Raw genomic sequence first — 68,991 nt, forward strand, 5'->3', positions numbered from 1 at the left:
CCGTTTTGTCTTTTAGTTGTAGTTTTGAAATCGTTGTGCGAGGCAGCAATTTAAGTGTTTACCTATGCTGCCATCTTGGTTTCTCTAACAAAAATATTTAACTAGAAATGGATTGAAGACTTGAACATAAAACCTGAAACCATAAAATTCCTAGAAGAAAATAGGCAGTAAGTTCCTTGACATCAGTGTTGGTGATCCTTTTTTGGATTTGACACTTAAAGCAAAGGAAACAAAAGAAAAAATAAATAAGTGGGTCTATATCAAACTAAAAAGCTTCTGCATAGCAAAGGAAACCATCAACAAAATGAAAAGCCAAGCTATTTAATGGGGAAATATTTTTAAATAATATATCTGATGAGGGATTAATATCCAAAATATATAAAGAACTCAGACAACTCAATAACCAAAGAAAAACCAATTGAAAAATGGGCAGAAGAATTGAATAGAAATCTTTCCAAAGAAAACATACAGATGGCCAATAGGTACCTGGAAAGGTGCTCAAATTCACTAATCATCAGGAAAATGCAAATCAAAACCACAATGATCTATCACCTCATACCTGTTAGAATGGCTATCATCAAATGATAATAAATAACAAGTGTTGGTGAGGATGTGGAGAAAAGGTAACCTTAGTGTACCATTGGTGGGATTGTAAATTGGTGCAGCCACTATGGAAAACAGTATGGAGGTTTCTAAAAAAAATTAAAACTAGCCCTAGCTGGTTTGGCTCAGTGGATAGAGCATTGGCCTGTGGACGGAAGGGTCCTGGGTTCGATTCCGGTCAAAGGCATATGCCTGGGTGGTGGGCTAGATCCCCAGTGGGGAGTGTGCAGGAGGCAGCCCATCAATGATTCTCATCATTGATATGTCTCTCTCTCTCTCCCTCTCCCTTCCTCTCTCAAATCAATAAAAATATTTTTTTAAAAAATTAAAACTAGAACTACCATATGATTCAGCAATTTCACCTCTGTGTGTTTATCAGAAGGAAATGAAAACAATAACTTGAAAATATATAGGCAACCCGTGATCACTGCAGCACTATTTACAATAGCCAAGATATGAAAACAACCTAATTACCTATCAATTGATGAATGAATAAAGAAGATGTGGAGTACATATAATTTTAGTTTTTTTTCAGCCAGAGAAAAGAATAAAATCTTGCAATTTGCAACAACAGGGATGGACCTTGAGGGCACTGTACTAAGTGAAATAAGACAGACAGATAAAGACAAATGCCATATGATGTTATTTATATGTGAAATCTAAAAAACGAACTGAGCTCACAGACACAGAGAACAGATTGGTGGTTGCCAAAGACAGAGGGTGGAGGATGGGCTAAATGAGTGAAGGGGGTCAAAAAGTTTATTTTATAAACTTACAGTTATAAAATAAGTCATTAGAAAGCACTATACAATGTGGTGACTGTAGTTAATAATACAGTGTTGCATATTTCAAAGTTGATAAGAGAGTAGATCTTAAAAGTTCTCATCACCATGCCCGGTTGGCATCACTCAGGGGTTGATCGTCGACCTATGAACCAGGAGGTCACAGTTTGATTCCCGGTCAGGACACATGCCTGGGTTATGGCTCGATCCCCAGTGTGGGGCGTGCAGGAGGCAGCCTATGAATGATTCTCATCATCGATGTATCTATCTCTCTTTCCCTCTCCCTTCCTCTCTGAAATCAATAAAAATAAATTTTAAAAAATTCTCATCACAAGAAAAAAAATTCTGTAACTATGTATGGTGACAGATGATACATAGACTTGTGGTGATCATTTCATGATATTTACAAATATTGAGTCATTTTGTTGTTACCTGAAACTAATATAATGTTATATGTCAATTATACCTCAATAATTTTTTAAAATATTTATTTAAAAAGAGGGATTAGAAGATGACAGTTAATGACTAGAAGCTAAGGAGAAGAACTGCTATTTTAGAAAAGTAAATCCTTTGAAGAAAATATTATTCTGTGGATTTTTTTATAAAGGTGGTTTTTATGCTTGATGACCCTCTAGCAACTATCAGTACATTTTTTCATGATCCTAACCCATATCTTTATAATGGCATTAAAATCCATTTATAAGATCATGTAAGAAACTTTAGAAGTCAGCTCATCCTATCTCATAAAATAAACTAAATCTCAGAGAATGTGTTATGTTATCTGTAATTTACTTATATTAAATATTATAATATGTAACATGTTAAGTATATATATTAAAATATTTCAGACTAGAAAGTTTTATATATGTGTTATTTAATTTTAGTGTAAACCTTGGTGGCTATTAGTTAATGTTTTAGGTACTCTAATAAGAATTATATACTCTAGGGGTGGTTTGTTAGTGTCTGAGAAATTGTAATCAATAGTTCATATTCCAGTAGCAGCTACAAGAACTTCAGCTATCTCTATCTCCAATCAATACTAGAAGACTGTTAAATAAGGCTAGATGTTAGATATGGTTTTTCATGGGTGAAAGATATGTGATTTGGCTAGAAGTATTGTATGTATTGTACAGGCATTTCCATGCCTGACCAAGAGATGAGAATCTAGTGAGTGATGTTATGGGCTTAGGATTTATTCAGTCTTTTTCTCCCCATTGAGTGGAGGATCCTGTTACCTAATTCCAACTAGCAGGTAAATTACAAATATTCTGACTAGAATCCTGCTTACTAGAGTATTATCTTACTTACCTAAAGTAAACCTTTCATGCAAAGTGTTTGGCAAAGTGTCTAAAAAGATCAAGAGCTGGGACTTTATTGAGCTTGCAAGTTGTATGACTGGTTTTGCCTGCTTGTTCATAAATATTTAAGCATGTGACATTTAAATGTGGGACTTGCTTTCAATGTAGCACACTACTTGGTCGTAAGGTTTAGGGAAGGAATATAGGACCCATCTCCCACTGTTGGAGGTTGCTAATATCTGCCCCTCACCCCTGCAATAACAACCAAATAAAAACCCACTCAATAATTAGCAAGTATATGTTTATTAATATAATTAATAAATAAGCAATAAATAATTAATAAATAAGTTGGCGTGGATCAGTTTTTAACAGAAGATAATTTCCTAAGGTCACATAACAATTGACTCTTGCCACCATAAAATGCACAACAAATCGTTTACACCACATTAATAAAAAGAGAAGCCAACCAATGTTGAGTCAAAGTAGACAATGCAATGTTTTAGGAAGTTAGCTTACTGGAGTCTGGAGAATGGGCTGGGAAGAGAAACATTGGAGACAGGAACACCAGTGAGGAGATTGTTGCTATAGCCCAGGTGAGGCAAGAGTCAGAGGTGCAACATGGTGCAATAGAACAAGTCTGGGCACTGGCATCAGAGAGATCCATTTAACACGTAACTGTGGGGAAGATTACTAGTACATTTCCTCCAATCGAAATGATGATTAAGTGAGATGGCAACTCACTGTGTGGCATGCAGAAGGCACTAAATAAGTGCTAATTCCTTTCATCACACTTAAACCATAAGATGGAATAACGGAGTGAATGCAGAAAGACTAGTCTAAGCCTAATCAAGGGCTTAAGCTCTTCCTGTCACCAAACATTAGAAGCAACATTTAGACTACAATTTGCTATAATTTTCTTGCTCTTCTTTCCTGGCAAGATCATTTCAAATTAACAAACTTTTGCTAAATAGAGCACTTAGTTCTATACAAAGAACAGAGAAGATAAAAAAAATAAAGATGTCAAGGAGCTTCCAGTCTTAATATTCTTTTTCTACCTTAACGCTTTAATTTCAAGGGGGCTGCCCCCTCGCCCTTCACGCAATGCACGTGGGGAACCTGGTGCTAAACCATTCATAGACGATCTCCTTCTGGATTAGGGTTTCATACGTAGCAGAGCAGCCCCCTCGCTGTGATCTATTGAAAGTCAGCCCTTGACATAGGGTTTGTAAGAATTAAAACAACAAAAAAAAGAGAATAAAAAAATACTTTAGTTTCTCCCCTCTGAGCTACCTCTAGTTTTCCCAACACATGACATCAGATTCAACTATTATTTTTTAGAAGGAACTGATATTCCAGGCAGTAGATTAGACCTTTCTTATATATTATTTAGTCAACACAACAAACCTACAGCGTCAATACTATTATTATCCCCGTTTTTATAGATGGGAACTAAGACCCAGAGAAGGAAAAAGGGTTTATTATTCAGGATCACACAGCTAAATAATAGTTGAGCTAGGATTGAAATCTGGTCTCTGTAACTCCAAGCCCAGTGCTCTTTCCACTGTTCCAGGGTGGGTTTTTTTGTTTTTTTGTATTTAAAGATGTATAACCTTGTTATCTTATTAAAAGATAGCAACTCTGTTAGAAATGCCAAGTTTTAGGAGGCTGTTAGATGTGAGTTCCCAACATAAGGGTATGTATTTGATAACTAAGGCCAGATTCTCCCAGTTTGAAGATTGGAAGATCTTCCCTAGGGAAACAGAACATGCCAAGAGAAAAGCCTATAGACTCAAAACCACAATGAGATATCACCTCACACCTACTAGAATGGCTATTATAAAAAAGACAAGAGATAATATGTGTTGGCAAGGATGTAGAGAAAAGGGAACCCATTGGCACTGTTGGTGGGATTGTAAATTGGTATAGCTACTATGGAAAACAGTATGGAGGTTCCTCAAAAATTCAAAATAAAAGACTATACTTTCAGGGATCATTTCTATAGTTTGTCACTAGAGAAGTTTCTCTGAACGTGTAGAGCACCCGAAAGCAGGAGGAGGAGGAGGCGCAGTGTTCTCTCCTGAGCATGAAGCTGGCTTTTGGTGTTGCTTTTGCAGCTGCCACTAGCCATTGATGATCGCTCTTCTCTTCCACTGGGAGAGTAAGAGGGAGAGGATGCAGTCTGAGTGGTTTCTGGAAAAAAAAAAAATTCAAAATAGAACTACCATATAATCCAGAGATTCCACTTCTGGGTATTTATCTGAAAAAAAAAGAAAATACTAATTCAAAAATATATGTATATACAGAATGGAATACTATTCATCATAAAAAGACTGAAATCTTGCTATTTGCAACAACATGAATGTTGAGGGTATTATGCTAAGTGAAATAAGTCAGACAGAGAAAGACAAATACTGTGGGGTTGGAATATTATTTTTCCCAAATGGATAGCCAATAGTCCCAACAACATTTCTTATAGCCATTATTTTCCTTTCTAATTTAAAATGCCATCTTTTTCGTTAACTAAATTCTAATAGATAAATAGATTAATAGATTATATATATATGGAGAGAGAGAGAGAGAGAGAGAGAGAGAGAGAGAGAGAGAGAGAGAGAGAATCTGGTCTTGGACCTCTATTTTGTTTATGTTTTTTAAAATACTCATATGTTTTTGGTCAGTAATATTTTATTTGAATAAATTGTAGCTTCATAGCACATTTTGATATCTGCTAGGGTAAGTCCTTCCTCCTACTTGATCAGTATTCTTGGCTATTCTTACATTTTTTGGTCAACCTGCCAAATTTCATTTAAAAAATAATTATTTGGATTAGAAATGACATCTTTAAAATAAGTGGTCTCCCATATGTCTTTATTTTCTTTTATATATTAGAGTAAAACTTTATATAGGACTTCCATGTTTTTTGTTAAGTTCATTTCTTGCTTCTTTATAGATTTTGTAGCAATTGTGAATTGATTCTTTTTCATGACATAGTCTAGGTAAGTTATCACTGGTCTGTATGGAAACCATTGATTTCTATGTGGTAATTTTGTATATAACCAATTTATTAACTGTCTTATTCATTCTTATAATTTTTCAGTTGGTTCACTTAGATTTTCTAGGAAGTATCTTTCATCTTCAGGTAATGCTTGTATTGTGTCTTTTTTCCCATATTTATAATCATTTCTTTTTCTTGTCTCTCAGCGATAAATACTCCAATATGACATTGACCAGTAGAAATAATAATTGGCATGCTTTTCTTGTTTTTTATTTTAGTGGGATTTGCAGTTTGCCATTTTTATTGTAACTAGTAATTTGATGGAGTGGCTCTCAATTACCAGAAGCATGAATGTATTATCTAAACAAACTGTTTACTTAGCGCTGCTTCGGTCAACAGGCATCAAGACATCCTGGAAGAGATCTTCTGCTGCTGACCTCTCTTGGTCCCATAAATATGTCCTGACCAGGGGACCAAGATGTTAACAGTTTATATAAGGTGAGTTTCATGGAAACTAAGTAGCCACCCAAATACTTTCTCAGTAACTCTCTACAATCCTTCCTTGCATGGATAGCACAGCTTGTACATATTATAGTAGCACTAGAGGCCCAGTGCACGAAATTCGTGCATGGGGGGGGCGTTGTCCCTCAGCCCAGCCTGCACCCTCTCCAATCTGGGACCCCTTGAGGGATGTCCGACTGCCCTCGACAGTCGGATATCCCTCTCACAATCCAGGACTGCTGGCTCCCAACTGCTCGCCTGCCTGCCTTCCTGATTGCCCCTAACCACTTCTGCCTGACAGCCTGATCACCCCCTAACCACTCCCCTGCCAGCCTGATTGATGCCTAACTGCTCCCCTGCCAGCCTGTTTACCCCTAACTGCCCTCCCCTGCAGGCCTGGTCACCCCTAACTGCCCTCCCCTGCAGGCCTGGTCACCCCTAACTGACCTCACCTGCAGGCCTGGATCCCCCCAACTGCCCTTCCCTGCAGGCCCGGTCGCCCCCAACTTCCCTCCTCTGCCGAACTGGTCACCCCTAACTGCCCTCCCCTGCAGGCCTGATCGCCTACAACTGCCCTCCCTTGCAGGCCTGGTCCCTCCCAACTGCCCTCCCCTGCTGGGTATCTTGTGGTGGCCATCTTGTGGTAGTCATCTTGTGTCCACAGGGGGGCAGCCATCTTTGACCACATGGGGGCAGCCATCTTGTGTGTTGGAGTGATGGTCAGTTTGCATATTACTCTTTTATTAGATAGGATAGAGGCCTGGTGCATGGGTGGGGGCCAGCTGGTTTGCCCTGAAGGGTGTCCCAGATCAGGGTGGGGGTTCCCTTGGGGGCGTGGGGCAGCCTGGGCAAGGGGCCTGTGGTGGTTTGCAGGCCAGCCACACCCCCGGCAACCCAAGCAGAGGCCCTGGTATCTGGGATTTATTTATCTTCTATAATTGAAACTTTGTAGCCTTGAGTGGAGGCCTGGGCTGGCCAGGGTGTGCGGAAAGCTTGTCTTCCTCCATTGCCAGGGAAACCCAAGCCTTCTGCTCACTCTGTGGCCACAGCCATCTTGGTTGGGTTAATTTGCATACTCGCTCCTGATTGGCCGGTGGGCATGGCTTGTGGGTGTAGCGGAGTGATGGTTAATTTGCATATTACTCTTTTATTAGTATGTTCCATGTAACAGGATACATCTGTATTTAACATAAAGCATTTAATTTAATAGAACACATCTATATATAACATTTATGTACTTATTTAGCTCTGGATAATTGCCTTTATGGGAGTCATAGTATAGGCATCCCTGATAGGTAATGTCTACTATATGCAACGTTTGCCTTTTTTTTTTTTTTCTGGTAGATGCTTTCTATTACATTATGGTGGCGGTGGTGATGATGATGATGATGATGATGATGATAATGCTAGCAAATGTTATATGTTTACTTTGTGTTACTTACTGTTAAAAGTACTTTATATATAACTCATTTAGAAAATTTCCTTCTTTTCGCAGTTTACTAATAGTTGTGTTTGTATGTGTGCACGTGTATTAACAAGAGTGAGTGTGGGATTTTACTGAATGCTTTTCCAGCACCTATTAGGATAATTGCATGATTTTTCTTCTTTATTCTACTAATGTAGAGAACAATATGAATAGATCTCATCCTGTTGAATCAGAGCCTCATGGAGTCCTCTAATCCATCAGCATCATTACTTTTCACTAATTATCTCATGCTCCTCGTGTTTTCATTTTTTCTTTCCCAGTCTAGAGTCCATTGTACATCAAACTCACCATATTGTAAATATTCTTAACTAGTGCCCAGTGCACAGATTCTTGCACATTGAAAGGAAATTAATTAGAAGGTGACCAGCAGGGCGGGACTGGGTGAGATGGCCAGACATGCCCTAGAGCCAACCTTCCACAGCCCCTCCCCGGCCGGCTGCACCTGGGGTGGCACCTCGGCTTGAAGGGCAACTGTGGAGTGAGTGGGGTCCCTCTGGCAGGTGATGTCCCTCAGCCTGGCCTGCGGAGATTGGGCTGAAACCGGCTCTCTGACATCCCCCGAGGGGTCCCGGATTGCAAGAGGGTGGTTCTCGAGTGACGCACCCCGGAATCGGGCTCCCTCCTCTCTGGTCTTGGGGTACATCACCAGAGAACCTTCCACTGCCAAGTCACCACAGCTCGGCAGCTCCTGTGTTGAGCATCTGCCCCCTGGTGGTCAGTGCACGTCATACCTACCAGCCAGTCAGCTGGTCGCTTAGCCTTTTATATATATAGACTAGAGGCCCAGTGCATGAAATTCATGCTCGGGGGGGGGGGCGGTGTCCCTCAGCCTGACCTGCTCCCTCTCCAATCCAGGAGCCCTAAGGGGATGTCCTACTGATGGCTTAGGCCCGCTCCCTGGTTTCTCTGCTTTCTGCGGGGCCTGCCTGCTCCACACCACGGCGACTGCCAAGCAGGCCATGCTGGGAGCTGCCTGCAGGCTGCGCTTCACTGCTCCCGGGTCTCTGAGGCCGTGCTGGGTGCTACCTGCGGCCATGCTTGCCTGCTCCCAGGTCGCCACGGCTATGGCCAAGCAGGCCTCTTTGCACCCTGCTGTCAGTCTCCACGGAGGCGATGAGGTTAATTTGCATACTCACTCCTGATTGGCTGGCGGGCATCACAAAGGTATGGTCAATTTGCATCTTTCTCTTTTATTAGTGTAGATTCTCTTGTTACTTTCTCTTCATTATGCTCACTGACAAAATTCCAAATCCTCTCACACCCAATTAACTGAATAGTCCATGTCTGCACCTAACCAGCTGGATATGGCTGGAGAGAAGCCCATGACTGTGATCTCTTAAATGAAATTTCTGACTATAAATTTTAAATGAGCATTTAATACTGCCCAGCAATTCTGCTATGCTCTCCCAGTAGTTTTGTTTTTCCACTACTCAATATAACCCTTTCTTCTTCTTTCAAACCTCCGGCATACTACCCCCACTTCATTTTCATAGGACCTCAATATATAATTCATTGAGAAAATAGAGGCATTCAGATTCACCTTCCTCCCACCTAATCTATCAACTTTTCTGATCTGCTTCAGGATCCATATTCTTTGCTTTCTCACATAGGCACTATAGCCCATATCCATCTGCCTTCCCAAGGATCAAATTGCTTATCTCTGCTGCGTCACCAATTTCTCCTTCTCTAATGGATCATTTCCACTATCAAACACACATGCCTTAGTATCTCTCATCTTAAAACACACGTACACACAAGCAAAACCTTTCCTTGACACCATATTTCTCGACTACCATTCCACTTACTCCTACTCATAGCAAAACTTATGGAAAGGTTTTCTATATTTGCTTTTGCTGCTTCTTAACCTTCCGTCCTCTCAGCATGCTCCAATCAGCCTTTTAACCTCTTCATTCCACTGAAACTGCTTTTGTCAAAGCTATCATTGATCTCTAGCTAGCCACTTCTCTATTCTCACCTTATTTGACCTCTAGGAAGTTTTCAACATAGTTAACCACTTCCTTCTTGAAATATTTTCTTTCTTTTAATTTAAATTCTTTATCATTAAAAGTATTACATATATCTCCTTTTTCCCCCATTGACCTCTCCCCGGCCACTCTCCCCGCACCCCAGCATGTGCCCCCGCCTCCCTACTGTCTGTGTCCATGGGTTATGCTTATATACATGCATACAAGTCCTTTGGTTAATCTCTTACCCCTTCCTCCCACCCTCCCCTGACTTCCTTCCAAGGCTCTATGGTCTGTTCTATGCTTCTATGCAACCAATCGATGTGTTTCTCTCACATCCATATTCCTGTCTTTCCCTCTCCCTTCTACTCTCTCTAAAAATCAATGGGAAAATATCTTTGGGTGAGGATTAATAAAATAAAGGTAGGGTCTACATCCCCTTCCCTTGACTATGAGTGGGGTTGTTACTGCTTTTAGTGGTGGTGGCTGGTATAAAATGGTGGAAGTGATACAGTATGACTTCTGAGGCTAGGTCATAAAAGCCACTTTGCTCACTGCAACACTTTCTGGAAACTCTGATCAGCTATGTGTGAAGTCTGATTACTCTGAGGTTGCCATGCTGGGGAGGCCACGTGTAGATGCTTCAGTTAACTGTCCCAGCCTACAAGTACAAAGGTGCTATGCTATGTACTAAATATTAGGAATGCAGAAATAAATGAGGCAAGGTCCCTGCCTTCAAGATTTCCTGCTATCTACAACTTCAAGATAAAAATTTAATTGTCTTCTCCCCCCAAAACACATTGCTTTGGTATCAGGGAGACTTCTCTTTCTCCTGTTCCTTCTCTTCCTCATGCTTCTCCTCAACCTCTTTCTCTACCTTTTCCATCTCCATCTGCTTCTCTGGCTCACTCTTGCAGTCCTGTTACCTAGCACAGGGTCTGGTACATGGTAGGTATTCAATAAATAATTGCTGACTAAATCAAGTAACACACAAATCAATAAATATCTTCACATAACTTGATAGATTCTAAGGAACTACAAAAGTCTTCTGACCTTACGTTTTCATCATCTCAAACATTCTTGAACGCCCCAGAGCCTGGAGCTCACTACTTCCTGAGAACCCTACTGTCCAAAGTCTTTTTAAAATTAGTTGTTTTCACCCAGCCAGTATGGCTCAGTGGATTGAGCATTGGCCCCTGCACCAAGAGGTCACTGGTTGGATTCCAATCCAAGCACATGCTCGGGTTTCCAGCTCAATCCCGTAGGGGGCATGCAGGAAGTCGATGTTTCTATCTCTCCCTCTCCCTCTCTATCTAAAAATCAATTAAAAAAAAATAATAACAAGTAAAAAATAAATAAAATTAGTTATTTCCCCCAACCTACAGATAAAGAAGGCTTGTTCAGGACTGGAGAGGAAGTCAAAAGGATCGGGCATTATTTTAACCTTTTTGAAGTTCCAGCCACTGTGTTAGGTCCTTTTCATTCATTATTTTCTTTGATCCTCTCAATAATCCTATGAAGCAATTAGTGTCATCTCCATTTTACAGATGAGGAAACTGAAGTTCAGAGAGGTGAGGTGACTTACTCAATGTCACATGGCTTATAGAATTGAAATTTTAAAATAACAATATATAGTTGGAATTCTAGTCCAGGTTTATCTTATTCCCTAATTCATGTCATTTTTTTTTTTTTTTGTCTTGAAGAGGAGAGAGAGAAATCAGTTGTCCTAGCTTAAAAGTGTAGTATAAGTGAAGGCTGAAAGTAGAAGCAGACATACCAATTGATTTGCTAGTCAAAGCCTCATACTTTGCCCTCCTTACTAGTTCTGCCATCTCATTGACAGAAATGGCAAATTCAGGTATAGCTGCCAAATTTCTCTATCGCTGGCTCCTAGACCATGAATATGTAGAAAGCTGCCAGCAAAATACAAAAGAGGCCACTTGTATTCAACATTGTACTTTAGGTTTTGCAAGGGCTATTAAATGAGGATATAAAAGAAAAAGCATTCATATTGGAAAAGAAGAAGTAAAACTATCTCTATTTACAGACAACAGGATTTTACATATGGAAAACACTAAAAAACACACACACACAACTAAACTGCTAGAGGTAATAAACAAATTCAGTGAGACTATAGAAATAAGATTAATATTTAAAAATCATGTTTTGCCTGGCCCATGTGGCTCAGTGGTTGACTGTCAACCCATGAACCATGAGGTCTCCAGTTCAATTCCCGATCAAGGCACATGCTCAGGTTGTGGCTCAATCCCCCACGGGGGCCATGCAGGAAGCAGCTGCTGAATGTTTCTTTCTCATCAATGTTTCTATCTCTCTATCCCTCTCCCTTCCTCTCTATCTAAAAAAAAGAAGCAATAAAAACATATTTTAAAAACAAATCAGTTGTTTTGAATAATCCAAAATGAAATTAAGAAAAAAATTCCACCCTAGCCAGTTTGGCTCAGTGGATAGAGTGTCGGCCTGCAGACTGAAGGGTCCCAGGTTCGATTCCGGTCAAGGGCACATGCTCAGGTTGTGGGCTGAATCCCCAATAGGGGGCATGCAGGAGGTAGCCAATCAATGATTCTCTCTCATCATCGATGTTTCTATCTCTCTCTCCCTCTCCCTTCTCTGAAATGAATAAAAAAATATATTATTTAAAAAAAGAAATCAATTGCAATTACATAGCACCACGAAGAATAAAATACTTAGGAGTAAATTTAACCAAAAAAGTGTAAGATTTGTTCTCTGAAAACTACAAAACATTGTTGAAAGAAATTAAAGATAACCTAACTAAATGGAATATATCCTGTATTCATGGATTGGAATACTTAATATTGTTAAGATGGCACTATTGCCCAAACTGATCAATAGATTCAATACAATTCCTATCAAAATTCCAACTGCCTTTTGGGGTGAGGGGGCAGAAATAGACAAGCTGATCCTAACATTCATATGCAAATACAAGAGACCCAGAATAACCAAAACAATATAGAAAAAGAACAAAGTTGGAGGACTTATACTTCCTGATTTCTTTTTTTAAGAAGAAAAGTGTCCCCACTTTCTTATATTTTCAAAAAAATATATTTTTATTGATTTCAGAGATGAAGGGAGGAGAGAGAGATAGAAACATCAATGATGAGAGAGAATCATTGATTGGCTGCCTCCTGCATCCCCCACACTGGGGATGGAGCCTGCAACCTGGGCATGTGCCCTGACGGGGAATCGAACCATGACCTTCTGGTTCATAACCATTGAGCGACACTGGCTGGGCAATATAATTCCTGATTTCAAACCTACTACAAAGCTACAGCAATCAAGACAGTGTGATACTGCCCTGGCCAGTTTGGCTCAGTGGATAGAGCATTGGCCTGTGGACTGAAGGGTCCCAGGTTCAACTGCAGTCAAGGTCACATACCTGGGTTGTGGGCTCAATTCCCAGTAGGGGACGTGCAGGAGACAGCCGATCGATGACTCTCTCTCATCATTGATGTTTCTATCTCTCTCACCCTCTCCCTTCCTCCCTGAAATCTATAAAAATATATTTTAAAAAAAGACAGTGTGATACTAACATAACAGTAGATATAAGATTGACAGAACAGAATTGAGTGTCCAGAAATAAACCCTTACATTTACAGCTGATTGATTTTTGACAAGGGTGCTAGGCTATTTGTTGGGGGAAAGAATAGTCTTCAACAAATGGTGCTTGGACAACTGGGTATCTATATACAAAAAACTGAATTTGAACCTCTACCTCACATCTTCTACAAAAGCTAACACAAAGTAGATCAAAAACCTAAATGTAAGAGCTAAAACTATAAAACTCTTAGAAAACAGCATAGAAATAAATCTTTATGACTTTGAATTAGGTTTCTTGGTATAACAAAAGCACAAATAATCAAAGAAAAGTTGGACTTCTAAATTAATTTTTTTTTGTGCTTCAAAGAACACCATAAAAAAGTAAAATGACAACCCACAATATGGGAGAGAAGTTTTGCAAATTATATATTTGATAAAGGACTTAATATCTAAAAGGTATAAAGGACTCAAACTCCTACAACTCAATAATAAAAAATATAGATTATCCAATTTTAAAAGAGGATTTGAATTGACATTTCTTCAAAGATATACAGATGGCCAATAGACACATAAATAGATGCTCAACATCATTAGTCCTTAGGGAAATGCAAACCAAATTCACAGTGAGATAACACTTCATGCCCATGAAGATAGCTATAATAAATCTAAAAATAACAAGTGTTGGCAAGAGTGTGGAGACATTAGGAGCCTCATACATTGCTGATAGGAATATAAAATAATATAACTACTATGAAAAAAAGTCCCTAAAAAAGTTAAACATAGAGTTACCATATAACCCAGCAAATCTATTCCTAGGTATAAACCCAAAAGAATTGAAAACATACCCACACAAAAACTTGAACATGAATGTTCATAACATTAGTACTATAGCCAAAAAGTGGTAACAACCAAATGTCCATGAACTGATGAATGTGTAAACAAAATATGGTATATATCCTCAACCACAAGAGCAAGGCTGGTGATTGCGTAGGAGCAGGTGGACAGAAATTACATTTGGATGCCAGGTGGTGTCTCTTGGCAAGTTGGTCTAGTTCACTCGTGTTTAATGCCAAGTCCCTGTCCTCCTCAGCCAGAGTGGCTCCTCTTCAGCTCCCACTTAAGATTTCTTTTCAATTACGGGGTCCCCAGCTAAAGAAGAAGAAAAGCCCTGGCCTGATAGATCGGCTGCAAAGAAGCTCATCTTCGACTTCCAGGCTCCAGACTTGTGGAAAGTTAGTGTAAGTAGAGACTGTTGCGTCAGAACATCGATAGACCAGCAGTCCAGACAAGCATTGGAGTGTCACAAGCAGTGTGGGTGGCTGGAGCTCTGCCTTCTGGCAGTGTCCACTAGCGAGGCTCCTTTTGGCTCCATCTGGGGAGCATTCAAAAAGTTCAGTTCCATTCATAAACCTTCACGGAGTATGTCCTGGCTCTCACTCCCCAATGGGTGAGCCAAGTCCTTGTCCCCAGGTGGCTTCGGCATGGGATGTGTAAACATGCTCTGTCCTTGACAACTCTAGTCCCTCTCCCCCTCTCTTTTTTTGTTAATCCTCACCCAAGAATATTTTTCCATTGACTTTTAGGGAAAGTAGGAGAGAGGGAAAGACAGTGAGAAACATCGATGTAAGAGAAACACATCGATTGATTGCCTCCTGCGAGCGCCCTGACCAGGGTCGGGGTTGGGGTCTACTCCCCTCTCTTGTACTGAGCTGAGATCTTGAGCTCACTGTCTCTCAAGGAACAGCAAGAGCAGAGTGGGCAGCTTTTAGCTATGGGAAAGGAGAGAAGGGAAGAGGATTAGTAACTACTGGGCACTTACTCTGTGTCAGAGACAAAGGGATATGCACATATATGATTTAACTTCCTCCTCAAGACATCCTTGAGCAGTAGGTGAAGAGACTTGTCCCAGGTACTTAAAGTTAGTATATTGTGAAACTGGGATTTGAACTCCGGACCATCTAATTCTAAAATCATGGCTCAGTGGTTGAGCATCGACCTATGAACCAGGAGGCCACGGTTTGATTTCTGGTCAGGGCACATGCCCGGGTTGCGGGCTCAATCCCCAGTGTAGAGCGTGCAGGAGGTAGCCAATTGATGATTCTCTCTCATCATTGATGTTTCTAGTTCTCTTTCCCTCTCATTTCCTCTCTGAAATCAATAAAAATATATTTAAAAAGTAAATAAAATCTGTGCTCTGGAGAAGCTGGAAGTTCACTTCTACTGGACCAGTTCTAGTTCCCACTGTTTATACAACTTGCTCATTCATTCATTATTCATTCCATTAGTTTCCCTGAGTAGGCATTTGGTGCCAGGAAATATGGTAGGCAACAGAGACACAAGCCTGAATACCTGAACAAGGCATAAGCCCTGCTCTCAAGGATTTATAATGTAATAGGAGCCAGGCCTAAGACATAAGACCAGGAGCTGAGGTAATTACTCCACCAAGTGAGGTCCTATGGTGGCTCAGCCAGATGGCAAGTGGTTTTTATTTATTTTTCAATCTGGATTTTTTTCTTTATTGATTAATGTTTTACATATGTGTCCTTATCCCCCCTATGTCCCCCACCCCTCCACTCATGCCCTCACCCCCCTGGTGTCTGTGTCCATTGGTTAGGCTTATATGCATGCATACAAGTCCTTTGGTTGATCTCTCCCCCTTACCTCCACCCTCCCCTACCTTCTCTCTGAGGTTTAAAGGACTAATCGATTCTTTCCATTTGCAACAACATGGATAGAACTGGAGAGCATTATGCTAAGCGAAATAAGCCAGTCAGAGAAAGATAAATATCACATAATCTCACTCATTTGTGGAATATAATGAACAACATAAAATGATGAACAAAAACACATCCACAGACAGACAAGTGTGTGGTTTTTTTTAATTTTTAAAAATATATTTTATTGATTTTTTACAGAGAGGGAGAGGGAGAGAGAGTTAGAAACATCAATGAGAGGGAAACATCAATCAGCTGCCTCCTGCACACCCCCTACTGGGGATGTGCCCACAACCAAGGTACATGCCCTTGACCAGAATAGAACCTGGGACCCTTGAGTCCGCAGGCCAATGCTCTATCCACTGAGCCAAACCGGTTAGGGCAACAAGTGGTTTTTTATAGGAGACTGAGAACTCAAGGTTTGATGCAGTGGGCCAAATATGTTGCCAATTCTCTACCCACCCACCCCCACCCTGTCCTGTAGATGTGTGTGGTGTGAGCAGCCACCATCAGAGGGAGCTGAGGGGGAAGTGGTATTCTGGGGCACTGCTTCTCAGCCACAGCAGGAAGTGGAGGGAGGGCTTGCTGAATAGGCAGACGTTTAGGGGTGTTTATTGACCATAGAACTTTGGTTTGGGAGGGCTCAGTCAGAAGGGTCTTCAGGAAGGGGGCAGTGGGTGCCTGAGTGGAAGTGAGTTTTGGAGTGAGAATGTGGGTGATCAGAGTGCTCAAGAATGACAGGGTGAGAGACTGAGGCATTGCAGACCAACTGAAACTGGAGTAAATACATTTCATACCCAACCTGAGGCTATTTTCAGTACAGGAAACAAGCTACTGTCTCTGCTCATGGTACCAGACAGAATATGGAGAAACTCTGTTAGGAAGTGGGAGTTGGAAAGGCAGCCTCAAACCAGGCTGGAAGCCACCAGCACTGTTTCGACTGTGGGGGGAATTTATCCTGAAGCGTAGAAGAAGGGAGGTGGCTACTAGGTTCAACTCAGAACTTGACCTCTACTTGTTTTTTATTTTTTTATCCTCTTAGCTCTAAACTGGTTTGCTATTTAGTGCATAGTTCCTCCCCTTCAAATTTTCTGTCCCCTATTATTGTTTCCAGTTAATATCTGGTTTCACAGAGAAGTGGCATGATGCTATAGAAAGAACTTGGGAGTAGAATCTAGTCACTGGGTTAAAAGTCCCAATGCTATACCCAGGCAGGGATGGAATCAGCAGGATTAGAATGCAGGTTATAGAACTCCCAATTTTTTCATACTTCACTGCCATATCATATAATGCAGAGCCTGACATCCTTAACTCCCCTGAGCTTCAGTTTCCTCACTTTCCGTAATAATATCTGCCTTATAGGTGGCTACAAAGATTCAATGACCTGTGAAGCCCATAATACAGTGCCTGACCATGGTGTGCCCCTAACGTTTTTAATCATTACATACAAATATTATTTGCCTCTATGGCTACACATTGTGGGTGCTCAAATGAATATCTCACTACACATGTTATGGACTGAATTGGGCCTCCCCCCAACCCCCAATATCCACAGGTTGAAATCTTAATCCTCGGTACCTCAAATGTGACTGTATTTGTTTTTTTTTTTTGTTTGTTTGTTTTTTGTTTTCTAATAAATCTTTATTCAGATTATTACAATTGTTTCTCCTTTTTCCCCCCATAGCTCCCCTCCACCCGGTTCCCACCCCACCTTCTGCCCTTACCTCCCCCCCACTGTCCTCATCCATAGGTGTATGATTTTTGTTCAGTCTCTTCCTGAACCCCCCCCACACCCCTTTCCCCCTGAGAATTATCAGTCCACTCCCTTTCTATGCCCCTGATTCTATTATATTCACCAGATTATTCTGTTCCTCAGGTTTTTAATTCACTTGATTTTTAGGTTCACTTGTTGATAGATATGTATTTGTTGTTCATAATTTTTATCTTTACCTTTTTCTTCTTCCTCTTCTTTAAGAATACCTTTCAGCATTTCATATAATACTGGTTTGGTGGTGATGAACTCCTTTAGCTTTTTCTTATCTGTGAAGCTCTTTATCTGCCCTTCAATTCTGAATAATAGCTTTGCTGGGTAGAGTAATCTTGGTTGTAGGTTCTTGCTATTCAGCACATTGAAAATTTCTTGCCACTCCCATCTGGCCTGCATAGTTTCTGTTGAGAAATCAGCTGACAGTTGTATGGGTGCTCTCTTGTAGGTAATTAACTGTTTTTCTCTTGCTGCTTTTAGTATTCTCTCTTTGTCTTTTGCTCTTGGCATTTTAATTATGATGTGTCTTGGTGTGGTCCTCCTTGGGTTCCTTTTGTTTGGGGTTCTGTGCGCTTCCTGGACTTGTAAGTCTATTTCTTTCACCAGGTGGGAGAAGTTTTCGGTCATTATTTCTTCCAATAGGTTTTCAGTATCTTGCTCTCTCTCTTCTTCTGGCACCCCCATAATTCTGATGTTGGTACGCTTGAAGTTGTCCCAGAGTCTTCTTACATTATCTTCAACTTTTTGGATTTTTTTTTTTTTGCTTTTTGCTTTTTCGGTTGAGTGTTTTTTGCTTCTTTGTATTTCAATTCTTTGACTTGATTCTTGTGTTCCTCTTGTCTGTTTTTGGGTCTCTGTATAATATTTTTTATTTCAGTCAGTGTATGTTTAATTTCTAGTTGGTCCTTTTTCATATCTTCGAGGGTCTCGTTATATTTATTGGCCTTTTCTAGGATATTCTTGAAAAGCCTTATAACCGTGGTTTTGAATTCTATATCCAGTCGCTTGTTTTCCTCCATTTCTTTCATTTGTGATCTGTTTCTTTGACGCCGCATTTTCATTGCTTCCCTGGGTTGGTAGGGTAGATTTGTGTGCTAGGTTTCCTATATGGCCCAGTGGGTCGGCCTCCCCAGTTAACCTGAGGTGGACACTCTTGGTGCACCCCTTTGTGGACTGTGTGTACAGCCTTGTTGTAATGAAGTCTTGATTGTTGTTGGTATCACTGGGAGGAATTGACCTCCAGGCCAGTTGGCTGTAAGGATCAGCTGTGTCTACACTGGGAGAAGTTCGGTGCTGGAGACAGCCTTATAGGATTAGACTTGCCAAATTGCAATAGCCTCTGTGCTCAGCTTGGATGGGGTGGAGTCTCAGGGCGGAGCAGACAGTCTTGGCTTCCCGTCAGCCTTGCCCTTGTGCGCCTTCAGACCTCTGCCTTCCCCAGCTCCCGAGTCTCCGCCCGAGAGTCCAGATTCCCCCCACAAGAGCGTGGGTCCCCAGGGGCTTGCCTGGAACTGGGGTTCAGTGCAGTCAGAACTGGGGCTCAGTGCAGTCAGGATCTTCCGACTCCCTTCCACTAGGGAAAGCCTGTGGCAACCTCCGCAGCCTTTGTGCGCACTGGCACGCGCGCGCCTTCAGACCTCTGCCTTCCCCGGCTCCCGAGTCTCTGCCCGAGAGTCCAGATTCCCCCCACAAGAGCGTGGGTCCCCAGGGGCTTGCATGGAACTGGGGTTCAGTGCAGTCAGAACTGGGGTTCAGTGTGGTCGGGGGCTTCCTTCCCCCTTCCGCCAGAGAAAGTCAGCCAGGCTCTCAGCCGCCCTTCCTCTCTGCGCGCACAAAGACCCTTTGCCGTACCTCCAATTCTCTGTGAGCTTTTCTCTTTCCTTCTAGTTGTAGAATTTTCACTCAGCCAGCTTTCCTGTGTTTCTGGATGGTGTCCGTTCTGTCTTTTAGTTGTAGTTTTGAAATTGTTGTGCGAGGCAGCAGTTTAGGTGCTTACCTATGCCGCCATCTTGGTTTCTCAGAATGTGACTGTATTTGGAGATAAGGTCTTTAAAGAGGCAATTCAATTAAACAAAGAGGCAATTAAGTTAAGGTAGACCCTAATCCATTATGACCTGTGTCATAATTTCAGAGAGGAAGGGAGAGAGAGATAGAAATATCAATGATGAGAGAGAATCATTGGTCAGCTGCCTTCTGCACGCCCCCTAATGGGGATCCAGCCTCAACCCCTCCCCAGAACAGAACTCTGAACTCTAGGTTCATAGGTGGATGTTCAACCACTGAGCTACACCGGCTGGGCACACTGCATTTTTTAAACTAGTGGACAGAGACCTCCCCCATTCTGCTGACTAGAAACTGCTTGTTGACCTGTAGTCCTGTATTCTCCAACTCAAAGTTCCAATTAAAAGCCCCAAAGAGGCTGGGCCTGCTGGGCTGACCATCACTCCAAGGACGCTGCTCCTTTAGCTCTTGGCTGCTAAGGTGAAGTCATCAGCGAAAGCAAGATTTTTCTGTTTTGAGTGACTTGCTGACCAGGGCGCTTGTCATGGGACCAACGAGAGAATGAATGCATCATTCATCATGGTCCATTCCGTGGTGCTTTCTGGCTGCACTGGGAGGGATGGGCAACTGGGCATGCGGTGCTGGATGAAGAAAAGGTGGGAAAGTGCTGCATCTGTGGTGACTGGTGTTCTCTGTCCCAGGACAGTGGAGAAGGGGGAGACTGACAGAGGAAAAAGAAATGGTCTGATGTGGGAGGAAGGAGAGGTGCCCGGTGTGAATCTCAGGACTCTTTCACGGACAGAGCGGAGGCTGTGTCTGTGGATCAGCGGAGTCCGGAATCCTGATCTTTCGAGGACACTGTGGCAGCGGCTCTGGGAGGATCGCATGTAGTCCTTCAAAGCCGTGTGCCCGGGATGGCCGTCCTGGGCAGGCAGGGCAGTGCGGGCGCGCGCGCGCGGGCACACACACACACACACACACACACACACACACACACACACACACACACACACGACACGTCCTCGGGGCACTGCCCCCTCCGGCGCGCACGCCCGATCCCAACCACGCCCCCTGCCCCCACGCAGGGCTCGGTGGACCCGTCCCCCCCGGGCCGCGCACGCCCCCTCTGTGAGCCAGGACTCCGGACGGCGCGCGCCCTGCGCCCCGTCCCCACCCGCGGGCGCGCGCGCAGGCTCCCGCGCCCGCTCCAGCTGGCGGCGGTGGCGGGGATTGTTTTTGTTGTCGCTGAGGCCGGAAGAGCTGCGGGAGCCGGGTCCCTATCTCCGGGCCAGGCGCCGCCGCCGCCCCCTGCCCAGCGCCCGCGTCCCCGCGGCGCCCCTCCTCAGCGCCAATATTCCGGAGATCAAACGCTACGCGGCGGCGGCGGGGCCCGGAGCGGGAGGCGCCGGGGACCGGGGCGAGGCGGCCCCCGCCGCCGCCATGGAGGCGCTGGGACCAGGTGAGCGCGCCCAGGCCTGGCCGGCATAGGGCCCGGAACGGACGAGTGGGCGGGCGGGACCATCGCTCTCTGTAGCCCCCTTCGGCTCGCGCGTACCCTCCCCGGGTTCCGGTCGTCAGGCCCCGGGGGAACCGGACCCGTGCCCCATTGCACAAGGCGGAGCGAGCTGACCCGGGCCTCCGGGGGCGGGGACCGCGCCCCAGCTTGGAGAGATGAGCCCGATCTCTGAGGTCTAAGGGCGGGAGGCCCAGAAAGGTGACCCGCGCCCCAGGTAGAGGGGAGACCTGACCCAACCTCAGGGAGGTGGTTGAGATGAGGCCAGTTTGGGCCATCGAAGGGACGATTTGTGCCTGGTACGCTGCGAAGGCTTGGCCCGGACTGGACCGCGAAGGTCTCCCACCTACTGCCAGGGGTATTCTTGATTTGGGGCTGCAGTCCCATTTTTCTTTGCACTGGCAGAGGTCCAGAGCCTTAGATAAGGAATACCCCTTGCTCCGAAGGCCAAGGGGCAAAGTGCTCACCCTTTCTTGAAGTCCCTGAAGTCTCGGGGAATAAGGTCCTATGCCTCTACCTGTCAGCCTGTGTGATAGTCCCAGAGTGACAGGCGAGTTAGCAGCCAGCCGCTCCAGCACAGGCTTTGATGCCCTGAATTCTCTTCTAACTGGGTTCTGAGTGGTTATGAGGATCAAATGAAGGAGAAAGTGCTTTGGAAACTGTCATTTCCTATCATTGTGAATAGCTTCTGGCTTTCTCTCCCACTCTGCCCTAATCTGAGGAAGCTTTCCAGGATGTAACAAGTGGCCTACAGACTGCAGCCTGGTGCTCCCACCTCCAACCCCAACAGGTTTCTAATACTTCTGCTAAGAAGGGCAGGGTTTAGGGGCTGTGATAGAATTCACTTTAATATCCAACTTTGTCTACATAGTGGACTTAGTTGTAGAGCATTTCATTTTTTCTTTGGTGCATAGAATATTCACTTTACCGTTTGAGTTTGGAAACTTTGTAGGCTTTTTTTTTTTCCTTAGAACTTGTTCACATCACTGAATGACTTAATTTTACCTTAATTTGCTGCTTAAACTATTTTTTTTAAAAAGCCTTTATAATAAAATTTCATATGCCTTTTAAAAATAAATTGCTTTTGTAACATTAATATTATTTGGTAAACCTCAGTGTGAGTGTTATGCAGGGTTACTTCAGCTATAGCCTCTGGCTAAAGGCATGACCACGTCTTCAGGAACGTAACAGACTTCTGTTCAAATCCAATCTAGTAATTTAATAGTTGTATAACCTTGGGCAAGTTACTTAATTCCTTTGAACTTTCATTTCCTCGTCAATAAAATGAAGTAATAATAATTATGTGCTGCCAGATTGTTGTGAGACTGAAATGAGATAATGTATGTGAGAAGTCTTATTGTAGAGACCAATGCATTTGAGATACTTACAAATGTTCTGCCCTCACTCCCCTACTAGTAACTCATAATTGAAGCAACTGTTGCATGTGTGAGCTGGTATTGAAAGAGACTATGTAATTGTGTGTACAAACTGAATTTCATGGAAAAGATCAACCTGTTGGTGGTAGGAGCGTCCCAGGGATTTTTTTGTTTGTTTGATTTTAGCTTTTGCAGATTTGAGGACTTATCAGTAAGTTCACCCAGGATTATGGAAAATTAATTCTCACTAACCACATTTTATAAGATGTTAATGAATAAGCCAAAATGTCACATAGATCTTTTCTGTTGACTGGGATATTTTCTTGTCTGTTCTCTAGCAAGCTCCTTTTTTGGTGTCACAGTATCTTGGAAACCAAATTAATAACAAGAAGCTGCATGCCAAGCATAGAATCAGAGCAAAGGGAGTTGGTAGTCTTGTGGGATATTTTGCCCAGGTTGTTTTAGAACCTAGAGAAGCTTTCCTGCTTCTTTGTTAAAGCAAGGCAATCTAGAGCTTTGTGCCCTCCTCACTTCAGTAATCATTGGTGCATTCTTAGTTTTGCTCTGCTCTCCCCTCACTCCATTTTGGTTTCTGGCAACAATAATTTGGAAATATATTTAATTAGAATACCATTTATTTTTATTATAATAGTGATAACTTTTATTTTTACAGTGCTTCACAGTTTGGAAAGTGCTTTCACAGCTATTAGCTCATTTGATCCTCTGTGAGGTAGGCAAGGCAGGCATTACCCCCATTTGACAGATGAGAAAAGAGGTGCAGAGAGCTTAATTGACTACCAGGTCTCAAGGCTGAGTGGTGAAATGATGATGAGTCTGGGTCATCTGCCCTCCTTTTCATTTAAGGCTAACTTTATTCAATCTATGTTGTCAAATTTGTTTCCTTTTTGGAAGATTTCAGACTTGTCACCAAATTTTTGGGATGCCCCCAATATAAAGCCCAGGGACCTTTGAGCACTGTAATATTTATGCAGATACAATCTACTCACTTACATTTATTGAGTACTTACTATTATTATAAGACACTGTGTTAAGCCTCTGATATATGTTATCTCATGGGATTCTCATAATAACCTTAAGAGATAGATGCTATAATTACCACATATTCCCCATTTTATAGATAAGAAAACTGAGGCACAGAAGCCCAAGGTCATGCAGGTAGGGAGTGATAAACAGAATTGAAACCCAGGCAGTTTGGTGCCAGAGCTTTAGCCACTGTGCTTTTTCTTTATAAGTAGTTTGCTAACCTCAAAGAAACCAGCTTTTGGAGTGGAAAATTTTAGAATATAGTTTTCTAAATAAATCTTCTAAACTTATTAAAAGAAATGATCACTCACCTTCTAAATTTTCTTTCTTGCCAAAGAAAAGAAACATGCTATTTGCTTTTCTCTACTTCTTAATTCCTTTTCTTTCATTTCCTCTGCCTCTGTCCCTTTGATATCAAGTAGTTTAGAGAGGCAGAGATACCATTGGGGAAGAAAAAGCGCTGGACCTGGATTCTAGTCACAATTTAAAATCAAAGTCATGTGTCATTTGACCCATTCTATCATCAAGCTGGATTTCATCCTACTTTATGATATAATGATTGCTTAAGTGTATGTTGGGATATGCATGGCTGACTTACCTGTATGATTTGATTCAGTGTGCCTATCACATCTGATATTATTTATTCATTACCTCTTACCTTGTTTGTAAATATATTATCACACCCAAAGTAGATCCTCTTGTACACCAGAGGTGGAACTCGATTCTAAGCGATAATAATATTTTTAGGATAAATTATGTTTTAATGAAAAATAATTGTCAGTTCTTGGGTTTTAGGAATGACTGGACTTCTGTTTAGTTTCTATTTGGAACTGCTACAAGTGATCAGTTCAACATTTATTGAATTTCTACAATGTACTGGTCATTGAATTAGATCTTAAGGAGATAGCAATGAACTGGAGGTCCATGTCTTCTAAGTTTACAGTCTAGTGGAGACCGAGTCATTTAACAGGTTGTTTCTATTTACTTGTTCTAAGTGTTCCCTTATACAGAGCGTCTTGGGAACAAAGAGGATGCATCCTCCAGTCTGGGAGATTCTGAAGGCTTTCCAAGGAGGTTTACACCTGGCCTGGGTTTTGAAAGATGAGTAGAATTTAGGGGATAAATGAATAATGAATTTAATATGTGAAAATATTTCAGTACTTGAAGAATTAGTATATGGTGATCTGTCAACACAGATTTCATTAAAGTGTTCCTAAGTGATGTTGGACCACATAGCTTCTTGCATCAAAGTTTTCTTTCCTCAGTGAATTGTCTTCGTTCTTGGCGAAATGCCATTGCAGTAAAAGAACCTGTTATAACTTTCCATTGTAATCATAGCTCACTTTACTGAACACCTATAGCAGGAAAGATGTATATATTTTTTTAGGCCAGTGTCCACTTGACATTATCATAAAAAAGAAATAAGGTTTTTTGTAGACAAATATTTCCAAGACTGTGTTTCTCCAAACCTACATGTCAGTAGCACCCTGTCCCCCGCCAAGGGTGACAATTAAAAATATCTCCAGACATTTGCCAAATGTTTCCTGGGAGACAAAATCTCCCCTGGGTAGAGAACTACTGGTCTAGACTGTGAGTTCTTGAAAGCAGAGGCTGTCTTTTTCCTGAGTCCACAGTGCAGGTTAGACATGTAATCATGAATCAATGTTTGGTAAATAAATAAATAAACTAGACCTTATAATCAGGAAATATCAGATTGCACAGATTATAAAAATATCAGGTTATAAACAGGAAAATTTAGCATTATTGGTATTGTTTCACTATCTAAATTAGTAAGTAAATTGATAAATATAGCTGCTGTTTAACCTCCACCTGTCCATACAATTTACCATAATGTAGGCTAATTTGTGGAAGATTAGTGGATCATCTCCAGCCCAATCATGATGATGGTACCCAGAAAAATGCATATAATTGTGTGAGCCTATCTATAGATCTACTAATGGTCATAAAAGGTTTTCTACAGTAGCTGACATCTGAGAGGAGTTCATCATACTATCTCATTTTGATGTTCCTCATATTCAGAATAATGGCAGCATGGTAAAATATTAGAAATCCAGAGAACCTTAGGTCAAAAGACACCCCAAACTCTTTACATCATATTATGTTTAGTAAATAATAAGACCTTGTTAATTGTAGCTATAACCATCATCATCATCATCATGAAGGGAACAGTATCCTTCAGGACCAAGTAGCACATTGAATGTCTTTCAATCTCTTCAGGACCTCCAACCAGCCTGTTCCAGCCACCTCGTCGTCCTGGCCTTGGAACTGTTGGAAAACCAATTCGACTGTTAGCCAATCATTTTCAGGTTCAGATTCCTAAAATAGATGTGTATCACTATGATGTGGATATTAAACCAGAAAAACGGCCTCGTAGAGTCAACAGGTAAGGATTAGAAAGACTAGAATTCTATACCAATGCACATAACTTATTATGTATCGTACTGTTCTCTAATTCTTTCAGTATGCAGGCTTTGTTTTTCTCTAAGATAAGTTCCTTTGCTGTCTCATACTTTGTTATCCTCCACAGATTCTAGGAGAGTGCTGGATGCATCATTGTTCAGTCAGTAAATACTTATTGAAGGAAGAAGAGAGGTCACTCTTTCATTGTCCAAGGGTAGCAGAAATTTATAAAAGTAGGTGAAGACATTAGTGTCTATGGGAAATAGAACTACCTGGAATTTCAAATTTTATTATTAAGTGTTGGTAATGGACATGAGAAAAATATGTGTAAAGACAGATGGATCAAAAAAAAAAAAAGAAAACATAGTACATAAAAAAAAAAAAAAAGACAGATGGATCATCTTGGAGTACTGAAAAAAGTAAGCTGAGAGAGAAGTTCTGTTTAATTCCAGCATTACCCAAGAGGGGTCTGGATAAGGTAATTTAAGTATTGTGGTCTCTATGACAGGAATTTACCAAGTGTGAAGTCATAGTCCTGTAGCAGATATTCTTACAGGGTACTGAGAACACCCACTTTCCTTTTCTTTGTTTCCATACTTTGATATTCAAACAGTCTTTAATATTAAGATTCTTGCTTTTCTAAGGATGCTCTTGCTATCACTAACATTGGTAAGAAGCAGCTCCCAACTTTTCATTGATTCTAGCATTCCAAAATCTCACAGGCTCCATCTTAAACTGCATACTGCATTTATTTCAGGGCCTGCATACAGTGTGATCTGGCATAGATGCATGAACACTTAAGTAAAGCTATGCATGCTTGATTGAGAAAAAGACTTTCATTCTAAAAAGAAAGAAAATACATTGGTAACCTTTAGGATGAGGATATTTCACAACATTCCCTTCTCTACACCGCTTGAGAGCACTTTGGAATAAAACAAGACAGTCTGCAGAATTATAAATAGCCAGCATTAGTCAAAAGGATTGACTTATTCCTTTGAGAATGATGCATCTTAGATTTATGGATCCTCAGTTTTCTGAATTTCTGCCCAGTTTCTTTTCCAAAACCAGTATACTTGAATAAGGACATATATTTGAAACAAGCTTATCATCCTATGTACTAAAAGGCTAATATGCAAATTGTCCCCTCAACCAGGAGTTCGACCCGGAGTTCAATCAGAGGGCGGGGCCAACCAACCACCTGCAGCCCCTCCACCCGGCCTGCCCCATCCCCAATCAGACCCCCCAACCCTGATCTGACCGCCCACAGCCCCTCCTCCCAGCTAACCTGCCGATTGGACCAATTGGGGTGGGCGGGGCCGGGCGAGCCAGCGGGATGCCAGTGGGCCTCTAGTTCAATTATGAACTTGCTATACTTAGATACCTAAGAGAGGTTATTCTTTCTTATAAGGCTATGTTTATCATAGGGGAGGAATTTGGAAAGCAGGAGTGTGAGAGGATGCCATAAATTTTATCTCTCTTTCCTTTTATTCCTCCCTTTTGTTATCTTGGAATTGCTTGTGTTTCCTTGTTGCTGTTAAATATATATATTTTATTGACGTCAGAGAGGAAAGGAGAAGGAGAGAGAGATAGAAACATCAATGACAAGAGAGAATCATCAATTGGCTGCCTCCTGCCCACCCCTGTGTATTGAGCCTGCCACCCAGGCATGTGCCCCAACCTAGAATCTAGCTGTGACCTCCTGGTTCTTAGGTCGACACTCAACAACTGAGCCATGCCGGCTGGGCCTATTAGCTATTTTTTTAATTAATTGAATCAGTGGTCACTTTAACGCTTATGTTTTCTAAGGGCTTTTGAACTGAATTTAGGTGATTAAGGTATGATGATAGTTTCCTTACCATTCACCATTTTTCAAAGCTAACCTCCACTATCTCCATTACCGTTAAGGGAGGTAGTAGATACAATGGTGCGGCACTTCAAGATGCAAATATTTGGTGATCGGCAGCCTGGCTATGATGGCAAAAGAAACATGTACACAGCACATCCACTGCCAATTGGACGGGATAGGGTAAGTGTTAACAGCAAGAAATATTTACTAAACTTACTATGTAGTAGTAACTACATAAGACAAAAATGTTTCCTTTTCTAATAACAATTCAATTCTTAGTTGTTTCTCATAGTGATGATAAGTCTTTCTGTCCATATTGTCTTGTCCCTTAGTTAATCAATAATTGAATGAGATGAGCATTAGAATTTAAGTTGATTGCACCATCTTTACACATATTCCAGATTTCTCACATTGTTAAAGTTCTACCTGAATCTAAACAATGAAGTTTTTATAAATTGTAGCATATTGTATAGCACCCACTTATGAAAGTATTCATAATACCACAGTAACTTTTTAAAACATTTATTTTTAAAATTAGAAAAGCAACATGCAACTGTATACTCATTATAAACTTATTTAGACAACCTAGAAATGCTATGGCTTCCTGACTCTCCACCTGTCTTCAATCCCATTTTCCTTTTCAGAGGAAACTAATAGCTTGGTATGTATCCTTTCAGATGTTTTTATGTGCATTAGCTATTTATGCATTTATTTATGTACATTCTTATTTATTTGCATATTGTTCTGATATATTTTTTCATTTAACAATAGGCCTAGGAAATCTTTCCATTTCTGTACATTTAAACCTACCTTACTATTTTTTTTATTAAAAATTTTTTATTGTGGTGCAGTGTACATAATATAAAATTTACTATTTTAACCATTTTTACGTGTACAATTCTATGGCATTACTAGTAAGTATATTCACATTGTTGTGCAATCATGACCACTATCCATCTCTAGAATTTTTTCATCATCCCAAACTGAAACTCTGTACCCATTAAACAATAACTCCCCATTTCCTCCTCCTCCAGTCCCTGGTAACCACTATTTTACTTCCTGTCTCTATGAATTTGACTATTCTAGGTACACTTCATCTAAGTGGAATCACACAATATTTGTCATTTTGTGTCTGACTTATTTCATTTAGCGTAATGTTTTTGAGGGTTATACATTTTGTAGCATCTACCTTATTTTTAAACTATTGCATCATATTTAGTATTAAAATATTCCCCTGTTGATGGACATGTAGGTTGTTTCCAATGTTTTGCAATTACAGAAGTGTAAAATGTCTTTATGCATATACTATTTTGAATACTTCTGGGATCTTTCTCTCAGGCTTTATAAATATGCACGTACATGTATTTTTCCTTAGGTTGATATGGAAGTGACCCTTCCAGGTGAGGGTAAAGACCAAACCTTTAAAGTGTCTGTTCAGTGGGTGTCAGTTGTGAGCCTTCAGATGCTTTTAGAAGCTTTAGCTGGGCACTTGAATGAAGTCCCAGATGACTCAGTACAAGCACTTGATGTTATTACAAGACACCTCCCCTCCATGAGGTTAGTACCTTAGTTTGAATTCTTTGCCACAGATATCAGACCTTTTTCTGATAGTTTGCATTAGAGTTATTGGACGTTTTCTGTATAAGTCAGTGGTTCTCAACCTTTCGAATGCCGCGACCCTTTAATACAGTTCCTCATGTTGTGGTGACCCCAACCATAAAATTATTTTTGTTGCTACTTCATAACTGTAATTTTGCTACTGTTAATGAATCGTAATGTAAATATCTGTGTTTTCCGATGGTCTTAGGCTCTACAGCAACGGTTCTCAACCTGTGGGTGGCCTAAGACCATCAGAAAACACAGATATTTACATTACGATTCATTAACAGTAGCAAAATTACAGTTATGAAGTAGCAACGAAAATAATTTTATGGTTGGGGGTCACCGCAACATGAGGAACTGTATTAAAGGGTCGCGGCATTCGAAAGGTTGAGAACCACTGGTATAAGTCATAGTTTCAACTTGGTTTCAACTTACAAAGACAAGTTCTTATTGTGAAACATGCAAACTCTTATTTCTTCAGGTACACTCCAGTGGGCCGTTCCTTTTTCTCACCTCCGGAAGGTTACTACCACCCTCTGGGAGGGGGCAGGGAAGTTTGGTTTGGCTTTCATCAGTCTGTGAGACCTGCCATGTGGAATATGATGCTCAATATTGATGGTAGGATGGAACTGTCTTTACCCTTTCGTCTTTTGGCTGGTTTTCTTAATCCTGTCCCTTTCCCTGAAGCTAAGTATCCTTCCTCTCTGTTTGTTAGTATCTGCAACTGCTTTCTACCGGGCTCAGCCTATCATTGAGTTCATGTGTGAGGTTTTAGACATTCAGAATATCAACGAGCAGACCAAACCTCTAACAGACTCCCAGCGTGTCAAGTTTACCAAAGAAATCAGAGGTAGGTATTTACATTAGCATAGTCTTGGAGAGGCCGTTCAGCCTGGTGCAAGGAGCATGGTCTTGGAGTCAGACTCACCTGGGCTTCCATCCCATCCCAGAAAGTTCTATAACTGGGATGTTGGGCAAGTTACTTAACCACTGTGAGCCTTAGATTAATCATCTCTAAGGTAATATAACTTGTAAGATCATTGTGAGAATTGAATGCAAATAGATGTATAAGCTTCTGGCACAATACCTGTCACATATCAGACATTTACTAACTTACCCTTACTCACTTAAAAACCTCCATTTTGATAAACTAACACAAGTTTATTTATTTTCCTTTTGGAATTTCTTTTCTTCTTGTTTGTTATTAGCTATCTTCTCTCACTAGAATATAAGCTTCATTAACACCAGAACATAATTGATGCTTGGTAATTATGTATTGAAGTAATAAATTACAGTGGTTACAAATCTTAAGTCATCAGGGTTCTAATATTTTCTGCTTAGCTGAGGCTTTTTGCCTATACTTGATGAAAGTGTTCTTGCATCCTTGCAATGTATGTCCTGTACAATGGCATGCCTTTCTGAAGACATTTGAATCTGTTTTTATCACTATGATTTTATTAAAACTGATGTTTTAACTTTTTTTTCAACTTCAGGTCTTAAAGTTGAGGTGACTCACTGTGGACAGATGAAGCGAAAATATCGAGTTTGTAATGTGACCAGACGGCCAGCCAGTCATCAAACGTATGTTAATATATATAACTAGAGGCCCGGTGCACGAAATATGTGCACGGGGCGGGACAGGAGTGGAGGGGAGTCCCTCAGCCTAGCCTGCACTCTCTCCAATCAGGAATCCCTCTTGTAATCTGGGACCGCTGGCTCCTAACCACTTGCCTGCCTGCCTGCCTGATCGCCTGCTGGCCTGGCCGCCCCACAACTGCCCTCCTGCCGGCTTGGTCGCCCCCTAACTGTCCGAAAGGAAGTTGGACGTCCAGAAGATGTCTGGTCACCCAGTCTAATTAGCATATTACCCTTTTATTAGTATAGATGATAACATTACATTTTTGGTAACAGAGGAAGCTACTATCATCATTTGAGGAATTGGTATCTCATATTGTGATTTTTCAAAATCACCAAGATCTTCATGTTTAAACACCAAAGGTTTAAACAATGTTTTTAAATTTTTTGATATATATTTCCTGCCTTTAATTCATTTCACCTTTAAACAGATTATGCTAAGCATAGATCAACTTTTACATAATGATGCAGAATTTCATCGTTATAAGCATCATTTATTATACTGTTGTAATTCTCAATGCATGGACCAAAGGTTCTATTAAGGCCGTAAGTCATAGTTGAAACTTGTTTTCAGTTTACAAAGTTGTGTGGGTTTTTCTCCCTCCTTTTGTAACTAGCTGTCACTTCCTCCAGCTGTCAGTGTATGTGGCATGCCTGCAGCAGCACACTCATTTTCCCTTTCCCAATCTTATTTTTCTAATCATTCAATTTCTAACTCACTGCAAACTATGCCTTATGAGAAAACATATATCAAAGTGCTTTTTATATCGCCATATATGTAAGTTTTATTCTTGAAATCTATATCACTACACTCATATCTGACATAAACATAAATGTTGTCTCTTTTAAGTAAACAACATAACCTAAATATTTAAACTTAAAAATAAATAGATAAACTTTACATTATTTTGGTTACTCAGAAGCCTTTTAAAATTTTTAAATGTTTTTGCTTATATTCTACTCTGACTTTGTTTTAGATCCATGGTTCTCGATTTGTAAACTTTAGTGCACATCAAAACTACCTGGAGGCCTTTGGTCTAGATAAAGTTTTTGGGTGGCCTCTGATAAAGGGGGTATGTTAATTCAGTCTGATTTGAATAACTTCTTCAGTATGAACTAATGTACATGTTACATGAATTTCTTAAGAGTTGTAAAGTGATATTTCCTGTATTCTTCATAATACATCATTGACCTCATTCTCAAAAAAGTTATCAAAATCTTATGAAATTACTAGTGAGAATTTTAGCATGTGTTTCAAGAGGAACTGTGTCTTTTTCATTGTTTAATTACTTTACATAACCCTGTAAGAATAATTATAGACTTATATAATTTTTGCATTAAAATTAAAAGCACATAGATTTATTTTTAAAACTTTTTTCAAGGGAATAAACTTTTAATTTTGTTTATATTATTACTTGGACTTTAGAATCTGCAAAAGGCCACCAGTTTTTAGTACAACATATTCTTACAGTATAGACTGTGAACCTTTAACAATAATTAAAATGTCATTGTAGCAAGTAATGTTTTCTTTCTCCATTTTGCAATATCAAATAAGATTTACCTCTAAACTGTTTCAAACATGGCTTTATTTTCCATAAGTGCACTGATTTTAATCCAGAAATATAAACATCCTTGGATCTACCTGCGGCTTAACAAGTAATGTCCTCCTTTGACACAGATGCCTAATTGCCCTGAAGTGATCAGTGAGATAATATAAACTGAAGTTCTGAATTTGGTCCAGGAGAGTTACATGAGTTTTACATAGATCAGGGGTGGAGAACATCCAGCCTGCGAGCCGTAAAAAGCCTGAGAAATCATTTGGTCTGACCCTGCCAATGTTTGACCAAGTATAGCAGCCTCACTTTTAAGTTGATAATTTTGTATGGCCTGTGAATGATGTTATAAATATCCAAATGGCCCTTGGCTGAAAAAGGTTCCCCACCGCTGATACATGATCCTTACTGCATTGTTACTTTGTGGGGCTGTAACAATCAAGAAAGCAAGATTAAAGTTATTGTGCCAAGTGCCCTTGCAATGTGACTCCGTTGCTTGAGTGTCATCTGTGCACCAAAAGATCACTCGTTCGGTTCCCAGTCAGGGCACATACCCAGGTTGGGAGTTCAATGTTTCTCTCTCTCACGCTCTCCCTCTGCCTTCCTCTCTAAATCAATAAAAATATATTTTTAAAAAATATTGTGCCAAGTATTTGAGATCATTTTCCCACTAGAAGAGCCAAATACAGAGTCTATTAAACCATGCTCCCCAGTTTGTTTGTTTATTTATTTACTAGAGGCCCGGTGCATGAAATTCATGCACTCGGGGGAGCAGGGGTCTCTCAGCCCAGCCTGCACCCTCTTGCAGTCCAGGAGCCCTTGGGGGATGTCATGTGGAGCAGGCCTAAGCCGGCAGTCGGACATCCTTAGCACTGCTGCAGAGGTGGGAGAGGCTCCCGCCACCGCCACTGCGCTCGCCAGCCGTGAGCCCAGTTTCTGGCTGAGCGGTGCTCCCCCGGTGGGAGCGCACTGACCACCAGGGGACAGCTCCTGCATTGAGCGTCTGCCCCCTGGTGGTCAGTGTGCATCATAGTGACTGGTCGTTTTGCCATTTGGTCAATTTGCATATTAGCCTTTTATTATATAGGAGGATTTTATTGATTTCAGAGATGAAGGGAGAGAGATAGAAACATAAATGATGAGAGAGAACCATTGATCGGCTCTCTCCTGCACATCCCCCACTGGGGAAAGAGCCTGCAACCTGGCATGTGCCCTGACTGGGAATGGAACCATGACCTCCTGGTTCATAGGTCGATGCTCAACCACTGAGCCACACCAGCTGGGCCATTCTCCCCAGTTTATACCAAATATCCTAGCTTAGTTTCAATTTCATGTATTGGTTCTTATTGCCTCCAAATCTACATACATTTGTCCTGGTTTGGGGATCTGAAAATGTGGGCCCAATAACTATGCTACACTCCTTTTACAAAAACATTCTCCTGAGCAAACAAAATTCCTATCTACAAGAAGCCACCACCAGATTGTGTCTGTAGGTGTTAACTGACCTCTGAGGAGTCTATGTAATTTCTGATTCTGCAGCTTCTTCTTGTTTTAAGTTCTTTTAAAACTTTAATTAAATTATTTTCTCATTTTAGTTTTAAGAAAACATGGAAAATTCCAGCATAATCACAGATGTGTTTAATACTAAAATGACTTTAGTGAAAATATTCAAATAAAGATTGACCTTTGTTTTTAAGTGACTGATCAAGGTAGAAAATGTTAGTAGATTTTTGTTTGCTTGCTTGTTTCAGAAAAAAGAACTTGAAATTTCTAAAAAGACGTTGTCTCTTGTAGTTTTCCTTTACAGCTAGAAAATGGTCAAGCCATGGAATGTACTGTAGCTCAATATTTTAAGCAAAAGTATAGTCTGCAGCTGAAATATCCCCATCTTCCCTGTCTCCAAGTGGGACAAGAACAAAAGCATACATACTTACCACTTGAGGTAAACTAAATTTTCTTTTGCCAGTCTGCCAATTTCTTGAATGGGTTAAAAAAAATAAAAATAAAAGTCATGTCTAAACGAGCAGTAGAATTTAGTATTAATTTCTGAGATATTTTGGGCTGATTAACAGAATTTTCATTTTGGGGGAAAACGAAAGATGCAACATATAGTTGGGCAAAGGCTTAAGATACAGCACAAACGAAATTTCTCTTTGCCTCTTGGCAGGTCTGTAATATAGTGGCTGGACAGCGATGTATAAAGAAACTTACAGACAATCAGACTTCCACAATGATCAAAGCCACAGCAAGATCTGCTCCTGACCGACAGGAAGAAATCAGTAGACTGGTCAGTAAGGCATGGTCATTAAGATAAGCTAGCTTTAACACGAAAAAGTAGAAAAACTCCTGATGGGACACAGTTACTCTTTGGTTTTTATATATGCAGGCTTTCCTGTTCTTTAGGTGAAGAGTAACAGCATGGTGGGTGGACCTGATCCATACCTTAAAGAATTTGGTATTGTTGTCCACAATGAAATGACAGAGCTCACAGGCAGGGTACTTCCAGCACCAATGCTACAGTATGGAGGCCGGGTAAGCTTTTTATTTTATTCAGCAAGCTTCTTCCAATAACCAGTCAAAAAGAGAATAATTGAGGACTTTTTTCTACAAGCCACAGTGAATTTACCCATAGTTTTGCTTATGATTGCTCTTTGTCTTTTGGCTAATACCAAATAGAGTTCTGTTTGTCCCCTCATCAATATTCAAATGGCCTTAGATTGTAATGTCTTTTCTCTTTTCTTTTGTTTCTTTTTTTGTTTTGTTTTGTTTTTAAAGAATAAAACAGTAGCCACACCCAACCAGGGTGTCTGGGACATGCGAGGAAAGCAGTTTTATGCTGGCATTGAAATTAAAGTTTGGGCAGTTGCTTGTTTTGCGCCTCAGAAACAATGTAGGGAAGATTTACTAAAGTGAGTATCTTCATATTTTCAGCTTAGTAATATCCCTTCCAGATATGAAAACACCATCTTTCTGTGAATGTGCTGTGTGCACTGGCACTAAATCCCTGCCTCCTATAGTGGCACCATCTGGCTATAGGAAAAACACCTTGTATTATAGTAAATCGCCAATTTGGGAATTGCATTAAGAATCTGACTCAGCTTCCTTACATTTAGAGCAGAAATTTGTGACTAACAAGGTTGAAGCAGTGCCGGTTGGCAAATTCTTGGGTTCTTAGTGAAGCTTCCTTTGGTATTAATTGTATCTTTTCAGCTAAGATAAAAATGAGTTCATTTTGAATCATTCTGATTTACTAGCAAGCATGTTTTATTGAAGGGTCATTGGACTAAGATCTCTGTTTCATGTCATACACATTCAGGTATTGTTATAAAGGAAGTTAGAGAGAAGGGTGGAAAAATCAAGGCAGGAAAAGGGAACTGGGATGAAAGAAAGGAATCCTACAGAATATTGGCAAATATTACACAAAAGAAATTATTCTGAAAACTTTATACATAGATTGAAGTAATTTCTTAAATCTAAAGTTTAAAATTTCATGCGTTTTTCTTTTCTGAAGTGATGATTTCTTTTGATATTGTATTGATTCAGTCTGTTACTAGTTTGAATGTAGTCCTAAATGCACTGATTGTATAACAGCGTGTATCTGTGATCTGAATGGAATACAAGCTTACAAAAGCTTACTCAACTATTCTCTTAGCAGGCTTACCAAAATACACATTTACCTGACATTTTGGCTTTGCTTTTCTTCAGTCCAAAATTACTGACTGGAATGTTTAAAAAAAATAAAAAATCTTTGGGCAGGAATGTTATTCTAGTCCTTGGGTCCTAACTGAGGCATAATTATTTACAAATTCAAAATGATAATCTGATAGCTTAATACAGATTCTTCTGCATTGCAAAATGATAATCTGATAGCTTAACAATACAACTGCCAGTCTATTTTTTGCAACCAGCTAGAGATTTTTGTTGTTGTTTATTTGTTTATGTCTCATTTTGGCTAAGAATTTGCAGAACTGAAAGAAGTATCATAGAGGGAAATAGATGTTAAGAATGTACTCTGAAATGAAAGCACTGTGCCACTGGTTCTGTTTTAACAGGAGTTTCACTGACCAGCTCCGTAAAATCTCTAAGGATGCAGGAATGCCCATCCAGGGTCAGCCATGTTTCTGCAAGTATGCACAAGGTGCAGACAGCGTGGAGCCCATGTTTAAACATCTGAAAATGACATATGTGGGCCTACAGCTAATAGTGGTGATCTTGCCTGGGAAGACGCCAGTATATGGTATGGACTCCTTTAATGCTGAATGAAGGATGATTTCAATAGTAGGTGTAACAGTCAGGATAAGCTAGGTTATGCTTCAGTCACAAACAACCCTGGACTCTCAGGGTCTCCAAGCAGCAAAGGCTTGCTTTTTGCTGCTGCTGTGTGATCATTGAGGGTAGACTGCAGCCGTGGCTCCATATCATCATATCATTTTCACTCTGGAACCCAGGTTGGCAGAGCAGTCACTGTTTGTAATGTTGCTGGCTCCATGGCAGTGAGAAAAGAGAGCTCTAGAGGGTTCTTAACATCTGCAACTTCTTGGCCACAACCAGCAGTATTGGCCCATCCAACCTGTGTGAGGCAAATGGGAATGGGGCCAGGAAATGCAGTGGACTGGGGCATGCAGTGAAACTCTATCCTAGCCCCAAAGCAGGAAGAACTGGAATGTTGGTGAAAAACACTTAGGAATATCAGAGTGGGAAAGAGGAGGTGTTTTAGTTTGTATCTGTTATAAGAAGAATAATATAAAGTCCTTTTGGCTATTATCTAAGTAAAGGATTTGGGAACTATAGACCAGCTGTTTGAACTTTATAAAATGTCTTCAAATTTGTTTCTTTTGATACCTTCAGTTTTTCTCTAATGTTTAGGGGGGAAAAAAAAGAGGGGTGTGGGATTGGGATGGAGGAGAAAAAAATTCAAAGGGCGGGTATGTGTATAGTGAGAGGGAGGAGCTAGGGAGATTGATTCCTTTGCCAGGTTAGTCCTGTGGGAAAAGGAACCTCACAGGACTCAGTGAGTAGTGGCAGGCAGCATCATAGAATAAAGAAAGTAGGCTAGTTTAAAAGTCTTTGGGAGTGAAGAAAAGGGGTGGGGAATGGCCTATCCAAACTGAAAAGAAATATTGCCCTGGGGGTTTAGCAAATGAAAACACCACACATGAAAAGTATCTAGCACAGTGTACAGTATGTAGTAGGCACCCTCTAAATGTCAGGATGTGGATTTTCCCCCTTTACTCTTAGTAATTGACAGAATATTTAAACGTTTTAAAAAATCAATTAACTTATTTTTGTAGCGGAGGTGAAACGTGTTGGAGATACCCTCCTGGGTATGGCCACGCAGTGTGTCCAGGTAAAAAATGTAGTGAAGACCTCACCCCAGACCCTTTCCAACCTTTGCCTGAAGATAAATGCAAAGCTTGGAGGAATTAACAACGTGCTTGTACCTCATCAAAGGTAAGATTCTGAACTCTACTCTTTCCCACTTTTTAAAATTAAGATCTAGCATTTAGTTTACAGCAAAGCATACAAATCTCAAATATGCATCCCAATTGCTTTTTCTTTTTATAATTATTTTTAAACTTATTTATGTATGTATGTATGTATGTATGTATTTATTTATTTATTTATTTTAGAGAGAGAAGGGGAAAAAGAAAAAGAGGAGACATTGATTTGTTGTTCCACTTATTTATGCACTCATTGGTTAATTTTTTATTTTTTATTTTTTTTTAAATATATATTTTATTGATTTTTTTTACAGAGAGGAAGGGAGAAGGATAGAGAGTTAGAAACATCGATGAGAGAGAAACATCGATCAGCTGCCTCCTGCACACCCCCCACTGGGGATGTACCCGCAACCAAGGTACATGCCCTTGACCGGAATCGAACCTGGGACCCTCAGTCCGCAGGCCAACGCTCTATCCACTGAGCCAAACCGGTTAGGGTTCATTGGTTAATTTTTTTCTTTCTTTTTTGGTCTTGTTAATCCTCACCTGAGAATATTTTTCCCATTGATTATTAGAGAAAAGTGGAAGGTGTGAGTGAGGGAGGGGAAGAGAGGAGAGAAAGAGAAGCATCTATGTGAGAAAGACACATTGATTGGTTGCCTTCTGCAGGGATTGAACCTGCAACCCAGGTACCTGCCTTTGCCGGAGAATACAACCTGTGAGCCTTCCATCCGCAGGCCGACACTCTACCACTGAGCCACGCCAGCCAGGGCATGGGTCCTCTTTTAATTCTTTCCTTCCTACTGTGACAGAAGAACCATGTTGATTTCTGTGGTCAATTCAGATTCACTGTACTGGGTGGCACTGGTACTCAGTGGGCCTTAGAGTTCTCTTCCAATGGGCATAAGTCTTTATTCTCTCTTATCAGAATACTAGAGGCCCGGTGCACGAAATTTGTGCACTCGGGGGGAGGTTGTCCCTCAGCCCGGCCTGCGCCCTCTCAGGGAGCGGGCCTAAGCCATCAGTCGGACATCCTTAGTGCTGCGTTGGAGGCAGGAGAGGATCTGGCCACCGCCGCTGTGCTCACCAGCTGTGAGCCCAGCTCAGGGCTTCTGGTTGAGCAGCGCTCCCCCTGTGGGAGCACACTGACCACCAGGGGCAGCTCCTCCGTTGAGCGTCTGCCCCCTGGTGGTCAGTGTGCATCATAGTGACTGGTCATTCTGCTATTCGGTCAATTTGCATATTACCCTTTATTATATAGAATATCTGTGATTGTATTGGTGAGCTTGCTAAACCCAAACATTTTCACCTGTATATCTGAGTGGCAATGTGTCTTTAAATCTGAGCAGGCCATCAGTGTTCCAGCAGCCTGTCATCTTCCTGGGAGCAGATGTTACCCACCCCCCTGCAGGAGATGGGAAGAAGCCTTCCATTGCTGCTGTCGTTGGCAGTATGGATGGCCACCCCAGCCGGTACTGTGCCACTGTTCGGGTGCAGACCTCCCGCCAGGAGGTCTCCCAGGAGCTCCTCTATAGTCAGGAGGTGATCCAGGACCTTACTAACATGGTTCGAGAGCTGCTGATCCAGTTCTACAAGTCCACACGCTTCAAACCTACACGGATCATCTATTACCGTGGAGGGGTATCCGAGGGACAAATGAAGCAGGTACTCTCATTATCCCATACTTGCCTTTTGGGGCTTGTAGGTGTAGGACCGAGCCCCCTTTCATCTGCCACTCTGAGTAAATCAGATCTGAGAGATACTAGGTGAGTTCTCAATTCATTGTCATTCCATTTGTAACTCCCAGGTAGCTTGGCCAGAACTAATAGCAATTCGAAAGGCATGTATTAGCTTGGAAGAAGATTACCGGCCAGGAATAACCTACATTGTGGTACAGAAAAGACATCACACACGACTCTTCTGTGCAGATAAAGCAGAAAGGGTAAGAAAACATAGGATAAATTTTATTATCTGATACAAGTAAATGTGTTTTTTGAGTGGACATCCAGACAGTTTTTTTCTAAAAGGAAAAGTGCCTAATAATAACTTAATAAATATACTAATTACAGCTCATCTTAGACGACCAGTTCTTAATGGTACAGGTTTCAAGACTGAATATATTTCTTGTTTGTAGAGTTTTTAGAGGAGAGGTCAGAAACATGCAGGGTCCACTAGGGTGATAAAGGCAACCTTCAAAGGGCAGGTTGATCCATCTGGACTTGATTGCCATTTGCTACCTATTGCTGCCAGTGCCTGAGGCGTGGTTCCAGGGTACAAAGAAGAATTTCTCTTCTAAATGATTTTATATCATTGTAGGGGATTCTTAGGGTACAAACTTTGAACATTTATGATGTCACACTTACTAACCATGGGCAGGTTACTTAACTTCTCTAAGCCATAATGTTCTCAACTGTAAAATCTATTAAGAACAATGCCTGGCCCAGCCGGCATTGCTCAGTGGTTGAGCATCGACCTATGAACCAGGAGGTCACTGTTCGATTCCTGGTCAGGGCATATGCCCAGATTGTGGGTTCGATCCCCAGTGTGGGACGTTCAGGAGGCAGCCAATCAATAATTCTCTCTCATCATTAGTGTTTCTATCTCTCTCTCCCTCTCCCTTCTTCTCTAAAATCAATAAAAATATATTTAAGAAGAAGAACAATACCTATATCACAGGGTTGTTGTGGTACAGTTCCCAGCACTTGATAAAAGGCATTTTGTGTAATGTATCTATTTATGATCTTATCTTTATGTGTAAGCCAGGTAAGGACATGATATTGGAGACTTTGCTTCTGCAATATTTTTATGACACTACTTCATCTTTTCCAGGTCCTCCCTGATCCAACCCCAGGGAGACCAGTTCTCTCTGCTGCCTAATGATGTAATCTTGTGGGTCACTCCCACTATTTTCTAGTATGCCCTTGGTTTTTGCCTTTAATCCAAGGTTGTTTGTACTTTCTAAATCATTAGAGAACTAAGATTTTCTCCTTGAGGTTTCATTGCCCAACCCTGACTCGGTAGTACTTCTTAGATTCTGCTAATACAAATTTCTTGGACGCTTGCCCAAGCTCTGGGCACATCCTGCCAACTCCTCCTTAACTGCATTATCACCTTTTCATCCCTCTGTCAACTTGCTAGCCATGTAGCTTTTGGACTTGGATTATCTTTCTGAAACCCCAAGCTATGTGACAGGCTTGCTCTTTACTATCCAGTGTCACTCCCAACCTTTCAAGATTGACAATCCCAGTCCTAGGTCTACTTGGCACCCCTTGACCTTATCAACATCTTCACTCCTCTGAACATGCCTCTCGCTAATCTCCAGCTCTGAACCAGTCCACTTGCCCATTTTCTTTGCTTCTACTCTTAGGTTGATGGAGATTGCTGAAGAAAAGAGTCAATTGTTTAATAATGATGTGTATTATGCAAATTCATAGTAGCACATCTCAGCCAGGCCTTTGAGGCTGCAATTTTTTCAATTATTTTATTCCCCATTGTATCTGTTCCCAACTTTTGGACTCTTCTCAGCTCTCCTACCCTTTATTGCCAACAATTTATATTGCCCACGATAGAGCAATCTTGTATTTCCCTCTGAAAATAAAAATCTAGAAGGCATGCATTTTCTTGGCATTCCTTCCTCTACTTTCAAATTTAGTTAAATTTTCTGTTATGGATTATAATCCTTCCTCACATCTTATCTTATCTCCTTCCTCACATTTTAGAGGTAATCTCTCCACCTAAGCTTTTCTTACCCTGCTTATGCTTTTGTTCCTAATCCTTCTGCTCCCTCCAGCTTCACTTTATTAATCACCCTTTATTTTTAAAAAGTTTAATCTTTCCCATTAGTTTACTTCTCCTCACCCTCTAAACTTTCTCAACTTTTCCTTAGTCACCCAAAGAAACTTCTCTCTGCTGCTCTCTCAGTCTACCTGCCACCTTATCTTTCCTTCGTTTCTTGACCAACTTTTCGGAGAAAATGATTTGACTTTCTATCTGTACCTCCTCAGGTCATACTTCAGTTCCCTGTAGCTTGGCTTCAGCTTCAGTGACTCCACTGAGGTTGCTCTCTTCATGACTTGCTCATTTTAAATTCAGGGATATCCTGTCAGGTTCCCACACTGACCTCTTTGCAGCATTGACAATGATTGCCTTCTTTGGCCAGATTCACTATCCATCTCTCATCAGGCTTTCTTTGACTCTTCTACCTCCTCTGTCCATCAAATGCTGATGTTTCCTGGCATTTCACACTTCTCCTTCTTCTCAATTTCAACTCTCTTTAGTCTCACTCACTCCTCTGGATTCACTTATTTGCTTATCATTTCCTGAATCTGTATTCACAGCCCCAAACTTTTCTATGGAGCTCCCAACTGGCACTTCCAGTTATCTACCAGACAGATTTACTTAGATGCCCTATAGGCATAGTGTCAGTCAAGATAGGCTAGGCCATGCAAAAAACTCCAAAGTCATTGTGGCTTACAAAGATTTATTTCTTGCTCATGTTACACATTCACTGTGATTCTGTAGCAAGCAGCTGTGACCCCATTGTCCTCCCTTCAGAACCTAGGCTGACAGAGAAACATCTGTCTGGAACATTGCCAGTCATTGTAGCGGGGCGGGGGGTAGGGGGGCGCGGGGCGTGTGGGGAGATACATGACAAGCCTTATGCTGGCTTTTAAAGAGTCTGCCCAACCTGACTGGTTTGGCTCAGTGGATAGAGCGTCTGCCTGCGGACTGAAGGGTCCCAGGTACGATTCCGGTCAAGGGCATGTACCTTGGTTGCGGGCATATCACCAGTGAGGGGTGTGCAGGAGGCAGCTGATTGATGTTTCTCTCTCATCGATGTTTCTAGCTCTCTGTCTCTTTCCCTTCCTCTCTATAAAAAACCAATAAAATGTATTTTTTTTTTTAAAAGAGTCTGCCCAGAAGTAACACATTTCAGGCCACATTTTATTCTGCCAAAGCCAGTTACATGGCCACTCCTGAGTTAATTGGGTGGGGAAGTATAATCCTTCCCTAGGGAGGGGCACAGGAAGATTTGGCACCAGTGATACAATCTGCCACAGGCATTTCTAGCAAAACACGTCAAAACCTTTTACTTACTGTTTTATCCTCATCCAAAACTTGTGCCTCCCCCAATTTTTTTCTCTTGTGTTACTTGGCATAACTGTATATTAACTCAGCCAAGCTAGAAATTTCAGAATTGTCTTTAAACTCTTCTCCTGTCCCCCTGTATCCAGTTAGTCAAATAGTCCTCTGTTCTGCCCTGAAATCTCTCATCCCAGTTCTTTCTCTTGTGTGTTCCTTCTACTCTAGGCAGACTTCTTGTGTATTGCAGGAGACTCCTAGTGGTTTCCCTGTCTCCATGCCTCCACAAATGTATCCTTCAGCTACTCTCAGGGCTAGGTTTTAACATACAAATCTTATCCTGCCACTCCACTGCTCAAAACTCTTCCGACCCACTGCCTACCAAATGTTCTCCTGTGCTGTTCAGTTAGCCAAAACATAACATTTTAGTCTCATCTTTCATCATACCCTTATATACCTTCCATTTCCCATATACATTGTGCATTTTTATCCCTGACATGACCACATCCATTCAACAGCCCCCCCCCCTTTTTTTTCTATTAAAAAACTAGTGATCCAGTGCATGGATTCATGCACATTGAAAGGAAATTAATTAGAAGGTGGCTGGCAGGGCAGGACTGGGTGAGATGGGCCAGACACGCCCTGGAGCCAACCTCCTGTGGTCCCTCCCTTGCATCTGCGGAGGGAGCAGGGTCCCTTCGGCAGGTGGGGTCCCTCGGCCTGGCCTGTGGGGATTGGGCCAAAACGGCTCTCCAACATCCCCCAAGGGGTCCCAGAGTGCAAGAGGGCACTCTGCAAAGTTGCTGTTGTACAGGGTGTGGAATGCAAATGCAAGTGTGCAGTAAACCAGATTCGGGGCCAACAGTGCCCCAGCAACAACATAACCCACAGCCGAAGGTAGAATCACGTGGCCCCGTGAGGAATTCAGCTCCCTCCCCTCTGGTTTTGGGGTGAGTCACCTAAGAACTGCTGCTGCCAAGTCACTGCAGCTTGACAGCTCCTGTGTTGAACGTCTGCCCCCTGGTGGTGAGTGCACATCATAGTGACCGGTCGGATGGTCGGACACTTAAGGTCTGATATAGAAACAGTAAAATTTGCCCTTTTTAATATACTGTTCTGCAAGTTTTGACAAATGCATTTAGTTGTATAACCATCACCTCAATACAGATATAGAACAGTCACACACACAAAAGTCTCTCATGTCCTTTTGTAATCAACCCTTTCCCTTGCCTACAGTCCCTGGCAACCACTGTTATGTCCCTATAGTTTGGTTTTTTTCCAGAATGTCATATAAATGGATTTCCATAGCTTTTGAGTTGGGCTTCTTTTACTTACCCTAATGCACTTGAGATTCATCCAAGTTTTCGTGTGTATCAATAGTTTGTTCCTTTCTATTGCTGAGTAGTATTTCATGATATGGATGAGCCACAGTTTGTTTATCCATTTCTGTATTGAGGGGATATTTGGAGAGTTTCCTGTTTTCATCCCAGGCCCCCTTTCAACTGCTGCTTATCCTGTAAGGCATGACTCAACTATTTCCTCCCACCAGCTTTTCCCAGGGCCTTCCACAATGCCCTTTTCACATTGCTCTGCAGTTCGTTGTATATAGTTTCCATGAAGGGCAGGAAGCCATGTTTGTTAGTTCTCTCTGTGCCTCTGTCTTCCCTCCCAAACATTTGCTGCAGAGCCTTGCACATGGGTGCTCAAGCAGTAATTGTTGAATTGAACATGCCTGTACCCCTTTTCCCCAGGGCATCACCTCTTTAGGCTCTCATCTCTGGAGTCCAAGAGATTTAAAAAAAAAATAGATTCTATGGTCCAGTAAGTTTGGAAAATGCCATATATTCCATCTCCCTCTTTAAGATTATACCTTACTAAATAAAGGTTCTGAGAAGTCATGCAGTGGAAAAACCATTTAAATTTTGTTTAACTCAGTATTTTGCAAATTTGTTTGACCATAACACACCCAAATGCATTCTGCAGAACTAATATTCCTAAAGATTGTACTTTGGTAAGCAGTGCTAGAACTATTTTAACTAAGTTACTTTTCCTCTTGTTCAGTTAGGACCTGAGTTTACATCTGAATTTGATGGAATGAGACTTTTCTATACTCAAAGATGTACTTATATGCATTGGTGTATGATCCTCACCTGAAGGTAACCACAAGTAGAATGGAGCCAAATAAACTCCCATCAAATTTGTGCCTAGATGGCAAATAAAATTCCTCACATGGAACCCTGCTGTACAGCAGAAGAGAATGAAAATTGTCCAAATAGCAAGATTTAATTTCTTTCCTTGTAAATGCATTTCTAAAGTTCTCCCTCTGCTTTTCTAGAAGTTTGATCCTAGAGTTTTAGCCATAGAAGAACTTTGGAATTTTTAAAGTGTAAGATATTATTACTGGATCTTATAGCTGATTAGATTGAAGCCCAACAATATGCTTTGTTCAAGGTATGGAGTTGCAACGCTAGGCCTAGATCTGAAACTCTGGTTTCCTGATCCCATTTCAGTGGACTCTTCCTGATAAGGCATCTGCCAGTGTCTTCTTTTATTGATCCCCTAAAAGTGTTAGTTTTATTGAACCAATTCAAAGATTTCTTCATCTTGCCATAGCCAGTTTGGCTCAGTGGATAGAACATCGGCCTGTGGACTGAAGGTACCCAGGTTTGATTCTGGTCATGGGCATGTACTTCTGTGGCAGGCTCAATCCCCGGCCCTGGTTGGGGCATGTGTGGGAGGCAACGAATCGATGTCTCTCTCTCACATTGATGTTTCTCTCTCTGTCTCTCCACCTCCCTTTCACTCTCTCTAAAAATCAATAGAAAAATATTCTTGGGTGAGGATTAACAACAACAACAAATTGCTTCATCTTAACTTTTACTGCAAGTTGTGGATTTTTTAAAATTCCAAACAAGGAATAAAAGTGATTTTTCTCAGGAATCTTACCCATCTTTTTTTCTTTTCGTCTGTGAACATACCATTGTGTCATCCTATCTAATAAAGCGGGAATATGCTAATTGACCATCACTCCATCACAAAGATGGCTGCACCCACAGCTGAGGCCAAGTTCTCCTAAGGAGCCTTAATGAGCAATCAGCAGGGATCTGAGGCTACGTCCTCCCCCGCCCCCCATGGGGCTTGACAGGGGACCTCAGGCCATGGCCCCCGCCCTGGCGTCAGGCTGGGGGACCTCAGGCTGCACCCCCGACCCCAGTGCCAGGCCAGGGGACCTGAGGCCATGCCCCCCACCCAGCGAGGCTTGACAGGGGACCTCAAGGTGTGCTTCCCATCCTGGTGCTGGGCTAGGGGACCTCAGGCCGCGCCCCCCACCAGGTGGGGCTTGACAGGGGACCTTAGGCTGTCCCCCCACCACAGCACCAGGCCAGGGGACCTGAGGCTGTGCCCCCCTGCCTGGCTGGGCTTGATAGGGGACCTTAGGCCATGCCCCCCACCCAGCGGGGCTTGATGGGGGACCTCAAGATGCACCCCCAGGGCTGGGTCAGGGAAACTCAGGCCGCACCCCTGCCCAGCGGGGCTTGACGGGGGACCTGAGGCTGCACCCCCACTCTCAGTGCTGGGCCAGGGGACCTGAGGCTGTGCCACCCTGCCTGACGGGGCTTGACGGGGGACCTCAGGCCATGCCCCCCACCCAGAGGGGCTTGACAGGGGATTTCAGGCTGTGTCCCCCACCTGGCGGGGCTTGATGGAGGACCTCAAGGTACACCCCCCACCCCAGTCTGGGCTGGGGGACCTCAGGCCATGCCCCCCATCCTGGCGCTGGGCCAGGGGACCTGAGGCTACGCCCCCTGCCCAGCAGGTCTTGACAAGGGTGGGACTGGCCGGGTCTGGATCTAGTCCAATTGGGGGGGCCAGCCAGGTCTGGGTCTCATGCGATTTTGAGGTGCATGTGGGTGGGCGGGGACTTGACTCTGGGTCCCGTGGTGTGCCCCAGACTCTGACAAGAGGAAGGTTTTCATATACATTTCACTAATTTTCTTTCATCTCTGACACTTCTATTATAGAGAAAGGGCAAATTGCAATATTAAATTATTTCCTCTAATTCATCCCCTTTTAATGTGCACGAATTTCGTGCACCGGGCCACTAGTCTGTTAATAGAGGACAATCATTTAGCCCAAAGCCACTAGTAAAATAATTATTTGTCTGGATCCCCCTACAGCAGTGGTTCTCAACCCTTCTGATGCCGCGACCCTTTAATACAGTTCCTCATGTTGTGGTGACCCCCAACCATAAAATTATTTTCTTTGCTACTTCATAACTGTAATTTTGCTTCTGTTAATGAATCGTAATGTAAATATCTGTGCTTTCCAATGGTCTTAGGCTCTACAGCAGCGGTTGCCTAAGATCATTGGAAAACACAGATATTTACATTACGATTTATAACAGTAGCAAAATTACAGTTAGGAAGTAGCAACGAAAATAATTTTATGGTTGGGGATCACCACAACATGAGGAACTGTATTAAAGGGTCACGGCATTAGAAAGGTTCAGAACCACTGCCCTAGAGAAACCATGGAGTATATTTATTTGAGAAAATACTTATGGATGAAATGGTTGGGCTAAGGGAAAGTTATAGAAAGTTCAACATCTTGAATTAAACTGGTTTGTAAGAGCAACTTATAACTTGTTGCCAATTAACATAGAAAAAAATGGCCTGAGCTCAGGTTGGCCTGTTGGTGACTAATTACATTTTTTTTTAATAGGTGGGTAAAAGTGGCAATGTACCAGCGGGCACTACCGTGGATAGCACCATCACACATCCATCCGAGTTTGACTTTTACCTCTGTAGTCATGCAGGAATTCAGGTAATTTGGAAGCTGGTCCAGATCTTTCACTTGATAGGTAGATGTTTGCAAATTCAGCAACTAGCTTGAGTAGACTTGTTATTATATACTGTATATAACTTTGTTAATGCTTGTATCCTAGAACTGTTATCTTTTGGTCTAGGTATCTGCTTGTAGGTGTGCTAGGCAGGAATACTTCTGAATTTAAGGAATAGATTTCAGTTCTTCTCTCAAGTAGTCAACCAATATCAGAAATTTATTCATCATAAAACTCTCTCTCCAGGGAACCAGTCGCCCTTCACATTACCAGGTCTTGTGGGATGACAACTGCTTTACTGCAGATGAGCTTCAGCTCCTGACTTACCAGCTATGCCACACCTATGTGCGGTGCACACGCTCAGTCTCTATTCCAGCCCCTGCATATTATGCCCGGCTTGTAGCATTCAGAGCAAGGTATCATCTGGTGGATAAAGATCATGACAGGCAAGTTTCTCAGGCATAAGAAAATCTCTTTCTGTCTGTGTTAGCAGCATGTTTTAAAAAAATGAGCTGTGCCCTAGCCGGTTTGGTTCAATGGATAGAGCGTCGGCCTGTGGACTTAAGGGTCCTGGGACCAATTCTGGTCAAGGGCACGTACCTCACTTGCAGGCTCAATCCCCGGGCCTGGCTGCAGCACCTTCGGGAGGCAGCCAATCAATGTATCTCACTTTGTCTTTCCCATTCCCTTCCACTCTCTCTAAAAAAATCAGTGGAAAAATGTCCTTGGGTGAGGATTAACAAAAAGAAAAATTTTTAAATGAGCTGCTGCAGAAAAATTTTTACAGGAGTTAGTCTTCCTTTTAAGGTTTAAATAGCAAGCAGTGAATAAAATTGCATGTGCCTTTGAGAGTTTATAATGTGACTTTGGTCCAAGAAGTGCTCAGGCTGTTTATACTTACTTGTATGGTGTGTCTAAAGTCTGCCCAAGGAAAAGAATCTAATTTGAAGGTCCCTGTGGTTTTCCTATGGAGCCAAATGCATTTCAGTTCTGCTCAGGTCCTGGGCAGCCTCAGATGGTGGCCAGCACAGTACCCTGGCTCCAATCAGAAGAGTCACAGGCCTGTGGATTCCACTTCATACAAGGGAAAGACTTAACAGTCCACTTTGCTTTCATAGTTTAGTGGAAGAATGCATTGGAGTGAACCTGGGGCTGTGTGTGGGAGGGGAGGTGTATCATATCATTCTCACCCCCAAATAGGGATCTCAAGAGAATCAGACATTTTGACCTATTACTGAGCTACTATTAAATAGCTAAACAAGCTCCCTGCAGTAATTTTCTTTTTCCAAATGACCATCTGTGAAGTGTAGCAGTTTCTGGGCTCTTCCCCAAGTCTGAATTCAGCTGCTAAATAGTACACATTCCACTGCAAATCTTTTTTTTTTAAATTTAATCTTTATTGTTCAGATTATTACAATTGTTCCTCTTTTTCCCCCAGAGCTCCCCTCCACCCGGTTCCCACCCCACCCTCTGCCCTTACCTCCCCCACACTGTTCTCATCAATAGGTGTACGATTTTTGTCCAGTCTCTTCCCGCACCCCCATACCCCTTTCCCCCCAAGAATTGTCAGTCCACTCCCTTTCTATGCCCCTGATTCTATTATATTCACCAGTTTATTCTGTTCATCAGATTTTTTATTCACTTGATTTTTAGATTCACTTGTTGATAGATATGTATTTGTTGTCCATAATTTTTGTCTTTACCTTTTTCTTCTTCTTCCTCTTCTTAAAGAATACCCTTCAGCATTTCATATAATACTGGTTTGGTGTTGAACTCCTTTAGCTTTTTCTTATCTGTGAAGCTCTTTATCTGACTTTCAATATTGAATGATAGCTTTGCTGGGTAGAGTAATCTTGGTTGTAAGTTCTTGCTATTCATCACTTTGAATATTTCTTGCCACTCCCATCTGGCCTGCATAGTTTCTGTTGAGAAATCAGCTGACAATCGTATGGGTGCTCCCTTGTAGGTAACTAACTGTTTTTCTCCTGCTGCTTTTAATATTCTCTCTTTGTCTTTTGCTCTTGGCATTTTAATTATGATGTGTCTTGGTGTGGTCCTCTTTGGATTCCTTTTGTTTGGGGTCCTGTGCACTTCCTGGACTTGTAAGTCTATTTCTTTCATCAGGTGGGGGAAGTTTTCAGTCATTATTTCTTCAAATAGGTTTCCAGTATCTTGCTCTCTGTCTTCTTCTGGCACCCCCATAATTCGGATGTTCGTACGCTTGAAGTTGTCCCAGAGGCTCCTTACACTATCTTCATATTTTTGGATTCTTTTTTCTTTTTTTTCTTTTTTTTTTTCAAAATGTATTTTATTGATATTTCACAGAGAGGAAGGGAGAGGGATAGAGAGCTAGAAACATCGATGAGAGAGAAACATCGATCAGCTGCCTCCTGCACACCTCCCACTGGGGATATGCCTGCAACCAAGGTACATGCCCTTGACCGGAATCGAACCCGGGACCTTTCAGTCCGCAGGCCGACGCTCTATCCACTGAGCCAAACCGGTTTTGGCTGGATTCTTTTTTCTTTTTGCTTTTCCGGTTGAGTGTCTTTTGCTTCTTTGTATTTGAAATCTTTGACTTGATTCTTGTGGTCCTCTAATCTGCTGTTAGGTCTCTGTATAATATTTTTTATTTCAGTCGGTGTATGTTTAATTTCTAGTTGGTCCTTTTTCATATCCTCAAGGGTCTTGCAAAATTTATCAGCCTTTTCTAGGAAATTCTTGAAAAACCTTATAACCGTGGTTTTGAACTCTATATTCAAAAGTTTGCTTTCCTCCATTTCTTTCATTTGTGATCTGTTTCTTTGTCTCTGCATTTTGGCCGCTTCCCTGTGTTGATAGCGTGGCTTTGTGTGCTAGGTGTCCTATAGGGCCCAGTGGCTCAGCCTCCCCAGTTACCTGAGGTGGACACTCTTGGTGCACCCCTTTGTGGGCTGTGTGCACAGTTTTGTTATAGATAAGTTTTGATTGTTGTTGGTATCACTGGGAGGAATTGACCTCCAGGCCAATTGGCTGTGAGGATCAGCTGTGTCTATGCTGGGAGAACTTCTGTGCTGGAGACACCCTTATGAGATAAGACTTAAAAATTGCAAAAGCCTCTGTGCTCAGCTTGGATAGGGTGGAGTTTCAGGGCGGAGCAGACAGCCTTGGCTTCCTGTCAGCCCTGCCCTATGAGGCCCCTGGGTCTCAGTGTCCCTCAGTAATTGCTGTAAGCATCTCTGAGAGAAAGCCACCCTCAAGTTTCACCTGCCACCAGACAGTCCAGTTTCTCCCCGAATGAGTCTGGGTTCCCAGAAACTCGCCCGGAACTGGAGTTCAGCGCAGTCGGGAGCTTCCATCTCCCTCCCGCTTTAGAAAGCCAGCCGCTCACTCAACCGCCTGTGCACTCAGCAGTCAGTCCTCTCTGCACACGCGTGCCTCCGGGCCTCTGCCTCTGCAGCTCCCCTGAGTCTCAGTGTGCTTTCTCTTTTCCTGACAGTCCAGATTCCCCCCGAATGAATCTGGGTTCCCAGAAACTTGCCCAGAACTGGAGTTTAGTGCAGTTGGGAGCTTCTGTCTCCCTCCTGCTTTAGAAAGCCAGCCACGCACTCAGCTGCCCATGCACACAGCTGCCCGTCCTCTCTGCATGTGAGTCTCCGTACCTCAGCCTTTTGCAACTCCTCTGATTCTCAATGTGCTTTCCTCTTTCCTTCTAGTTGTAGAATTTCCACTCAGCCAGCTTTCCTGTGGTTCTGGATGGTGTCTGTTTTGTCTTTTAGTTGTAGTTTTGATATTGTTGTGCGAGGCAGCAGTTTAGGTGTTTACCTATGCCACCATCTTGGTTTCTCTCCTCTGCAAATCTATTTCTGTAAGGGTTAAAAATACACTATTATAGGAAATGCCAAGCTATGACTTTGTACCTTCCATTCTGTGATATACATTCATTCATTCAACACGTTCATATGTGCCCAGCACTGTGCGAAGTACTAACAATGCTAAGATGAGGAAGACATGTTTCCTGGGATTTTATGTTTCATTATGGGAGATAATACAGGTAAACATAGAACTGACAATTCACCCAAAGCAGTATAGGCAAATGTGCAGTGGGACATCAGAGGAAAAGCTGTTTGAGAAGATTTCATAGCTGGATGGGTAGGATTTGACTCTATAAAGAAGAGGAAAGGATTTTCCAGGCAGAGGGATCAATGGGCACAAAGGAGAGAAAGCAAGTGACATGTTTGGACAATAGCACATTTTCTTTGGCTGGAACATATGAAAGGGGACCAGCAGGCATGAAGCTGGAAAGTACGTTAGAGCAAGATTGTCTTTGTTAAATGTAAAAAGCTATTCCTGGGATAACTAGACAGTACTTATCAGTTAATGGGGTGTGAGTGGGTGAGAGAAGTCAGAAGAGGGGTGGTGATTTACAGTTGACCAAGCCATTTATAGCACATGGCACTATAAGAGGTTTGTTCAGACGTTCTTGTTATCAAAGGAGCTGCTACCTGTGCAAGGTCATGTAGCTAGTGAGGGGGAAGACAAGAAGAAACTGGGGTCACAATCACATTTGCTGAATATCTACTATGTGCCAGGCACTACAGATTCAGTGGTGAGGAAGATAGAAAAGTTGCTGCTTTCTTGGAGTGTATGTCCCTGAGGGAAAAGAAATAATTATCCAATTACTAATTTAATTTTAATTGTGTTTCTTGCAAATGAAAGAAAGTAGAGGGTTCTGTGGAACTATGTTCTAGGTGGCTGAGCTGAACTTTGGAGTCAAGGTCAATGTCTTTTGGGAAAATGACATTTGACTCAAGCCTAAAGGCAAGTAGGCATTGACCAGACATAATGGCCCCTAGAAGTCCTTATGGAGACACCGTTAAGGATTTGGGTCTTTGCAGACATTATTTAATTGTTACAATAAATGAGTTGTATTGCATTTTTCAGTTAAGCAAGCTGATGTGTAGAGAGACATTACAAACTATTTAAGGAACCACAGCTTGGGCCTAAAATCCTGAATCTAATACTGTGAACATGTGAAGTTTGAAACATGTTCACAGTATGAGATTTGAAACGTGAAGTTTGACATAGTCCTTTGTTACACCTGTTTTTTTGTTTGTTTGCTTTATTCTCTTTACAGTGCAGAAGGCAGTCATGTGTCAGGACAGAGCAATGGCCGAGATCCTCAAGCCTTGGCTAAAGCTGTGCAAATCCACCATGATACCCAGCACACAATGTATTTTGCCTGAGAGTCTCGGAAGAACTCAACCAATTTGGCACCCCATGCAGCCTCAAAATGTTTCACACGCCTACCAGCATACTAGAGAGAGCCAAGTTGACTTCAGTTTGTCTTCTACCAGCAGCTCAGAATAGTTGCACTGAATAAATACTTCACAGCACTGTCTGATGCATCAACAAAATTGAGCCATTTTTTAAAAGTAATAGATACTCATAGATTGTCTTTTCTGATGCACTGGACTGAATTTTTACCTCAACGTACAAAGGCTGATCAGCCTGAACTTTCTAAAGGACTTTACAAGAAGGGTTTCTATGGAATATTTTGTTAGCTGTGGTGTTCACCGCATCCCTCTAGTCTTGTAAGAGAAGATTGTTCCTTTTTTCTGTATTCATCGAGTGGGATGTATGCATCAGTGGGAGAGAAAATCCAGTCTACTTCAGTTTAGCATAACTATTTAATTGTGTGGGTCCATAGACTTTTTAATGGAGATTTCCAATTTTGCCACTGTAAATGCCTTTAACGAGCAGTGATTTTTTTTTCAGGTTTTAAGAGTTTTATTAGTTTTACTACTTTATCTTACTGATTTATACAGACTTGTGCTGGTGCAAGTACAGGCTGCTGCCAGGCAATTGCACTATATTTGGCTCCAGTTTCAAATGGGCAGTTCTCTTATCTGGGTGACTCTTGTGAATGTGTAACACAAACAGATGTAATACATGTCGCAGTAACAGATAACACTGCCATAATAAAAAGTACCCAAGTTCCTCCCCCTCCCCTTTGGAAAAAAAATTAGGTTTTAGTATTTTTCAAACTTTGCAAAAGTGCCCATTTTATGCTGCTGTCTGATTTGTCAGATCTAAATGATTTTTAAACTTTTCTCACAAAAAGTTAACTTTGGCAATAAACATTTTTTAAGGTCCTTCACTTCCCCCACCCGCACTGACAATGAGTTTTTCTAGATGAAATTTTGGTATAATTTTATCAGCTATTTCTTATAGATCATAATCTGGCAATTCCTGAAATCAGTCAGAAAATACAGATATTTCCATGCCTTTTTAAAGAATTATTTTTTATCTCTTTTATATCATAGTTGGTGTCCTGTCACTTTGTTTTAAAATAAGCTAGAACCAGGATGCTTCCTTACTGGATAGGCTTTGCCAATCTTTAAGGTACATTGAGTGATGCTGCAACTTGCAAAAATGTACTAACATTTTAAATTTTTTTCCTGGGAATCAAGGTTACTTACACAGTTACTTGCAGTGCAAATTTTGTGCTGATCTTTCGACCTGAAATGTACTTGGTGAGGTTTCCTTCCTTTGAGTCAAGTAAAACTGCATACAAAGATTTTTCTTAATAGATTCTGGATTCCATTCACAGGGAGACAGGATTCTTTTCTTGTTCAAAGGGAGTTGATCTAAAGCAAGCATCAGCTACAAAGTAGGGGAAAATGTATTTTGTATTTAGTGTAGATAATACTTTGTGAATGGACAACAGTTACATAGAGTCTTGGTAGTTCCAGCCAGTGTTGCCCAGCCCAGATTTCACTGACTTGTAATTCTCCATCCTGGAACCTAAGCAGTGAGAGCTGGAAAAGGGGATAAAAGGCCCAGAGCCACACTTCACCTGGATGAGGAAGGTGCTGGGGGAAGAGGTAGATACAATGTGGTCAACTGAATTTGCCACTTCAGTCTGGAAACACTGGATCTGATAGTGAAGGGTGTTTGCTTGAACTCATTAGCCGGTCCAAATCTTTTAAACAGGCCTTCTCAAAATCCCAGCAATATAAAGCCCTGTTTTTCTTCAGTCTTTTAAACAAGCTTGTACATACTTTGAAGTTTACATTTCTATGTGCTTTCGATCAGCGGCACTGTTTGCTGGGACCAGTCTCTGAGACTTTTATAATGTATATTAAGTCCTGTAGCTCATTAAGATGGGTGCAGACATCTTAATTCTCTGCATATAGTGAGATGAAAGCAAGCTCTGTAATTGAGGCACAACATAGTGACGAGATGGGAGATGTTAATTTCTTAAGATTTTTCTTTTTTGCAAATACCTCACTTGGATGCTACAAATCAGGACATGTTGGTGAGGGACTGGCTACTGCTTTTATTCACACTTGATCAGGGAGAACACAGAATATACCCTTCAGCATGGCCACCCTGGACCCAAGAGGAGGAAAACCAAACTTTTTAGGAGGAGGACTCGCTGGAATCCAGGATGTGAAGAACTCTTGGTGGCTGGCTGGCTGGCCAGCAGGCACCACACCTGCACTTGAGTGCCTCGGGCATGCTTGTTAACGCACAGAAGAAGCGTCACTTGTCACCATCTCCTGGCATGAATGGAACAGGGAGCAAGGCAGAGTGCCTGGAAGCCCTGATTCACTTGCCTGCAGTTGGGCTATACGCTCAACCTTGAACTCTGCAGTTTGTACGACCTCAGTCAGTCCTAGCACACTGGGGCAAATGAGTGTGGTGGTGGAGGAAAAGCCGGGAGGCCTATTTTTATAGGAAACCAGTACCTTTAATGGTGCAAGGCTGTCATTTTGGATGAAAGGAAAGAAATATGGAAGAACTGGGATTATTTGGGGTATGGGGGGACTTGCTGAGGGGTGAATCTTTAAGAAGCAATCACTGCAGAATCAGAGTTGCAGCAATACTATTGCAAGCAAGTCTGAATGCATATTTTAATTAGGCTTGACAATTTGAATTTGTAACCCTCTGGACTGACTGAATTGTTATGCATGTGTCAATCAATGGGAGGTGTGCATTCTCTAGAAGTAGGGTGCTTAGTTTTTTTTCAAATGCAGCCTGTTTAGGCACTGTCATGTAGTGTGAAAGATTTAAATGTAACAATGCTAAAGAGTAACAATTTGGGGACAAGGTGTGGGGGACATTAAGAGTGGTGAAGATCCAAATGCTGAACCAGTTATGTTTTGTTGTTGTTAGTTGTTGAACCCTGAGCGATTTATAAAGAGAACTAGCTGGCTTAATGCAGCTAGTTCTAGGCAGGCAGAACATACTCATTTTTACTGTAAATTCTATTTGCTGCTTCCAAAGGTGATGATTTACAAGCAGACATATACTATATGGTCTGTATTTTAGGATCTGGTGCCCAGCCTATATCAAAGCTTAGCTACCTGGCTCAGCTACCTACCCTTCCTGTGGGAACAGTAATCCACTGTTTAACAAGGTTCACCCTCCCCACCCTGCCCTAGCGACCCTTTGTGGATGTGCTGTAAGATTTTCTTGCTCAATAGCAAGGTGGTAACTCTGCTTTCATTTTAAGAAAGTGGAGGCTGAGGGCATTGTATCAATATGGCTTCAACTCCAAGAATTTTTCCTGGTAAAATTAAAGGGAAGATCTTGTTATTGATCAACCATTTCCTTATCCCTTGCTATTGACATATACATGCTCTTTCTATGTCTAGTTGCTGAAAATGTTTGCATTTGTTCATTTGACTAATGGTGTAATTTTTGTTTTTATACTGTTAAACCTGTAATGTTTTAAAATGTATTTTATTAAATTTGGACTGGATGTAAGTCTCTAGCAATACGAGGTACTTTCTAAACTCTTAAGGGAGGGGTAATAGCCCCATGTTGAGATAAGATGATGGTTATTTAAAAAAAATTTTTTTTTGGCTTGCAGGGATATTTTGTGTGTATGTGTCCAAAAAAGAATAAATTGGCATTCTTGTGCCAAACGTTGTTTTTCTTAATTGTCTAATAAATATGGAGTGTACTGTTATGACAATACACATGGTTGCTTTTTGAAAACAATTTCCTCAATTTAAGAAATTTGAGAAAGAAGAACAGAGGGAAAACTTTGTGTTTTTAACTTCTGGGTCTCCTTCTGTTTAGAAATTGTTATTTGGGAACTTTAGAAGAACTTCTCACAACATTTCGCATATGAAAACTTCTACAAGATTCATCAGGTTACTGGGTACAACTCTTTTTTAAAAAATGTATTTCTTTATTCAGAGAGGTAGAGAGAGATAGAAACATCAATGATGAGAGAGAATTATTGATTGGTTGCCTCCTGCACACCCGCTACAGGGGATGGAGCCTGCAACCTAGGCATGTGCCCTTGGCTAGAATCGAACCCGGGACCCCTCAGTCCGCAGGCTGACACTCTGTCCACTGAGCCAAACTGGTTAGGGCAAGATATCCCCACCTTAAAGAGGAGTCAGCTTCAAAGAAGTTAAGTAACACACAGTTACTGAGTGGCAAAGCTAGAATTCGAATCCACACCTGTCTAACTTCATTATACCTGCTGTTGAGCATGAAATTACAGGAGCTTAGGAAAGGGAAATAACTTTTGCCATGAGGAGTCAGAAAGACTGATGTTGAATTTTAGGAAAGATCATGAAGCAGGAGTTTGCCAGATGGACAACAGAATACTAGACACACTTTCCTTGCAGTAGATTATGTTAGCTATAATTTTTGTTTACGCAAATGCTTTCCCTTACTCCTTTGGGTGATGGAATTCCTTTCTTATGGAAACTCCATTATTTTGTGTGTTTCAGGTGAGTCCATATGTCCTTCCTCCTTTTTCATTCCTCACCATTTCTGTCATGTTCATGTCCATCCTTGAATCAGTCACTGGGGATGTGTTACACCAGCCAAAAATGGCTCATGTGCCCACTCCTGGAGGGTGGGGAGGGTGACCAGCAAGATGGGAAGTGAGACTGATCAGTACCATTACAAGGCATGTGCCTCCTCTATTTTTCTCCATCTCTTGACTCTGATTTCCTCTATGTTGACTTTATTCTCCAGAAGCTAGTGGTAAATCTTTAAGGAGGAGAGGGGCAAAATCAGAAAAGCTAACAACTATATTACCAATTGTTTGTACAAGTTTAACAAACATTTCTGGAGCTACTATTTTGTGCTAGGAAATATAAAATGAAAGACACAAGTTCTGCTCATTGAAAGATTCACTTTTAAAATTGGGGGCCACACATGTAACAATGTAGCTTTGAAGGTTAAATGCTATGAGGATGTATACACAGAAACATGGGGGCCACTTAGAGAGTTTCCTCACCTAGCCTAGGGGATCAAGGAGGACTATTAGGGGAAGTGATGAAGAGCTGTCTCATAAAGAATAAACAAGCCCTAACTGGTTTGGCTCAGTGGATAGAGCGTCGGCCTGTGGACTGAAGGGTCCCAGGTTCGATTCCAGTCAAGGGCATGTACCTTGGTTGCGGGCACATCCCCAATAGGGGGTGTGCAGGAGGCAGCTGATCGATGTTCCTCTCTCATCAATGTTTCTAACTATCTCTCTCCCTTCCTCTCTGTAAAAATCAATAATATATATAGATATCTAGATAGATAGATATAGACATAGATATATCTATAGATATATATATATATCTAGATATAGATAGATATAGATATAAAGAATAAACAAGAATTTCATAAATGGACAAGGTGAAAGAAGGTATTCCAGGAATTCTCATCATGGGCAAAGGTATGAAAGGAAAAAAAAAACACATGACTTGTTTGGACGAATTACAAGTAATTACAGTTCTATTAGATTTTGAGGGATGAGAAAGGCTTTGAAGGTGATAAGGTTGGACTAGTTGGACTAGAGGCAAGCACTAGTTCCTGACAGGATAGGACTTGAATGGCATGCCAAGGAGTTTAGAGTTTATCCTGTAGGTACAGGGCAATCGCCATCTGATTCATGTTAGTTATGCTGGCAGTAGTGTGATGGGTAGGTTGAAGCTGAAGTTCTGCTGAAAATAGTTTTATTAAAATAGCCCAGTAATTTATTTAGTGTAGATAAGCCACAAGTGGAGCATCGAGTTCCTGGGTCAGGGTGTCCTCCAGAGTGGGCTTTATGCCCATGGGATTTCCAGCTCTCCTATGGTCTCAGTTACAGATTTTCTGTAAACAGTTGGCTGAAGGAGAACACCCACAGCTCTCTGGGAATGAACAATAATCCATAGCACTGGGAAGTTTTAAAAAATTAACATTTCTTCCAGAGAAAACCAAATCCATGGAGGCTAGGTTCTGCTAAAAGGTATACAGCATAGCAGTGATGTGGTCAGCAGTTAGACAGACGTGAGCAGAGCAATGATGATGGGCCAGCCCAGAAAAGCAGCAAACCCAGGTCAGTGACACCAAGTCTCACCTCAAGACCAGCAGAAGGAAACCAAGATGGCAGCATAGGTAAACACCTAAACTTGCTGCCTCGCACAACCACTTCAAAACTACAACTAAAAGACAAAACGGACATCATCCAGAACCACAGAAAGGCTGGCTGAGTGGAAATTCTACAACTAGAAGGAAAGAGAAATACACACTGAGACTCAGAGGAGGTGCGGAAGTAAAGTGCAGAGGTACAGAGCCGAGCACACGTGCGGAAAGGGCAGGCAACTGAGTACACAGCTGTCTTTTTCAATCTGGAGGGAGACACAAGCTCCCAACTGCTCTGAACTCCAGTTCCGGGTGAGACTCTGGGGACCCAGACTCATACGGGGAGAAACTGGACTGTCTGGCATCGGGCGGAACTCGAGGGCGGCTTTCTCTCAGAAATGTTTGCAGGGACTACCAAGGGACACTGCGACCCGGGGACCTCTTAAGGCAGGGCTGAGGATCAGCCATAGCTGTTTGCTCCACCCTGTTAATTCCCTGAGACCCTGCCCCACCCAAGCTGTGTGCAGAGGCTTTTGCATATGAATGGCCTGATCCTTTGCAATCTAAAATTACCTAACAAACTGCAGCTGGGTCAGAGAGCCCCAGAACATCCAAAAGGAGGGCCACAGCCCCACAGCAGCTTGCACTGCTTCACAGCTGGGCCTCAACTGGGCACCTCCAAACCCCAAACAAAGAAGAGGAATCTGCAGATCTCTCCATAGCTACTGCTGGGTGGCCTCAGGCAGAGGCTAAATTAGCACCTCCTTAGAGATCCAAGAGCCAGTGTACCCAGTGGTCAGAGTGGGACCATCCAGATTACAACTCCTCAGATCCATAAGGGACACACTCAAGAGGCAGACTCAGTGAGCACCAAAGCCCCACTGAAGCAAGGCTTGCCCCATAAGGATGTCTCCAGCACAGAAGTTCTCCCATCGAAGACACAGCTGATTTTCACAGCCAATTGGCCTAGAGGCGAATTCCTCCCAGTGATACCAACAACAATCAAGGCTTAACTACAACAAGACTGTGCACACAGCCCACAAAGGGGTGCACCAAGAGTGCCCACCTCAGGTAATTAGGTAGGTTGAGCCACTGGGCCCTATAGGACACCTAGCACACAAAGCCACTCTATCAACTCAGGGAAGCAACCAAGATGCGGAGACAAAGAAACAGGTCACAAATGAAAGAAATGGAGGAGAGCAAACTACTGGATATAGAGTTCAAAACCACAGTTATAAGGTTACTCAAGAATCTTCTAGAAACCACCGATAAATTTAGTGAGACCCTCGAGGATATGAAAAAGGACCAACTAGAAATTAAGTATACACTGACTGAAATAAAGAATAATATACAGAGATCCAACATGAGACTAGAGGATCCCAAGAATCAAGTCAAAGATTTGAAATACGAAGAAGCAAAAAACACCCAACTGGAAAAGCAAAAAGAAAAAAGAATCCAAAAATATGAAGATAGTGTAAGGAGCCTCTGGGACAACTTCAAGCGTACCAACATCAAAATTATGGGGGTGCCAGAAGAAGACAGAGAGCAAGATACTGGAAACCTATTTGAAGAAATAATGACTGAAAACTTCCCCCACCTGGTGAAAGAAATAGACTTACAAGTCCAGGAAGTGCAGAGAACCCCAAACAAAAGGAATCCAAAGAGGACCACACCAAGACACATCATAATTAAAATGCCAAGGTCAAAAGACAAAGAGAGAATATTAAAAGCAGCAAGAGAAAAACAGTTAGTTACCTACAAGGGCGCACCCATACGACTGTCAGCTGATTTCTCAACAGAAACTATGCAGGCCCGATGGGAGTGGCAAGAAATATTCAAAGTGATGAATAGCAAGAACCTACAACCAAGATTACTCTACCCAGCAAAGCTATCATTCAGAATTGAAAGTCAGATAAAGAGCTTCACAGATAAGAAAAAGCTAAAGGAATTCCTCACCAACAAACCATTTATTATATGAAATACTGAAGGATGTTCTTTAAGAAGAGGAAGATGAAGAAAAAGGTAAAGATAAAAATTATGAACAACAAAGTGACAACAAATACATATCTATCAACAAGTGAATCTAAAAATCAAGTGAATAAAAAATCTGATGAACAGAATAAACTGGTGAATATAATAGAATCAGGGGCATAGAAAGGGAGTGAACTGACAATTCTCGGGGGGAAAAGGGTGTGGGGGGTTTGGGAAAAGACTACTCAAAAATCGTACACCTAAAAAAAGAAAAAATGTCCTAACCGGTTTGGCTCAGTGGATAGAGCGTCGGCCTATGGACTCAAGGGTCCCAGGTTCGATTCCGGTCAAGGGCATGTACCTTGGTTGCGGGCACATCCCCAGTAGGGGGCGTGCAGGAGGCAGCTGATCGATGTTTCTCTCTCATCAGTGTTTCTAACTCTCTATCCCTCTCCCTTCCTCTCTGTATAAAATTAATAAAATATATTTTTAAAAAATCATACACCTATGGATGAGGACAGTGGGTGGAGGGGTAAAGGCAGAGGGTGGGGTGGGAACTGGGTGGAGGGGAACTATGGGGGGGAAAAAAGAGGAACAACTGTAATAATCTGAACAATAAAGATTTTTTTTTTTTAAAAGACCAGCAGCATTGAAGAATGACCCCCTGCCCTGGGACTGACCAATCAGTCAGTGGAGACCTAGACCCTGGAAGGACACCCCTGAAAAACTGCTAAATATTCTATTGAGATCTTCCCCTGGGACATCCCCTAAAATCTCCACCCTAAAGCCCTTAAGATAGAGGACCCAGCACACTGTCCCTGCTGGGAGCACACAAATACCCTTCCCTTTTCTTTATTTACTAGTGGCCCAGTGCACGAAATCCATGCACATTAAAAGGGGATTAATTAGAGGAAATAATTTAATATTGCTATTTGCTCTTTCTCTAATAGAAGTGTCAGAGATGAAAGAAAATTAGTAAAATGTATATGAAACCCTTCCTCCTGTCAGAGTCTGGGGTGCACCACGGGACCCAGAGTCAAGTCCCCGCCCACCCACATGCGCCTCAAAATCGCATGAGACCCAGACCCGGCCGGCCCCCGCCCCCATTGGGCTAGATCCAGACCTGGCCAGTCCCACCCTTGTCAAGCCCTGCCGGGATGGGGACGTAGCCTCAGGTCCCCTGGCCTGGCACCAGGACGGGGGGCATGGCCTGAGGTCCCCCAGCCCAGACTGGGGTGGGGGGCATGCCTTGGAATCCCCCGTCAAGCCCCGCCAGGTGGGGAGCATGACCTGAGGTCCCCCATCAAGCCTCGCCAGGCAGGAAGGCGCAGCCTCAGGTCCCCTGTCAAGCCCCACTGGGCAGGGGGCATGGCACTGGGGGTGCACCTTGAGGTCCCCTGTCAAGCCCCACTGGGTGGGGATCATAGTCTGAGGTCCCCTGTCAAGCCCTGCCAGGCAGGGGGGCGCAGCCTCAGGTTCCCTGACCCAGTGCTGTGGTGGGGGGTGTGGCCTGAAGTCCCCTGTCAAGACCCACCTGGTGGGGGGCATGGCCTGAGGTCCCCCGGCCTGGCACTGGGGTGGGGCATGGCCTGAGGTCCCCCAGCCTGGTGCCAAGGCAGGAGGTGCAGCCTGAGATCCCCTGTCAAGCCCTGCCAGGTGGGGGGTGCGGTCTGAGGTCCCCTGTCAAGCCCAGCCAGGCAGGGGGGTGCAGCCTCAGGTCCCCCGGCCTGGTGCTGGGGTGGGGGGTGCAACCTGAGTTCCCCTGACCCAGCACTGGAGGTGCACCTTGAGCTCCCCTGTCAAGCCCTGCCGGGTGGGGGATGCAGCCTGAGGTCCCCTGTCAAGCCCTACAGTGGCAGGGGAGGGCATAGCCTCAGGTCCCTGCTGATTGCTTGTTAAGGCTCCTTATGGGAACGTGGCTTCAGCTGTAGGTGCAGCCATCTTTGTGACAGAGTGATGGTCAATTAGCATATTCCCTCTTTATTAGATAGGCTTTTTTTCTTTATTGATTAAGGTATTACATACTAGTATGTGTCCTTATCGCCCCACTGTCCCCCACCCCCTTTCCCTTTTCTTTTACTTTTTTCTTCCCCCTTATTTCCCTCCTGCCCCCAGGTGCATTACCATTACCTTCCTCACTCCCAAGCTCCAAGGGCCCATCCTTTGCCTCTATAACTTGTTTCCTCAGCTCATTTCTTCTATGAATTACTTCTTCTACCGCTGTGATTTTATAAATAAATGTTCTCTTATTTAAAAAATAATAAAATAGCCCAAGCCAAAGAAGATGAAGCTTGAACTTGAACAGTGATAGTGCAGTTGGAAAAAAGGAACAAACACAGGAGATATTTGGAAAGTAGAAAAAGCAGAACTTAGTGAGAGTGGATATGGAGCGTGAGGGGAATAAGGTAGATGCATTAGGAGGGCTCTCAGGTTTTGGCTTGGGTAGGTGGGAAAATAATAATGCCACTGAGCACATGGACAAAGGAAAAAGGAGAAGGAGGAGAAGGAGAAGGAGAAGGAGAAGGAGAAGGAGAAGGAGAAGGAGAAGGAGAAGGAGAAGGAGAAGGAGAAGGAGAAGGAGGAGGGGAGAAAGAAAAAGGAAGAAAGAAAGAAAGAAAGAAAGAAAGAAAGAAAGAAAGAAAGAAAGAAAGAAAGAAAGAAAGGAAGGAAGGAAGGAAGGAAGGAAGGAAGGAAGGAAGGAAGGAAAGAAAGAAAGAAAGAAAGAAAGAAAGAAAGAAAGAAAGAAAGAAAGAAAGAAAGAAAGAAAAAGAAAAGAAGATTAGTGATTTGTGGGAAGGAGGAAGAATGGGAAGAATGTAAGTTTAGTTTTGAACAAACTGGATTTGAGGGTGGTGCATGTGGACTGGTGAGAGATTGGAAGACATCAATATGCTGGTAGTGATTAAAATCATTCCAATGTATGGATAGCTATTGTGAATAATGTTGCTATGAACATGAATGTACAAATATCTCCTTTGAGACCCTGCTTTCAATTCTTCTGGCTATATACCCAGAAGTGGAATTGCTGGATAATATGTTAATTCTGTGTTTAATTTTTTGAGGAACCACTATACTGTTTTCCATAGTGGCTGCACCATTTTACATGTCCACCAACAGTGCACAAGGGTTCTAATTTCTCAATATCCTCACTGGGGACACTTGTTATTTTCTATTTTTTTGATAATAGCCATCCTAATGGATATGAAGTAGTATCTCTTTGTGATTTTGACTTGTATTAGGGATGATTAGTAATGTAGATCATCTTTTCATGTACTTATTGGTCATTTATATATTTTCTGGAGAAATATCTATTCTAGTTTGCCCATTTTTTTCAGTTGGGCCCTTTAATTTTTGAAGGACAATTTTGATAGGTAATGTAGTTTGATTTCTTTTTTCTTTCGCTGTGCAGATTGTCTTTTAGCTTGCATTGTTCTGTTGGGAATTCACCTATCAGTTCTTTTACTGGATAGATTGCTGATAAAACATTACTTCTAGATGTGTCTTGAAGGTGTTTCTGAAAGAGATTATCATTTTGATTTGAATCAGTAGACTAAATAAAAAGATCTATTGGGTGAGCAGGCATCACCCAATCAATCCATAGAAGGCCCAAATAGAACAAAAAGGCAAAGGAAAAGCGAATTTCCTCTCTTCTTGAGCTAGGACATTCTCCAGACATTAGAGGTCTTGACTCTCAGGCCTTCAGATGCCAGGACTTAACATTAGCAGCCTCCTATTCTTAGGACTTTGGACTCAGACTGGTTCTCTAGCTTACAGATAGCATAGTGTACTACTTTTTGGCCTCCATAACTGCATGAGCCCAATCCTATAATAAATCTTTTTTTCTCTCTCTCTCCTCTCTATATTCCATTGATTCTGTTTCTCCAGAGAACACTTTACTAAAATAGAAGGTAATTGCCCTTTTCTCTCTGGCTGCTTTTAGTATCTTCTCTTTGTTTTTGATTTCCAACACTTTTACTGTAATAGGCCTAAGTATCTTTGTATTTGTCCTCCTTAGGACTTTGTCTTATTAATCTTTGTAAAACCAGCACACAGTGTCTGACATGTAGCAGGTGTTCTTTAATCTGTGCCAAACAGAAATCCATAGCTTCCCACAGATATTTAAGGAAGCAATGCTTGAATTCCCCTCCACCTTATACTTTGTTCTTCCAATGATCCTATTCTGAATTCCAGTCTCTGTGATTGTTTTTCTTTGACCCTGTTCCTGGCCCCTGGACTTAATTGCATTTAGACATGGTTTTTCTCATGTTTAGTTAGTCCTGCTTCCTCCAACTGCCTTTCCTTTACTGGGGTGCCCTCCGAATTTCAGTGTCCCATGTGACATTAATCCCCTATTCCCAACCCAGTGTGTGTGTGTGTGTGGGGGGGGGTGGGCGCGGGGAATTCAGACATTAGAAATAATGAAGAAGAGTTTTAAAATTCTTGTTAAAAAAGATACCAAACACAATGGCAATTTATTTATTTTACATATTACCTTTCAACATACACACAATTTTTAAAAATCCTCACCCAAGGATATATTTAGAAAGAGGAAGAGTGAGTGAGAGAGAAACATCAATCTGTTGACTCCCTTATGCACCTTGACTGAGTATGGAACCTGCAACCTACATATGTGACCTGGCTGGGAATTGAACCTACAACCTTGTATGGGACAACACTCCAACCAATTGAGGTACCTAGCCAGGGCTGTACACAGATTTTTATATAGTTATAATCTTAATATGCTGTGTTATTTTATTAACTATTACATAATGAACATTTATTCTTTTTAGAGACTGAAGTCTTATCATTTTGTCATCATAATAATTAATTTGGCAAGCATTTACTGAATACCTGGTTGGCATTGTGTTAGGCATCAGGGCTACAAAGATAAAATGAAAATATGATGTTTTTTCTTTTTTTGTTTGTTTGTTTTGTGTTTGGATTTCTGTTTTATTCTACTGATGAATTTTTTCCCCCTTTACCTATTGATTTCAGTGGCCTTATAGTATGTTCTGATATTTCGTAAGTCAAAAAATTATGGTTTTATTTTATGCTTTAAGACTTTTACATATTTAGAGAGAGGAGAAGGGGGAAGGGGAAATCTATATTGACAAAGGAGAATAGCTAAGTGTTGCTACATGTACCACAGGAAGTGCAAGCAGAGACACATGGGAGGGAATGTCAGGAAGTTGTCATGAAGGCAGGAAGCTTTGAGCTGAATTTTGAAATATGAGTAGGTTTCACCAGTCAGTTGAAGATGTTGAGGTTTTAGGGGGGCAATAAATCATACCCTCTTCCCTACACCAGTTCAGAACCAACTGAAAAATAGACACAGAGAGTAATCGTTGGATGAAAAGCATGATGTCAACTTTATTGCTGATAAGAGTTAGATAAGAGGACTTGCTTAGAAGACAAATGGTAGTGCTAACATTCCTCTTTATTTAACACTCGGGGCCCAGTGCATGAAATTCGTGCACCGGGGGGGTGTCCCTCAGCCCGACCTGCACCCTCTCCAATCTGGGAGCCCTAAAGGGATGTCCTACTGACAGCTTAGGCCTACTCCCCGTGGTTCTCTACTCTCTGTGGGGGTCCTGCACAGGACTGCTTGCCCCTCTCTTCCACGGCCAGGGGCAAGCAAGGCCCTGTTGACTGCTTGCTCACTGCAGGGGACATTCCCGTCCCATCCCCGGCCGCTTGTGCTCGTGCTGGCTCGGAGCATCTGGGTCCCAGGGATGTTCCCGCCCTGCCCCCAGCTGCTCGGTGCCTACGTGCAGGCCTACAGGCTCAGAGCAGCCTGGCTCCCAAGGATACCTGTCCCCAGGACCCAGGCCACTTGGTGCTGGTGCGTGCACAAGCAGCCGCCCCACCCCCAGCCGCTTGGTGCCTGCGTATGCAAATTAACCTTCCATCTTTGTTGAGTTAATTTGCATACTCACTCTTGAATGGCTGGTGGGTGTCGTAAAGTGATGGTCAATTTGCATCTTTATTATTAGTGTAGATCAGCCTTGGGCAAACTATGGCCCATGGGCCGGATCCGGCTGTTCTATCTGGTTCTCTTGCTCTCCCCTCCGTTCCTTTACTTTGAATTTATATTAGTTCACACAAACACTCCATCCATGCTTTTGTTCCGGCCCTCCGGTCCAGTTTAAGAACCCATTGTGACCCTCGAGTCATAAAGTTTGCCCACCCCTGGTGTATATGCTTGCCTCCTTAGTCACAATAAGTATAGGACAACCTTGGTTTCCTATTTTTCCAAGTTTACTGATTAAGCACTTTTGAATGAAATTGAAATTTTCTTTTTCAGTGGACAAAAGAGAAACTTTATTGAGGCTCCAGGGTCACAGGGTTCAGGCAGAAGGCTGCTCTGTGGGCCTGAGGAGTTGGTGGAGGTGCCTTATTTAACCTTCTTCTTGGGCACATGTTGTTGGTGTGGTCCCATTTCTTGTGGGAATTGACAGTTCAGGGGTGCAGGTGAGTGTAACACTTGTGGCAGATTATCTTGTTGCAGTTGTACTTCTGGGAGAGCTGGCGGAGGGAGGGTTCGATGATGCCACCCCGCAGACAAAGCACCAAGTGCAGGGTGGACTCTTTCTGAATATTGTAGTCTGAGAGAGTGCGGACATCCTTCAGCTGTTTGCCCTCAAAAGTCAGGCACTGCTGGTCAGGTGGGATGCTCTCCTTGTCTTGGATTTTAGCTTTGACATTCTCAATGTCAAACTTCAAGGGTGATGGTCTTGCCAGTTAGGGTCTTCACAAAGACCATCATCTCTGGGTCTGCTGAAGAGGTTGCTCGACGACCTCTTTGAAGAGAAAGAGCATGAAATAGAAATTTTAAAAAATCCCATTTTAATTATAAAATGCTTAGGGATAAATTTGAAAAAATGGTGTATAAGATCTGTATATTGAAAACTAGAAAACATTGCTGATAGAAATTAAATAAAACTAACATAAATGGAGCAACGCACTATGATCATGGATCAGAAGACTCAATAGTGTTAGGGTGTTATTTTTACCCAAACTGATCTGTAGATGTAATATAATCCCAATTAAAACCCCAGCAGATTTTTTTGGTAAAAAATTTACAGCTGATTCCAAAATTTATATGGAAATGCAGAAGACCAACTAGAATAGTCAAAAACATTGGAAAGAAGAACATAGTTGGAGAACCTATACTACCTATGGTGGACAGATTCTAAGATGGCACCATTATCCTTTCCTCCTGGTGTTCAGGCCTTTGTATAATCCTCTCCTCGTGTGTGGACAGGACCAGTGACTTGCTTCTAACCAATAAAATATGGTAAAGGTGATGAGATGTAATTTTATGATTACACTAGAAGCCCGGTGCACGAAATTCGTGCACGGGGGGGTGTCCCTCAGCCCAGCCTGCACCCTCTCCAATCTGGGACCCCTTGAGGGATGTCCGACTGCTGTTTAGGCCCGATCCCACCGGCAGTCGGACATCCCTCTCACAATCCAGGACTGCTGGCTCCCAACTGCTCACCTGCCTGCCTTCCTGATTGCCCCTAACCACTTCTGTCTGGCAGCCTGATCACCCCATAACCCAGCCGTGGGCAAACTATGGCCCACGGGCCAGATCCGGCCCGTTTGGCTGTTCTCTCCGGCCCGTGGAGCCAAA

At 42.2% G+C, this 68,991-nt stretch overlaps 1 protein-coding gene across 1 annotated transcript; it reads left to right on the forward strand.

Annotated features, from left to right (window-relative positions):
* The first annotated feature begins 21,014 nt into the window (after positions 1 to 21,014).
* On the forward strand, positions 21,015 to 57,013 carry LOC308240378 (protein argonaute-4). Its single transcript, XM_080653291.1, has 18 exons — positions 21,015 to 21,141; positions 25,854 to 26,019; positions 27,942 to 28,062; positions 29,258 to 29,439; positions 29,966 to 30,102; positions 30,200 to 30,334; positions 30,978 to 31,065; positions 34,467 to 34,614; positions 34,840 to 34,959; positions 35,076 to 35,204; positions 35,448 to 35,581; positions 36,725 to 36,909; positions 37,964 to 38,123; positions 39,463 to 39,778; positions 39,921 to 40,055; positions 47,918 to 48,019; positions 48,282 to 48,481; positions 53,152 to 57,013. The coding sequence occupies exons 1-18, from the start codon at positions 21,123 to 21,125 to the stop codon at positions 53,258 to 53,260; spliced, it is 2,586 nt and encodes an 861-aa protein (XP_080509417.1). The 5' UTR covers positions 21,015 to 21,122; the 3' UTR covers positions 53,261 to 57,013.
* Positions 57,014 to 68,991: the final 11,978 nt, after the last annotated feature.

This window comes from Plecotus auritus (assembly GCF_963455305.1).
Source record: "Plecotus auritus genome assembly, chromosome: 2".
Lineage (NCBI taxonomy): Eukaryota > Metazoa > Chordata > Mammalia > Chiroptera > Vespertilionidae > Plecotus > Plecotus auritus.

Excerpts from the sequence above, each read along its gene's own strand:
- LOC308240378 (XM_080653291.1), top strand. Across the intron at positions 26,020-27,941 it reads CGGCCTCGTAGAGTCAACAG|GGAGGTAGTAGATACAATGG; the intron begins GTAAGGATTAGA and ends ATTACCGTTAAG. Across the intron at positions 30,335-30,977 it reads GTTTACCAAAGAAATCAGAG|GTCTTAAAGTTGAGGTGACT; the intron begins GTAGGTATTTAC and ends TTTCAACTTCAG.